The 63,851-nt window shown below is 40.8% G+C and overlaps 1 protein-coding gene across 1 annotated transcript; it reads left to right on the top strand.

Moving 5' to 3' along the window:
• The first annotated feature begins 4,340 nt into the window (after positions 1-4,340).
• LOC128045187 (cytochrome P450 2J2) lies at positions 4,341-41,863 on the top strand. Its single transcript, XM_052637663.1, has 9 exons — positions 4,341-4,550; positions 17,412-17,574; positions 20,400-20,549; positions 20,933-21,093; positions 23,045-23,221; positions 24,920-25,061; positions 29,495-29,682; positions 35,321-35,459; positions 41,685-41,863. The coding sequence occupies exons 1-9, from the start codon at positions 4,341-4,343 to the stop codon at positions 41,861-41,863; spliced, it is 1,509 nt and encodes a 502-aa protein (XP_052493623.1).
• Positions 41,864-63,851: the final 21,988 nt, after the last annotated feature.

The following is a 63,851-nucleotide window of genomic DNA, read 5'->3' on the forward strand; positions in this document are numbered from 1 at the left end:
TCAACAACCTCAGCTATGCAAATGATGGCAATCTAATGGCAGAAAGTGAAGAGAAACTAAAGCACCTCTTGATGATGGTGAAAGAGGAGAGTGAAAAAGCTGGCTTAAACTCCACATTCAAAAAACTAGTATCACAGCATTCAGTCCCATTACTTCATGGGAAATAGAAAGGGAAAAATTGCAAACAGTGACAGTTTTCTTTTCTTGGGCTCCAAAACCACGGCAGACAGTGACTGAAGCCATGAAATCAAAAGACACTTGCTCCTTGAAAGAAAAGCTATGACAAACCTAGACAGAGTATTCAAAATCAGAAACATCACATTGCCAACAAAGATCAGTCTAGTCAAAGCTATGTTTTTTCCAATAGTCATGTATGGATATGAGAGTTGGGCCATAAAGATGTCTGAGCATTGAAGAATTGATGCTTTCAAATTGTGGTGTTGGAGAAGACTCTTGAGAGTCCTTGGAAAGCAAGATCAAACTAGTCAATCCTAAAGGAAATCAACCCTGAATATGCATTGGAAGGACTAATGCTGATGCTGAAACTCCAATACTTTGGCCACCTGATGAGAAGAACTGCCTCACTGGAAAAGACCCTGATGCTGGGAAAGACTGAAGAAAAACAGAGATGGAGGCAGCATAGGATGAGATGGTTAGATAGAATCACCAATTCAATAGAGATGAATCTGAGCAAACTTAAGGAGATAGTGAAGGACAGGAGTCTGGAATGCTGCAGTCCATAGGGTCACAAATAATCTGACAGGACTTAGTGACTGAACAACTACAACATGAGGCTTTATCATCAAAATAAACACTCAGTTTAAATAACGGGCAGATCTAAATAGACATTATACCTAAAAGCTTTTTAAGTCATATTATATTTTAATATATTAAGAACAAAATACCTGTGCTGATTTTTATTTTGACCTAATGAACAAGAAGAGAACAATATTCAACCAGGAAAGGTCACACTGATCATAATAAAGTCTTAAGGTTGAAAACGCTTTTTTTCCCTTTGCACTTACCACTGGCTACACAGTATCCTGAGAGTACTCATTATATGAAAAAATATTAATCACAGCTTAGAGACCTTGTTTCAGAGAAACCAATGATAAATCAAATTAGAAGTTGAAGTTGCATCTTTGTTTTTAAAGATGTATTCTTAATGTTTTCATATAGAAGTTTCAGTTCAGTTCAGTTCCGTCACTCAGTCATGTCCGACTCTTTGCAACCCCATGAATCGCAGCACGCCAGGCCTCCCTGTCTATCACCAACTCCCAGAGTTCACTCAAAGTCACGTCCATCGAGTTGGTGATGCCATCCAGCCATCCCATCCTCTGTCGTCCCCTTCTCCTCCTGCCCCCAATCCCTCCCAGCATCAGAGTCTTTTCCAATGAGTCAACTCTTCCTGTGAGGTGGCCAAAGTACTGGAGTTTCAGCTTTTAGCATCATTCCTTCCAAAGAATACCCAGGGCTGATCTCTCTTAGAATGGACTGGTTGGATCTCCTTGCAGTCCAAGGGACTCTCAAGAGTCTTCTCCAACACCACAGTTCAAAAGCATCAATTCTTCGGCGCTCAGCTTAGGAACTAAAAAGCCTCTTGATGAAAGTGAGAGAGGAGAGTGAAAAGGTTGGCTTAAAGCTCAACATTCAGAAAACGAAGATCATGGCATCTGGTCCCATCACTTCATGGCAAATAGATGGGGAAACAGTGGAAACAGTGTCAGACTTTATTTTTTGGGGCTCCAAAATCACTGCAGATGGTGCCTGCAGCCATGAAATTAAAAGACACTTACTCCTTGGAAGGAAAGTTATGACCAACCTAGATAGCATATAGAAGTTTAAGTCAGTATAAATCACATATTATAAATATATGAAAACCATTACCTTAGAGGTAAAGTTCAGCACTTGATTTATACAAAGTCTATGAGAAGCTAGTAGAGATCATCTAATACTAAATGTTACATCATTCATTCCAGCACATGCACAGTCTCACTTGCAGCACTGTATAAATGCAAACGAAACAAAACAAAGAACCTACCCACCCTACCCCCCCCCCAAAAAAAACTCACAAACGACAAAAACAAAGAAAATCCAGAAAGAAGGAGATAACAAATGTCCACTGATATGGAAATGGGCAAATAAACTGTGGTGTATAAACAGAACCAGCACATGATCCAGCAATTCCACTTCTGGGTATTTATCTGAATAAAATGAAAATACAAAAGAGGATGGTGTGCCCATATTGTTTGCAGCGTTATTTACAACAGCCAAAACATGGAAATAATCTAACACCCATCAATGGATGAATGAATTTTTAAAACGTGAGATATATATATATAGATAGATAGATAGATATCTTTAAGGAAATCTTACCATTTGCAGTGTTATATGTCCATTATACCCCTACAAAAATTGTAGGGGAGTGACAGAACTTCTGTTGTTGCTCCATGGCCAGGTCATGTCTGACTCTTCATGACCCCGTGGACTGCAGCACACCAATAAAAGAACTATTAGAGTGAATAAACTAAAGCCACGAAATTCAACCCAGATAGATCTCAAACACAAAATACTGAGAAAAATATTGATTGTAGAAGAATTATTTTAAAAACAGATGACAGAGGGTAAAATGGTTGGATGGCATCACTGACTCAATAGACTTAAGTTTGAGCAAACTCCAGGAAAGAGTGAAGGACAAGGAAGCCTGGCCTGCTGCCACACATGGAGTTGCAAAGAGCTGGACATGACTGAGAGGCTGAACCACAAAGAAATACTTGTCAGTTACTCTTGGTAATACTGTGGAAACCTACTGCTTACTTTGAAAAGTGATAAAGGGGGAAAAATTTAAAAATAAAAACAGCATTCATGTAAATGTTAGAAGCATCGCATGGGACGTCCCTGGTGGTCCAGTGGTTAAGAATCTGCTTTCCAATGCCAGGAATGCTTAGGGAACGAAGATCCCAGATGCCTTGGGACAACGAAGGCTGTGCGCTGCAACTAGAGAGAGCCCCTATGCTGCGATGAAGCAGCCTGTGCCAGGCAACAGAGACCTAGCACAACTAAAAAGAAAAAAACTTTTAAACAAACAGTGCATGGATGCATAACAACTCTGGTCAAACAGGACGCTATGGACTGGAAGGATAAAAACTAGGCTGTGACTAATATCTCCCTATAGACTTTGGACGATAGAAAAGTGACTTGAGTGCTCTTTTCTTTTTAGAGAAACATTTTAAGCATATGTCGAAAATCTGAGTGTGTGCTATGCACCTCTGGAACTATGATTCATATTTTGTGTATCGCACAAATGGTAAGATACAGGTAGGCACGCAGGACAGCATGGAAGTTTGGAATCTGTTTCTACACCATCTTGAGGCTTCAGAGGAAGAATCTCACTGAGCAAACCAAAAAAGACAAGGACTAAGACACCTCCCTCCAATATTCATTAAACACCTATTAAGGACTAGGCTCACTGTTAAGAGCTGTGATGTAGTGCTTCTTAACCTTCAAAAAAAGTTACAAAAGACAGGGCCTCCTTTACATGTGCGGCATGTAAACTGGATTCATTTATTCACCACAGAATTCATAATTCAACTTCTGTTAGCAACTACAAGCTGCATAAATTTGTCAGAATTAAGCAACTCATCTAAAGGGGACTCAGTACCTGGCAAGTAGCATGCGCCCAAGAAATATCACGTGCTGTTGTTTTCCTGATTATCAGGCGCGGTTCCAATGCTTAGGTGAGACGGAGACTGAAACAGAGCTCAAATGTCCGCGGCGCTCTCTGAGATGCACTGAAATCATAAACCCAAGAGTCCCGACGCTCTCACAAAGAGACGGGCTCTCTAAATAGTAATAAAAACGCTTCTAGCCGGGCCTTTTCCAACACCTTTGCCGTTCTCCTAGGAACCTGGCCACAGGCACCTGGTGGGCGGTAGGAGGGCTAGGTGGACACACAGGGGAGTAGGGGCCCCGGTGGGGCGAGTCGGGGCCTGAGAAAGAGCCAGGAGCCCCAAGCAGATCAAGCTCTGCGGCAACCTAGAGGGGCAGAGGAGAAGGCACTGGCACCCCGCTCCAGTGTTCTTGCCTGGAGAATCCCAGGGACGGGGGAGCCTGGTGGGCTGCCGTCTATGGGGTCGCAAAGAGTCGGACACGACTGAAGCGACTTAGCAGCAGAGGGGCGGCGAGGCGGCAGCGAGGGGAGTGGAGTTGCAGACAGACAGACCCGGAGGGGCGGGGCGGGGCGGGGCAGACGGGGAAGGAGGGCGGTGCTGGCAGCTGGGCGGCAGAGCCCCGCAGGGACCTCGGCCGGCTTGGACCGCGGAAGCTGCGCCAGCGCAGCCATGTTGGAGGCGTTGGGCTCCCTGGCGGCTGCCCTCTGGACCGCGCTCCGTCCTGGCACTGTCCTGCTGGGGGCCGTCGTCTTTCTCCTCTTGAGTGATCTCCTCAAAAGGCAGCGTCCAAAGAACTACCCGCCGGGGCCCCCGCGCCTGCCCTTCGTAGGCAACTTCTTCCAACTGGACTTTGAGCAGGGGCACCTGTCGCTCCAGCGGGTAGGAGCGGGCGAAGGTGCCCGCGCGCGTCCTGACCCTGACCTGCGGGACAGGGGCCATTCCGGGTACCGAGGGCGGGAGGATGGGGGTTGAAGCGGGCTGAAGCTGGCACCCGACTACACCCTGCTTTGAACCTCTGTCTTTTCCTCAGTGACTGGCATGATTACACCACCCGTGATTTTCCGGGGTGAAATATCGTTAACTGTTTACTATTGAATGTGTTAGATAAGATGCGGGGTGAAGGCTGAAGCGGGCACCCGACTACACCCTGCTTTGAACCTCTCTCTTTTCCTCAGTGACTGGCATGATTACACCACCCGTGATTTCCCTGGGTGAAACATCGTTAACTGTTTACTATTGAGTGTGTTAGATAAGATGCGTTCTCTAAGTCATTTAACTGAAGGCCTTGTTACATACTATTGGGACTTTCTATTTATAATATGATCAGTTTATCTTTTTAATATTATCCTTGGGGAAAAAAATCCCGTATTTTGCCACTCGGTAAAATGGTGATAAATACTATCTAAATCCTTACCGTTTTTCGACTGAATTGCTCCTAAACTCCACAAGGATTGAGCCCCCTCACATTTAGCCTCCTCAGCCAGCAGTCCACACTCACTCATCATTTTTAAATGTCACTCCTTTGCTTAGATTTTGTTAGTGATCCCTGCTGCTTCCCAGAGTTCTTGTTCCTTAGGGAGCTACTTGAGGAGAGCGTGGCAATCCACTCTAGAACTCTTGCCTGGAGAATCCTATGGACAGAGGAGCCTGGCAGCCTACAGTCCATGGGGTCGCACAGAGTCGGACAGGACTGAAGCGACTTGGCACGCAAGATGCCGGGAGCTACTTGGAACCCTTCTTGTAACCTCTTTCCATTTATTTATAATCATCTCCCATCAGGGCTCCCTAATTGTGGCGATTCTGAATTCCTTAATATTTCCTCCAGCATAAAAGCACTTTCTCAAGCACCTTCAGCTGCTTCCCTGCCTTTGATCCTAGGTATCTTGCTGACAGAGAGCACGGTGATTGATGGTTGCGAACATTAAATAAAACAGTGAATGGTCAATACTAACACCGCTTACTATAGGTTCCCAACAAATAACAGTTCCCCTTGAATGCCTGGAGCACTTTAAACACAAGTTTGTAATATAAACTCAAGTTCAGATAGAGAAGGTTTTTATCAACTTTCTGGAAGAAATACACAGTTGGTACCGTTTAAATGACTATTTGTCTCCATAATTTTAAAGCTTGTCTCCTTAACCTGTCAGTTCAGTTCAGTTAGTTGCTCAGTCATTTCCAACTCTTTGCGACCCCCATGGACTGCAGCACGCTAGGCTTTCCTGTCCATCACCAACTCCCGGAGCTTGCTCAAACTCATGTCCATCGAGTGGGTGATGCCATCCACCCATCTCATCCTGTCATCCCCTCTCCTACTGCCTTCAATCTTTCCCAGCATCAGGGTGTTTTCTAAGGAGTCCAAGCCTGTACCTTTGTTTAATAAATATGTTATTTAACTTCCAAGTATTGGGAGATTTTCCTGTTTTCTTTCTGTTAATGATTTCCAGTTGGAGTCCATTATGGTCAGAGAATATAACTGATTTCAACTTTGAAAAAAGTATGTTAAAGTTGACCCAAGATAGAGTCCATACATACTTGGAAAAAAATGCATTCTGTTCTTGTTGAGTGGAATGTTCTGTACTACATCTCAGTTAGACCTTATTAGATGAATCAGTTGTTTAGTGCTCCTGAACCCTTGTTGACTTCTTACCTACTAATTCTATCAGTTACTAGGAGAGGCTTGTTGAAGCCTGCAGCTTATAATTACAGGTTTCTCTGTGTATCTATTCAGTTCTGGTAGTTTTCTTGTATGTGTTTCACAGCTGCACTAAATGCACTAAATTCACACATATGCACTAAAATTGTTATGTCATCTTTGTGAATTTGTTATCTTATTATTAGGTAATGTCCCTCTTTTTCTCTGGTAATTTTCTTTCCCTGAATTTTACTTTATTTGATATAGTATAGCCACACCAGCTCTCAGCTCTCTTTTGATTAATATTTGCATAGTATATGCTTCTCTACTTATTTACTTTTAACCTGCTTATATCATTATATTTGAAACATATACGTGGGTAAATTTTTGTTCATGCTTCTAATATCAAACATTTAATTGATGAGTTTAAATCATTTATATTTAATGTAATTATTGATTTGTTAAAACTTAAGTCTGCCAATTTATTATTTGTTTCCTATTTTTCACTTTGTTTTTTCACTCATCTTGTTTTTTACTCTTTGTTTTTTCTCCTTTCCTCTCTTTCTGTAGGTCACTTGAATATTTTTTTAGAACTCCATTTTCATTTATCCATAGTGTTTTGAGTATGTTTCTTTGTATTGTTTTTTTTAAATGCTTGCTGTAAAGATTACATGCTATGCATACATAACTTATTCAGTAAGTATCATGGTTTACCACTTCAGGTAGAATACACACATCTTAAAACTCTTTAGGTCCCTTTACCTTCCCCCACTTTGTAATATATAAATTATCTTAAATATTATCTCTATATACACTGAGAACCACCTCAGACAGTATTATAATTTTTCTTTTAACTGTCAAACACAGTGTGTTAAATTCAAGAAGATTAGTCTACTGTGTTCACCCATTTCTCTGAAGAATGTTCTTTAGCCATTCTTTTAGAACTGGTCTGCTGAAAAAAAATTAGCTTTCCTTCATCTCAGAATGTTTTTATTTCATCTTCGTTTCTGAAGTGTATTATCACTGGATATAGAATTCTAGGTTGACAGTTTCTTTTATTAAACCCTTGAAAATGTAGTGCTACTTCTTTCTGGCCTAGGAACTAGGGTTCCTCATGAGAAATCTGCTGTAATTTGAACTGTTGCTCCGCATAAGTAATGAATTGTTTTCCTCTACACGCTTTGAAAGCTAGGTTTTGTTAGTTTTTAGATTTCAGAAATTCACTTATATGCCTTAGTGTTGAATTCTTTGGATTTATTGGGTTCACTCACAACTTCTTGCCTCAGTCAGTTTTACTAGTACCAAATTTGAGAATTTTTCAGCCTTTATTCCTTCAAATATTTTTTCAAGTCCATGTTTTTTCCTTCTGGTACTCTTTGGCACTGATGACACAAGTGATAGATCTTCTCCTATTCTAATATCAGTCCCTGAAGCCCAGTTTTTTATCTCTTCTCAGTCTATTTTCTCTGTGTTGTTCGGATTGGACACTTCCTGCTGATATCTTCAGTTTCACTGATTATCTTGTCATTACCACTTTGCCATTGAATTGCTCTAATGAGTTTTTGTTTAGTTATTGTTTTTCAATTCTAAAATTTCTTTTTTGTTCATGTGTATATTTTCTGGCTCTTGGTTAAGATTTTCTATTTAAAATTTTTTCAAGAGTGTAATTGTTTATCAAAACATGTTTTCAATAGCTGGTTTAAAGTCTTTAATCTGTAATTACAGCATCTTTATAATCTCAGTATTGGTTTCAACTCATTCACTTTGAGATTTCTCTGGTTCTTGATAACATGAGTAATTTTGGACTATACTCTGGACATTTTGTGTATTTTGCTACATGACTCTTTTATTTTTGTAGATAGTCAACCTGCCTATGTTTAGAATGTTTACTTTTGTGAATTGTGGTTCAAGTATCAATTTAGGTTATAAAGCCTTTGCAGTGCTGTATTGGTCTACTCCACTTATATATTGTTTACCTCAATAGGACTCTAACCCACATTCTCCTCGGTGCAGGCTGGAGAGAATGAGGATGGGGACAAAAGACTGGGGCCCCTCTGAGTAGGGTAGCCACTTCCTTACTGCAGGGGGTGGGGAAAAGTCAGTAATCTAACCATATTATCTCCATGGAATATGGGTACCTCCTTATTTTTGTAGAGTTGTAGAAATCAGGATTTTGCCCACTGACTCCTTCAAGGAGTCTCTTTTCTGCAGTTCAGGGGTGAGATAGTTACAATTCAGCTTACAAACTCAGTAGGGAAGAAGTACCGCCTTGCTGTAGAGGCAGGATGAAGACAGGATGCAGAGACAGGATGAAGGCAAGTTTTCATGCATCGTTAGTACTGTAGCTTTCCATCAGGATGGGGGAGGGTTACATCTCTTATGGTATATTCTGTCCTGGTGGACCACTCTTTATCTGGTTCATTAGCTACAAAGAACAGGGCTTTATTGGTGTTAATTTTTTATGTGCCAGTTAGTATCATGATGCTGAGGAGGAGTAAAATGGGATGCTTTTACTCACTCTTGTCTGAAATCAGAAACTTGATCTGTGCCCTTGTTTTACTATTAAGATAGATATGACTAGAGAGGTTAAATGATTTGCCTCATATCATAAAACTGGCCAAGGATGATACTGAGCCTAGGGCCTTATCTCTGGCAAAAGATTTTTCATCAGAAGTGTTGTTTTATTTTATATAAGTTTGCAATTAAATATTTCTGGTTGTAAAAAATAGAGTTTAAATAATGTGATTTGGCTGTAATTAAATTTGCATTCAAGCAATTTGGAAACATTAAGCACTTATCATTATCTATCATTACCTATATATCTTTACTTACCTATCTACCAGTACCTATCATTAACTATCTGCTGTAATATTAACAGGGCTTTGCAGGTGGCTCAGTGATAAAGAATCTGCCTGCCAATGCAGGAGCCACAGGAGATGTGGGTTCAATTCCTGGGTTGGGAAGATCCCCTGGAAGAGGAAATGGCAGCCCACTCCAGTATTCTTGCCTGGAAAATCTCATGGACAGAAGAGCCCGGTGGGCTACAGTCGAGGGATTGCAGAGAGTTGGACATGACTGAGCAACAGAGCAGGCACTTAACATTAACTAGCTGCTAGGTCTTGTCTGTGGATTCATTTCATTTAATCTTTACAAAAGGAACACAAGTTAGGAATCTTTTGATGTTTCCATTTTACCACTGAGGAAACAGGCTGAAAATAGTAAAGCAGTTAAGCTAAGTTATTCAGCCTAGGTAATGGCCAAACAAGGCCTTGGACACATGATTATTTGACTCATATACTTATTCTCTACTGATGCTATCTGACTTTTCATGCTATAGGTAGAGGGTAATTGGCTTATTCATAGGTTCATTTATGCAACAGACATTTATAAAGTGCTTATCGTACGACCGCACAATTGCACTCATCTCACATGCTAGTAAAGTAATGCTCAAAATTCTCCAAGCCAGGCTTCAGCAATACATGAACCATGAACTTCCTGATGTTCAAGTTGGTTTTAGAAAAGGCAGAAGAACCAGAGATCAAATTGCCAACATCCATTGGATCATCGAAACAGCAAAAGTGTTCCAGAAAAACATCTATTTCTGCTTTATTGACTATGCCAAAGCCTTTGACTGTGTGGATCACAATAAACTGTGGAAAATTCTGAAAGAGATGGGAATACCAGACCACCTGACCTGCCTCTTGAGAAATCTGTATGCAGGTCAGGAAGCAACAGCTAGAACTGGACATGGAACAACAGACTGGTTTCAAATAGGAAAAGGAGTACGTCAAGGCTGTATATTGTCACCCTGCTTACTTAACTTCTATGCAGAGTACATCATGAGAAACACTGGACTGGAAGAAACACAAGCTGGAATCAAGATTGCTGGGAGAAATATCAATCACCTCAGATATGCAGATGACACCACCCTTATGGCAGAAAGTGAAGAGGAACTAAAAAGCCTCTTGATGAAAGTGAAAGAGGAGAGTGAAAAAAGTTGGCTTAAAGCTCAACATTCAGAAAACAAAGATCATGGCATCCGGTCCCATCACTCCATGGGAAATAGATGGGGAAACAGTGGAAATAGTGTCAGACTTTATTTCTGGGGGCTCCAAAATCACTGCAGATGGTGATTGCAGCCATGAAATTAAAAGACACTTACTCCTTGGAAGAAAAGTTATGAGCAACCTAGATAGCATATTCAAAAGCAGAGACATTACTTTGCTGACTAAGGTCCGTCTAGTCAAGGCTATGGTTTTTCCTCATATGGTCATGTATGGATGTGAGAGTTGTACTGTGAAGAAGGCTGAGCACTGAAGAATTGATGCTTTTGAACTGTGGTGTTGGAGAAGACTCTTGAGAGTCCCTTGGACTGCAAGGAGATCCAACCAGTCCATTCTGAAGGAGATCAGCCCTGGGATTTCTTTGGAAGGAATGATGCTAAAGCTGAAACTCCAATACTTTGGCCACCTCATGCAAAGAGTTGACTCATTGGAAAAGACTTTGATGCTGGGAGGGATTGGGGGCAGGAGGAGAAGGGGACGACAGAGGATGAGATGGCTGGATGGCATCACGGACTCGATGGACGTGAGACTGAGTGAACTCCGGGAGTTGGTGATGGACAGGGAGGCCTGGCGTGCTGCAATTCATGGGGTCGCAAACAGTCGGACACGACTGAGTGACTGAACTGAACTATCATATGACAGACACAGTACAAAACAGTGTATGATGAAATGTATGGTATAAACTTTGTGGTAAACCAGGTGAGATGTCATTATGTGGGATCACTATGAATGGGAAGCAATGGGGACAGCTCCTATAGAATGTTGAATTTGGCTGAACTGGAAAGGAATCTTAGGCAAGAGGTTATATGGAGTAAAGTAGACAGGAGATTTTTAAATGGGGGAAGTGACATCAGGTAAAATGAAGTGAGAGGGCAGTGAAGAAACTGGCCAATTTATATGGCATGATGGGAACCATGAACCACTCTTATTTTTTCTCCTTTTTCTGAACTTTCTGTACCACAGCTACATGGCTTATTGTAGGAGCATGTTTTTAAGTAAGAGAAAATCTTATTGGACTGAAGTGGGAGAACCGTAGATAAGGTAAATAAATGTATTAGTGAGTATATACATGGAGCTGCTTGTAATAAAAAAGGCCCCAAAATACAATCGTCTAAAAAAAAAAAAAAAAATTGAAATTTATCTCTCTCACACAAGTAAGTTCAGATGTAGGCCAGAAGACCAGGATTGGAAGACTGCTTTGTACCACAAGGTCATCTAGAAACCGCAGTTCCTTCTGTCTTATTGTTCTCATCCTACGACATCATCGTGCGTAAGGTCCATTCCGTGAAAAGGGGAAGAGGGAGGTGGTGAGAAGCAACTTTCCTGTAAGAACATCACCCAGAAGATGCACATATAACCCCTGCTCCCATTGTCAGGTGTCTCACTGGCCTCACCTGGAGAAGCTTGGAAATGTGGGTTTTAATTGGGATGTCATGTGGCCAACTAATCTTTAGGGAGTCTGTCACTCAGAAGAAGAGAGATAATATCTTCATAAGCTTTCATTTAAAGATGAGACAAACTGAGTTATAACGAGCTCAATTTTATACCCATCAGCTGTGCTATCTCTTTGCCTCTTTTTCTGAAAACAAAGAATGCATTATAGGATTATTATAAGAACCTAATAAGTTCCTGAATATCAGTTTATTACCAAGGTGCTTAGTGCATAGTTGATGTGTCTTCCTATATCTACCACCCACCCCCACCTTCTTCAAAAACTTATAGTAACAGATTCAAGGAAAAACCAGTCATTGGTTGCATACCAGGCATCACTTGTCTGGCCTGATTGCTGTATGGGCTTCATCCATCTACTCTCTGGCTGCTTCCTCTCCATTCCTTTGTCCAGATCTAACCAGAGTCATTTTGCTAAAATACACTCTCAAATATATCAATAACAATAAATAATTTTATTATTTATTTTAGTATTGTGGTTACTTATCACCACCATCCCAAAGATGGAAACTAGTAATAGCCCCCATTTTATAGATTTGAAAACTGGGAAAGAGAGAAGGTAAATAACTAAAGCAAAAACCACATAGAAAGTAACAAGCAGAAGCTGGATACAGATTTGTATAACTTCAAAATCCATGTTCTTAAGCATTCACTGCCCTTACCTCCGGAGAAGGCAATGGCACCCCACTCCAGTACTCTTGCCTGGAAAATCCCATGGACAGAGGAGCCTGGTAGGCTGTGGTCCATGGGGTCGCGAAGAGTCGGACACGACTGAGTGACTTCCCTTTCACTTTTCACTTTCATGCATTGGAGAAGGAAATGGCAACCCACGCCTGTGTTCTTGCCTGAAGAATCCCAGGGACAGGGGAGCCTGGTGGGCTGCCTTCTATGGGGTCACAAAGAGTCGGACACGACTGAAGTGACTTAGCAGCAGCAGCAGCAGCCCTTACCTTTCATTCAGTTTTCTAGCTAGAAACAAAACAAGATCCAAATTATTTCACTTGACATTAAGATATTCTTGGTCTAGTTCGCAGTATCTTGTCAGGCTTGTTTCCCCTCTTCCTACATAAACAAAAAGGTGTTTGTTTGTTTGTTTCCAGGAATGTATGCTAGTCTCTGGCCCCCTTATGTGTTCCCTACTTTCCCCCATTTGATAATTTATTGTATAGAATGGTAATACTAATAAGAACTGTTTACTTATCTGTATGCTCCATTAGATTGGGGGCATCTTAAACTTCAGGGCCTATACCCCCAGCAACGGGCCTTGACCTACCATAGGGTTTGTGCTCTTTAATGAACCTATACTGTAGTCAGAAAAGAGAGCTCACTTGTTCCTGAAAGCCCATGATTCCCTGTCTTTGCATTTGTGTATGCCGTTCCCACAGTCTAAAATCTTTGCCTTCACAATACATGTCCTTTTGCCGGTACCCTGACCTTCATTTACAGTCTGGCCCAAATATCATGTCCTCTTGGACACTTTCTCCCATATCTTGAGTGGAAGTTGTTCTCCTCTTTCAATAGCTTCATACCCCTTGCCCCAGAATGGTAACATATATCATCTTCTATGCATTAGTTTTTTTCTGCAGTCAGCCTTCCCCAGGAAGCTTTGACACTTCAGGAAAACACCATTGCATAGTGGTCTGTGTATTGCCCCCACATATAGCAATGTCAGAAGGTACCTGACAACTCCAAACCAGTTCATAAAAACGTGTTGGATTGAACTTGAATTTGATTTCCACAGGCTGTTCTCAGAAACCTAATATAATCCCAAGAACTACCAGTTAGACCAGTATTCTTAGCAGGAGTTTGTGGACCTCAGGGGACTGGTGAACTGCATTTATGCATAAATGTATTCACATGTAAAGGATTTTCCTTTACCAGATCCATGACATACTCTATATTCAAATGATTTTATTGCTTAAAAAATTGTATAAAATGCCATGAAGTTTTATTTCCTATGTCCTTATGTTTCTTTTTTGTGCTTTATTGGATAGAAGCACTTTTTAATTATAAAAGCAATACAAATACATTGAGTGACACATTTTGAAATATAATTTAATAAGTAAGAGAGAATCTTAGTCCTCCTTGTGTCCAGCCCGCCTCCAAACACACACACACACATACACACACACTTGCCGGTGAGTATTAGAGCACAGATGCTGTCACTGCTAGTGGGAGTAAGAATTGGTGCACTCTTCCTTTTTTCCTCTTCTCTTTTTGTGTCTTTGTCTATTGGTTTTTGGGTTTAAGAAATTAGATAAAGTAGTATCTTCCTCAACTTTATATTTCATGGTTCAGTGTCTTGTCTCAACAACTCAACACTTCTAAGTTTTTTGTCCTAAACATTTATTTTGCTCTATTTTATTATTTAAGTGCTTAATCTTACATGTGGGAATTTTATCCTTCATATGAAATTTCCTGTAACCTATCACTTTGATTTGCCTCTTATAGCTACTATGCTATTCCTTTTCTGTTTATTTTTCTGTTTTCATTTCTTAAGCCTGTTTTAGCCTCCTGAACCACCTTTTTCACACTGCTGTGTTAATTTCTACTATACAGCAAAATGATTCAGTTTATATATATATACACTTATTTATATATAAATATTCTTTTTGATATTATTTTTCACTATGGTTTATCACAGGATATTGAATATAGTTCCCTGTGTTATACTGCAGGACCTTGTTGTTTTTCCACCCTATGTATAATAGTTTGCATCTGCTAATCCTAAATCCCCACTCCATCCGTCTCCCATGCCCCACCTCGGCCACCACACATCTGTTCTCTATGTCCAAGTCTGTTTCTGTTTTGTAGAAGGAAATGGCAATCCACTCCAGCACTCTTGCCTGGAAAATCCCATGGACGGAGGAGCCTGATAGGCTACAGTCCATGGGGTCACAGTCAGACACGACTGAGTGACTTCACTTCACTTCACTTCACTTCACTTCATTTACGTTATATTTTAGATTCCACATATCAGTGATACCGTATGGTATTTGTCTTTTTCTAACTTACTTCACTTAGTATGACATTCTCTAGGTCCATCCATGTTGCCACAAATGGCATTATTTCATTCTTTTTATAACTGAGTAATAGTTCATCGTATATAGATACCACCTTTTCTTTAGCCATTCATCTGCCGATGGACATCTAGGTAGTTTCCATGTCTCAGCAATTGTGAATAGAGCTGCTGTGAACATAAGGGTGCATGTATTGTTTTGAGTTATGGTTTTGTCCAAAAGTATGGAGGAGGAGGATTGCTGGTCATATGGCAACACTTTGTTAAGTTTTTTAAGGAAACGCTGTACTGTTTTCCATAGTGACTGGGCCTTCTTACGTCCCCACCAACAGTGTAGGAGACCAACAGCCTTATTTTTAACCTCTTTTTTCCCTTATACTGTCCCTTTCTTAACAACTTGTTTATTGTTGTACATTGAAGTGTATTCTCTATCTTACAAAATCTCAGATGACACTGGGACTTACGTTTACCTCCAAGTAAAGCCGTTGGCACAGTGACTGGCATGGTTACTTACGAATTGGTAGACATCACCATCATTGGTACAGGACTGCAGGAGGTCATTTGATGTATCCACGTTTACACTGTTGATCACACCATAAAAATGTTTGATCTAGTTCTGTTGGACTGGAAATATACTTGGGCAGAAAGTTCTAAGTGATAGAACTCTGTAGAAGTTCATTTCAGTAAACACTAATGGAATACCTAATCCCTTCCAAGAACAAGCTGAGTGAGGTTCCAGATTGTATCCATTGTCAGTAGGAGTTCTTTAGTTTAAAGTGAGATTTTCAGCCATTCCCAAAATATTTTTACTGTATATTCTAAAATAGTCAAGAAATCCTTTCTAAAGTAAAACCTAAGAAGTTCATCCAGGCATTCAGCACAGTGAAATAAAATGTCTTGATTTAAGAGACCCATTCCTGCCATTTCGTAGAACAAAGACATGTACTTTAAAGGCAGACCAGACTCAGATGGAATCCTGGCTCTTCTCTTTATAACAAGACAGACTTACTGTGCTGGTGATGAGCAAACACAGCTGGAAGACTGGACCAAAAGAACGATGGAAGGATTGAATTCAGGCTTGGCCTTTAGCATGGGAGCAGGGTGGTGGAATGAGACTAAATCCATGGTATCTGCTTTGATGGGGCAGTGGGGTCCAGGGCATTTGGAGTGACATGGGGGAGCATCAGTCATGGCAGGTGGGGAGATGGGGCCATCGACACGTGCAGGAAATACGTGCTTCTGTTTGATACCACAGCCTGCAGCAGGACACAGCCCTGCATCCTGAGGGCAGAGGCAGGGCCTATCTAGATTGCTGTCTTGAGTAAACATATCAGGGAAGACATTGATTAATGACTGTTGACTGCAGCCCAAGTCATATTTGCACACACCTGCACATTTGTGTACACTCCTGCCCCACCCACCCACTCTTCCATTCTCTCCCTGTCCTCTCCCCCCAGATCCCTCACCCTCAGTCTCACATTCTTTCTCTCACATCCACTAAACTCTAAGTTCCTATCACCATCCCAGGTCAATGGCTTCATCCTTAAATCTTACATAATGCCTGGAAAGTTTCACCAACGTGCAATAGCTTTGCAACCTTGGCCAAGTTACTTCTTGCTGAAAGACCAGGAAAATCATTACTGCCGCAGGGCAGTTGTAGGTTAAATGAGATAAAACATGAAAGGTAGTTATCATGGCACCCAGTAGATGTGGTTGTCTGTGACCACCAGGGCCTTTCTCCCCACATCATCTCTGTCCTCTTGTCCTATCTTTCACCATGAACAAGCACACCCACATCCCTTTGCACACAGAGCCCATTCATTCCCCAGAGACTCTTGTGGCTATCTGCCAGGGACCAGGGAACAAAGTGCCTTTCACATTTCTGTTCTCATTTTTCTCCATAGAGTCCTTTGAGGGAAAGAATTATTTTCTCACTTTACAACTGGGGAACTGAGACTCAAAAAAAAAGAAGAAAAAACTAAGCAATTTTCCCTGGAGCTCACAGCTAATCAGCCACAGAGTTAAGACTTACACTCAGCTCCAGAATCAGTATGCTCTTCTCCCAGCCTTATGATGAATTTTCTGTCACCTAAAACATGTTGAGGAAAAGGATATTCTCTCCTGGTTAAGCAGATGTGATTTACTAAGAAGTCCATGTTCACTAACCACATCTCTGCCTTCTCTGGTAAGGCACATGGACTGAATTCTGCCCTTTACTAGACACAAAGATACTTGAGGTTAGATACCTTGTTTATCTTGTTAAATCTTTATGCCTTGTTCTCAGGACAAATGGTGGATACTCAATTCAAGGAAGTCAAACATATGAATGAATGTTTAAAAGGGATTCCCACGTCCTATAGTAGATTCGACCTGAGGCTAGTTGAGAAGAGGAGAATTGGAAACAGAAACATCCCCATCAAACCTGGGTACATAACATGGATGCACACACACACACGCACACACACACACACACACACCCTTCCTGTCCCCATCCGAGCTCCCACAGCCAAACATACTCTACATTCCATGATACACAGACATGTGCATATTCTATGACTATTTTTACTATTTTTTAGTTTGTGAAGAAATATGGGAACCTTTTTAGCCTGGAACTCGGTGACTTGCCTTCAGTTGTTATAACTGGATTGCCCTTAATCAAAGAAGTCCTTGTCCACCAGGACCAAAACTTTGTGAACCGCCCCGTAACCCCTATTCGAGAACGTGTTTTTAAGGAAAATGGTAAGTTTCTAGTATAAGATGTGTACGTTTGATACTCTTATAGTCTGTGAAAGGTACTTTTGTTTCTGTAATTCTCCAACACTCCCAGGGACTAGGCCCCTCATAAGTTCCTGCCCCTTAAGGAAGCTGAGTGCCCACATTTCCCTGTTGAAGGTACTCCTCAGGGCACCTGGCAGGGTCCACCCTAATGTCAGGGATTTGGGCAAAGCGACATCACCTGCATGAACTCACTCTGGATGCTTTAATAAATAAGTATACCTCATTCACTCAGTGATGTGATGTGTTTTTAAGTGGAGGAAAGGCAATGAATTCTCAGGCTCTCTTTCTCCACTCAGATCTCTTCCCCTAGGAAAATGGATGTGGATCAGCTTCCTCCCCCTCTTGATTATGTGATCCCTTCTTGTGTCTCACTTCTTGTGATCTGTTGTTAAGGCTGTGCCTTACAAGATATCTCGAGCCTTCCGTTTTTGTTAGGAGGGTTTGGGGTTTCCCTGTTGGCTCAGTGGTAAAGAATCTGCCGGCCAGTGTAGGAGACATGGATTCTTCTGGGAAGATCCCACATACCGCGGAGCAGCTAAGCCTGTGCAAATACTGAAGCTGTGCTCTGCGAAAAGAGAAACCACCACAGTGAGAAGCTGGTGCACTGCAACTGGAGAGCAGCCCCTGCTTGTCCCAACTAGACAAAAGCCTGCAGCACTGAGGACCCAGCAGAGCCATAAATAAGTAAAATCACTGAAAAGAAAAAAGAGGGGTTTAGCATAAATACTTAAAATGATTATTAAATTCACACGTTTAAAAATCTAAACAAAAAGCTCAAATATATTCTACGAAAGCACCATATTATGCAGGTGCTTCTCAATTTCTCTTTGAAATATTTTTCCCATTAACTCTACATCCATTCACTGTGCTTATTTGCCATATGAAGCCTGGTGGTAGGTACCAGTGACAGAACAGTGAGGAGAATGACAAAGTCCTTATTTTTCTGTAACTTACATTTCATTCAGGAAAACAGTATCAGGTACTGTAACAATTTAAGACCTTAGTGTTATGAAGATAAGAGCGCAATGTACTTCTTAGGAGTATCTAATATCCTGAGTCTCAGGAAAAGCAAACACAGTGACAATATCATAAAGTGAAAAAACTATCAGGTGGAGGGAATGAATGGAGTATGAAAAGTCTCTGAGGTGGGAAGAAGGACACTGAACTGGAGGAACTGAAAGGTGGCCGGTGTTGCTGCATAGGGATTAAATGGAGATGAAGCTGCTGAGTTCGAACAGGAATAGTTCATGCAAATTAAGGATGTTGCTTTTTATCCTAATAACAATGGAAGCTCCTGCATGGTTGCAGTATAGAAAGGGATCATCATCCTTACATGGTCCCTGTTAAAGACTTCTGTAAACTACAACGTGAAGAATGGGATAAAGAGAGAAAGCGACTATTGCAGCATTTTAGGTGAGAGGAGGTGCTAGCCTAGACCAGGGAGGTGGTGAGAAATGGCAGTCCAACAGGTTAGACCAGGAGAGTGACTGTGAAGATACATGTGTGTAAGTTTCTCAGGAGGAAAACCCAATAGGACATATTGACCCAGACAGAGGGAGAGTGAGGTGTTGAGGTAGACACCCAAATGAGTAGGTAAAGGAAGGAGGGGACATGTGGAAGAGGACCAAGTGTTGGCTGGCCTGGGGGTTGTATAGAGCAAATAATGAATTCAGTTATAGATATGCTGAGTGTGAAATGCCTTTAAATCTGCAGAGTCAAGCAGATACTTGTGTATGTGTCTAGTGCTGAGGGACAGAAATAGATACTAACTATCAGTAGATTTAAAATTTTAGGAACGAATGAGGTTTCCCTCAACATGGAATATAGATAAAGAGAAAAGACTTCAGACCTAGCCTTGAAGAGCTCCATCATTTCAAAATTCAATAGAAGATGAATTAACAAAAGATACAGGAATTTCTCTGTAGTCAGAGTACAAAGGAGGGAAATTTAGAGAATGTGGTGTCCTGGACACCATTGGAAGAGAGTATTTCAAGAAAGAAGTGCCTCATGCTGCTGACACATGATGGTGAGGTTGAAAAGGATCCTGGACTGGGCAGCAGGGAAGGTCATGTCCTCGTCATGGTGGAGGCCACAGTCCGATATGAGAGTGAGTTGAAGGGTACTCTGGAAGTAAAGAAATGAAAGGATGGTGACCTCTCCTGAGTTATGAAAAATGATCATTGATTGAACACACAAAGATGGATTTTTTTTCCTTTGCCTGTGTTGTCCGCTCTGCATAGATTTTTCACTCTTCCATGCTTTCTTGAGTGATTCATTTATTTTTAAGGCCAGGCTTAGATAAGATCTCACCTAAAGGACTTACCTTGTGAATATGGATTTTGTCTAATCCATAAGTGCATTCTTAGTTTGTTGCATGATACAAATATTTACATATATTTATATGACAAGTCATCAAAAATGGACTTTGGAGTCAGACTTGAATTTCAATCCTGTTCAGTTGCTTGCTAACTCTGTGACATTGCAGAGTTTATTTTATCTCTTACACCTCAGTTTCCTTTTCAACAAAACTGCTGGGAGGGTTGGCAGTTATGATAGGATGTACCTCAAAAGAGGTTCTGTGAGTATTATATAATGCATTAAAAATGCTAAAAGGTCTGTCATTATGAGTAATCAGTAAATGCTAGCCATTGTATCCATTGCTTTGGGATTATTTCTCTGAATAGTTTCAAACTCCTTAAAGCCCTTCCCCTTCCTTCCGTCAGATACATTGTTCCTCATGGGTCTTGTTGACTTTCTTTTCATAATGTTGGCTTTCTTTTTCCCAGGCTTGATCATGTCCAATGGCCACATATGGAAAGAGCAAAGAAGGTTCTCCCTGACAGCTCTGAGGAACTTTGGTTTAGGAAGGAAAAGCTTAGAGGAACACATACAGGAAGAAGTTGCCTTCCTCATCCAAGCAATAGGAGAGAAGAACGGTGAGCAGGTCCTAGGACAGGTCCAGGGACCGTGGTTCATGCTTTCACTAACCAGATGCTCATCAATACCTGCATGTCTGTCCTGAGCCCAGGACTGTGTTGGGTGCTTAGGGGATAACAGTGAACAGCTAACCATGAACTGCCATTATGGAGCTTGAGTGTTAAGAAGATGGGTATAAAACTCATTATTGGTTTTAAATCCTGGTCATCAATTTGACTTCCAGGCATTGACTGAGTACTTGCTGTGTGTCAGACCTATGTAGGGTGCTGGGACCACAGTTTCAGATATAGTTCTGTAGTCAGTGTGTTATATGCCATGTAGAATATACTTCGAAAATAGGAACAAACCAATCTGAAGTCTCTATCTCTTCTTCTGCTTCCAGGGCAGCCTTTCAACCCTCACTTCAAAATCAACAATGCCGTTTCCAATATTATTTGCTCCATCGCCTTTGGGGAGCGGTTTGACTACCAGGATGATCAGTTCCAGGAGCTGCTGAGGCTGCTGGATGAGGTCACCTACCTAGAGACAACGTTGTGGTGCCAGGTGAGGTGGTTCTCACTTCCTACCTTGGAGAAGGACATTGAGCTGATGTCAGACAGAGATGGGTTCTTCCTTTTACTTTTTTCTTAAGCTAACATAACTGTTTAAAATTGACTTTGACAAACATGTCTGAAGTCAGTCTGTGAATTTGATGTTTTATGTAACATAGTTGAACATTGACTATAGACAAAGAGGGCTTCCCAGGTGGTTCAGTGGTTAAACAAAAAAAATCTACCTGCCAATGCAGGTGATGCTGAAGATGAATTGGGAAGATCCCCTAGAGAAGGAAATGGCAACCCACTCCAGTATTATTGCCTGAAGAATCCCATGGACAGAGGATCCTGGCGGGCTACAGTCTGTGGGTTCACAAAAAGTTAGATGCTACTGCTCACATATGCACCAATTACTGGAAAACTGAGTTCAGTTATGGGACTTCAGTGGATACCAGGCTGACTATTCCCAAGGAACAAAAATCCTGGGAGGCTAGGAGGAGGCAATAGGGCAGGGGTACAAAGCATTTCTTAGAGATCCAAAGTAGACCAGGCACTTTGATGGACAACTATACATACTTTATCTCAGTTAATTTATTTTTTTACAACAGTTCTTTAAAGATGAAATGGATCATCCTGATGTATGCAAGCAGATATGGGAATGTGTAAACAAATCCACATAGTATTCCACTGGCTCTGTGTTAAGTGTGGTATGGATCTCATGTCCTTTGATCATGAAAATAACCTTTGCCCACATTAGAAGCTAGTTTAGGTAGATACAGATCACATCATTATTATTACTATTAGCAAAGTACTATAGCTAGAAAGAAACAGACCTAACTGTCAAACCCAAAGCTATCACATTTGAAATCTAGACAACTTTCCATTACCTTATGCTATCTCTTTTCTACCATATATTATTAGAAAAAAATATATACAAAACTACTGTATTTAGTAAAAAATATTTTACCCACATTGAGCTTACCTCATACTGAGGACAGACAAATAAATACACATATGATTTACCATAGATATTTAGATACATAGGAATGTAGATACATAGTTAGATACATATACATAGATAAACATACATATTTTACAAATACACACAAATATATGTACACACACATACTAATGACAATTGTCATGGAAAAATATAAAACAAAATAAAGGAATGGGAAGAGAGTTCCAGAAGTGCTGCTAATTGTAGGATCATCAGCTAAGACAGATCCAAATAGGTGACATTTGAGTAGCACCTTAAGCAACTGGAATTACACAGATTTCAGAGGAAAACCATTCTAGATGAAAGAAATAGCAAATACAAAGTCCTAAACAAGAACAGTGTTTTTTATGTTTGCACAGAGACCAAAGGGGCTGGACTGGAGAGAGTAAGAGAGAGTAAGATGCCAGGGAGTGATAGGAGAGGAGGCAACAGGAGGGTGAGGGGCCAGATCGTGGAGCGCTCAGGCCAGGAGAAGGGTGTAGAATCTGCCTAAGCATCTTGGAAAGTCATTGGCAGGTTGAGAGTCAAAAAGTGAAATGATCTCATTAAACTGTTAAATGATCTCTGTGGCAGCTCAGTGGAAGATAGGCTGAGAAGGGGGTTAAGGAGAGCATCAGGAAACCTGCTGGAGGCTACAGAATCCAGATTAAAAATGTTAGTACTTTGTACTAGGATGACAAAGCAGATGGAGCAGTGAAAATTGGTCTGAAGGGGTTTGGGATGGAGGGCTGAAATGCTTTGCCAGAGGGAAAATAAGAGGGTTGAGAGAGAAAAGAGTCAAGGTTGACTCAAAGGATTAAACTGAAGTAAATGAAAGAGAAAGAAAAAGAATATGGTTTCCTTGGCGTGTTGTTCAGTCGCTCTCATGTTCAATGCTTTGCAAACCCATGGACTTATCTTAAGAAGTAGAAAAATGTCACCCCCACCCTTTTCTCCATGATGGTTTTATTTGTTCCATCAGCTCTACAATGTCTTTCCAAGGATAATGAATTTCCTTCCGGGTCCACACCAAAGGCTCTTCAGTAACTGGGAGAAACTGAAGATGTTTGTTGCCTGTATGATTGAAAACCACAAGAGAGACTGGAATCCTGCTGAAGCAAGAGACTTCATTGATGCTTACCTCCAGGAGACAGAAAAGGTGAGGGGACCTGAGTGTTTTCCTGAATAGTGTTCTTAAAGATCAAATGAAGGGATTCTAATATCTTATTGTTGGTGTAAGAAGTCACCACAAACTTGGTAGCTTAAAACAACCAACATTTATCAAGTCAAGGTGGGGGCAGTACTGGCTCTTGCCAGGCTCTAGGGAAGAAACTGCTGATGGACTTTTCCAGAGTCTAGAGGCTGCCTTTACTCCTTGACTGACTAATGACCCCTTCCCCCATCTTCAAAGCCATCAATATAGCATGTTTTTCTGCCGCCATCTTCACATCTGCTCTTTATGACTTTCTTGCCTCCCTCTCCTAAAGACCCTTGTGATTATATTGGGCCCACTGGGATAATCCAGGATAATTTTCCTATCAAGAGCCTTATTTCAATCTATCTACAGAATTTTGTCTGCCATATAAAATTCACAGATTCTAGAGTTAAGGACATAGACTTCTTTGTGGGTCATTATTCAGCCTACCACAGGGGAAGAAAATAGAGGCAGCACTTCACAGAATGTAGGAATAACATTAACTCAAAATTGATGGAACAATTAGAAATAAAGACAGAGGTTTAACAGTATTTGGCTTAAGGACTTTAGAAAGACCAAATACTGCCTTTTCATAATCCATTCTCTACCTGTATCGGAAGGACATTTACATAAAAGGAAAAAAAAAGTATTATTTAATTATTAGTTGGACCAAAGCCCAGTCTCCTACCCCTTCCCCCAGCTCCGCATTGCAGAACACAGGTAAATCTGAGGCAGATGCCAGAGTTTAGCCTCAGATGAGAGAGACATTTGCCTTCCTCCCTCATCCCTATGTCATCCACGTTTCAATGTTACTGTAGGAAAGAAGCAGGAAAAAAGCCAAATGGGATGTAAAGCCTTTGCAGCAGTCATCCCTCTGGTAAACATATCACTGCATTGGTGTCATCATCTTTGACCCATCAGATTATTCATTCCCAGAGTTGGCAGAATGGATTTCTTTCCAATTCCTCTCTTGCTTCACCTTATTGTGATAACATTAATAGAAGCATTGATTTCTCTTACGAGGAGGAGACTTCACTTACTATAAGATGTGCAGGTGTGGGACCACACAGGGAGGAACATTGACACATTGAAGGAAGGTGGTAAAGATGCTGGAGTGCCATGAGGAATGACTGTTGGAATCAGAAAAGTTTAACCTAAAAGGAAAAGATTAATGGGGAGATATGAGAATTAGAGAAATTCAGTTATTGTTTCTGTTATTGGTACAAACATTCGTTGAAAATTGCTATGTGCCCTTTCCTACTCACATAATTCATAATTCCATCTTCAGAGGTGAATATTGTTATATCTGTTTTGTGGAACAGGAATCTGAAGCACAGAAAGGTTTACTAACTTGCTCAAGTCATACAAATAGTGAATGGTGTTGCTAATATTGGAACCCAAGGCTGTTTGCCAGTGTAATAATAGATTCTGCCTAATTATGGGTGTAAAAAATTAGTTGTCCTTTTTGTCCACCAAAGCTAACAAAAGCTTCCAGCACTAGGGGCAGTGATATTCCAGTAATAAATCTCTGCCTCATGAGACAGCCAAAAGGAAAGATATTTCTCCTAGGGTAGTCTCTCCACGTTCTCTTTAGGATGAAGCCCCATGTGTTGTGGCAACTAAGAACCACCTGAATAAATCAATAATCACTGTGCTTTCTAGCATAAGGGCAATGCTGCTTCAAGTTTCCATGAAGAAAACCTTATCTACAGCACCCTGGACCTCTTCTTTGCTGGAACAGAGACAACGTCAACCACCTTGCGCTGGGGTCTGCTCTACATGGCCCTGTACCCTGAAATCCAAGGTGAGCACATCAGTGGGTGGGCCTCGGCTGGGTCAGAATGGGGCCTCCTGAAGAATATACAATGGGGCAAAGAAGGTCTCTTCAATAAGTGCTTTTGGGAAAACTGGACAGCTGCGTGTAAAAGAATGACATTACAACACTTCCTAACACCATACACAAAGGTAAACCCAAAATATGTTAAAGACCTAAATGTAAGACCAGAAACTATAAAACTCTTAGAAGAAAACATAGGCACCATACACAAAGATAAACCCAAAATGTATTAAAGACCTAAATGTAAGACCAGAAACTATAAAACTCTTAGAAGAAAACATAGGCAGAGCACTCTATGACATAAATCACAAGATCCTCTATGACACACCTCCTAGAATAATGGAAATCAAAACAAAAATTAAAAAGTGGGACCTAATTAAACTTAAAAGCTTTTGCACAGGAAAGGAAACTATAAACAAGGTGAAAAAGACAACCCTCAGGGTGGGAAAAAATAATAGCAAATGAAACAACTGACAAAAGATTAATTTTAAAACTATATAAGCAGCTCATACAAATCAATAACAGAAAAGCAAAAACCCAATCAAAAAGTTGGCAAAAGACCTAAACAGACATTTTTCCAAAGAAGACATACAGATGGCTAACAAATACATGAAAAGATGGTCACCATCACTCATTATTAGAGAAATGCAAATCAGAACTACAATGAGATATCACCTCACAGAATGGTCAGAATGATATCACCTATCATCTGGTCAGAATGGCCCTCATTGAAAAATCTACAAACTATAAAAGCTGGAGAGGGTGTAGAGAAAAGGGAACCCTCTGTGCTGTTGGTGGGAATGTAAACTGATACAACCACTATGGAGAACAGTATGGACATTCCTTAAAAAACTAGGAATAAAACCACCATATGACCCAAAAAGCAGTCCCATCACTAGGCATATACCCTGGGGAAACCAAAATTGAACAAGACACACGTACACCAGGGTTCATTGCTGTTATATTTACAATAGCTAGGACATGGAAGCAACCTAGATGTCCATCAACAGATGAATGGATAAAGAACCTGTGGTACATATATACAATAAAATATTACTCAACCATAAAAAGGAATGCATCTGAGTCAGTCCTAATGAGGTGGATGAACCTAGAGCCTATTATACAGAGTGAAGTAAGTCAGAAAGAGAAAAATATCGTATACTAATGCATATATATGGACTCTGGAAAGATGGTTCTGATGAACCTATTTGGAGAGCAGCAGTGGAGACACAGACATTGAGAACAGATTATGGGTGTGGCTGGGAGCAGAGGAAGGAGAGGGTGGGAGATATGGAGAGGGTAACATGGAAATATAGAATACCATATGAAAATAGATACCCAGTGGGAATTTGCGGCATGACACAGGAAACTCAAACCGGGGCTCGGTAACAACCTAGATGGGTGGGATGGGAGGGAGGTGGGAGGGATGTTCAGGTGCAGGGGGACATGGGTAAACCTATGGCTAATTCATGTTGATGTTTGGTAGATACCAACACAATACTATAAAGCAATTATCCTTCAATTGAAAATAAATAATTTTTTAAAGAAAAAAAGAACGGGGCCTCCTGGAACACTGTCCAAAAGAAGGGCCAGAGGATAGCATGGCAGGATGGAGAGATAGGTAGGACAGGTGGACTTGAGAATGGGTGCCTTCTTCAGTTTTCTGCCAGAATTGGGATGGGTCCACATAACACAGATATAACAGAGAGCCCCTGCCCTCAGCAAACTCACTGTCCAGTGGGGAAGACTGAAGTCCACTGACATTGTGGCGGGTTCCAGGAAGGGACTCCATTCCACTCACATATGAAATCTGGCAGCAGCCTTCCCTCCTTCTCAAGTAGTGTCTCCCAGCACCTGTGGACACTGCTCACAGACCTTGGTCTGGTACATCATGCGCTCTGCTGTGCCTCTTTTCTACCTGTCCAGCCTGCATAGGGGCTTCAGTAAGTCACAGGTCATTTTATTTCACTGTCCTTATTTGTGCCTTTGGACCATCACACCTGCTGTTCCCTAGAAGAGTAATCAAGAATATATTTCCCTAATTTCTCTATACAGTAAACCCTTAGCTATGCTTGAAGAGTCTACTCAACATAGCCTCCAAGTGTTTCTCCACACTTCTGGGAAAATACTAGCATTTCCTTTCTTTAAAGATGACCTAATGAACCTCCATTAGTTTGTTTATAACATGTTATTTATACATCTTCCCCAAAGACTGTAGCCCTTTCAAAGACAGTGACGGTTAGAATCATTTTTCATTTTCTAGCCACCCCCTCCCCTGAAAGAGTTTAAGCACATGTAGGATAGAAACTATTGTGATACATTTTTGCAAACTAGGTAAAAGTTTATTAATAGGAGATAGAGTTAATTTAGTAAATCAAGACCAACTTTTTGCCCTAAATTTGAAAAAAAAATAGATTAGTAAAATCAGAGTGCTTTCTGTGTACTGAGGATAATGCTTTTTCATGAAACTTTCTTTCCTTAAATATATGAATAAATGTTTTATTTGTGTGTGTATATTTTTTTATGTGTCCTGAGTCATGCACTTGTAAAATGCACTTATTTGTGAATTATGGGCTTTCCTGATGGCTCAGTGGTAAAGAATCCTCCTGCAAATGCAGGAGACACAAATTCTATCTGTGGGTTTGGAAGATCCCCTGGAGAAGGAAATGGCAACACACTCCAGTATTCTTGCCTGAGCAATTCCGTGTACCAAAGAGCCTGGTGGGCTACAGTCCATGGAGTCACAAAAGTCAGACAGGATTTAGCAACTAAACAACTGTGAATTAAGTTTAAAAGCCACCTAATTAGGATATAGTTATAGCTTCCCTATAAAAGGCTCCAAAATAATAATGTCTTAAGATGGCATAAAAGTGGATACAACCCAGCGTCTATCAATGGATGAGTGGATAAGCAACATGTGGAATGCAATGAAATATTCATCCTTAAACATGAAGCATTTGACACATGCTACAACATGGTGAACCTTAAGGACATTATGCTAAACTCAGTAATCCAATCAAAACGAACAAACTATATGATTCTGTTCATCTGAGGTATCTGGAACAGTTGAACTCAGAAAGCGAAAGTAAAATGGTGATTGTTAGACCCCATGGTTAGAGCCTGGAGTTAGAGCAAATAGGAGTTCTAGTTCAGTGAGGATAGTTTTGGCTTTGCAAGACAAATTTTCTGGAGATTGGTTGTATAACGATGCGAATATACTTAACATTATTAAACCACACACTTTAAAGTGGCTAAGATAATTAAGTTATATATCACGTGTATTTTTACCACAATTTAAAACGTTTCTAAATGTTCAGTAAAAAAAGAAAGTTTATTTTTCTCTCAATTCAGAAACTGTAAGCTAGACTGCAGGATCCTTTGGGTCTAAACTGCTTCCCGTGTGTTGCTCTGTTGTACCTAGAACGGCACCCTTGTTGGGACTCACAGAAGGCTCACCTCTGTGGCTGCCTTTCCACCGGCAGGAAGGGGAGGAGCAGGAAGCACGTGCCTTTCCTTTTAGGGCATGTTCCAAGTATTGAACATTCCCTCTACTTACACTCTCTTGGCCAGAGCTTAGTCACAAGGGGATCTGGGAAATGTAATCTTTAGCTGAGGAACCAGGAATCCAGATCAAATATTTATTATTCTAGAAAAAGAGGAAAACAAATATTGGGGCATAGTTAACAGGGTTTTACTGTTGTTGGATACTTCCCTAAATCAGTTCATGCAAATCTAAAAATTCCTAAAGGTGAAACTTGATTCATCCTCACTAATAAGAAGACGAACCAGAGGCTCAAAGAACTCCAGGAACTCGCAGCAGGACTAGTACTGAGCAAGAATTTGCCACCAGATCTGTCTCACACCAGGGCCCACTTCCCACTCACATACCTCCCTGAGGAGGTTGTCCAGAGACTCTACTAAAGCTCTGGTCGTTTTGTTATTGTTGTTCAATCTCTGAGCCATGTCCAAGTCTTTGCAACCCATAGATTGTAGCACACCAGACTTCCCTGTCCCTCACTATTACTGGAGTTTGCTCAAACTCACTTCCATTGAGTCAACGATGCCATCTAACCATCTCATCCTCTGTCACTCACTTCTCTTCCTGCCCTCAATCTTTCCCAGCATCAGGGTCTTTTCTGCGAGTCAGCTCTTTGCATCAAGTGACCAAAAGACTTGAGCTTAAGCATCAGTCCTTCCAATGAATATTCAGGGTTGATTTCATCTAGCCCAGCATTTCGCATAATGTACTCTGAATATAAGTTAAATAAGGAGGGTGATGCTATACAGCCTTGATGTATTCCTTTAGCATTTTTGATCCTGGTTATTCCATTCCTTAGCTTAACTGGCCTCTAGGAAAGTTATAGAAAAATAGAATGATGAAACCTCCTGTGCTTTTCCAGAGAAAGTCCAGGCTGAAATCGATAAGGTGCTTGGCAAGTCACGACCACCAAGCACAGCCACTCGTGAGTCCATGCCCTACACCAACGCTGTCATCCACGAGGTGCAGCGGATGGGGAACATCCTCCCTCTGAACGTGCCCCGGGAGGTAACAGTGGACACCATCCTGGCTGGATACCACCTGCCCAAGGTAATTAGGGGCTCACACCAACAGCCTCAGATCTCCAAGCTCATGTCTGTAAACGGTGGGAATATCTCAATTGGAAAAACATTCTTAGCCTAGAGAGTTATTTACATGGGGAGAGAAATATATTATGCCTGATGAAATACTAGTTTTGTTCCTTAAGTGTGAGCTTAGAAAATTAGTTGAACAGGATGTTAACAGGTGTTTTAGAGGAGAGGGGGGATTCCTAGGTCAGCTGTGATTAGGCAAAACCAGTCTTTTCTTTGCTATGAGGTTTCTCAGTGTTTTACTATGTGGCGTGAGTGGTAAATCTACGTGGGGATACAGAAGGCAGCAGTTCCCAGTCTCAGACTTTGTCAGGAGGTCCTTTCCTTTGCCTTGGGAGTGCTTCTCACAAGACAGAGACCTACTGGACTTGTTTCAGACAGTTGTGCTTTGCAGTGCTGGAATGTTGAAAAATGAGGGACTTTTGAGACCGCCTGAACCAACATCACATTCATTCTGGTGTTTCTAACATACTGTCACCACAGGTGTTTTTCTGTCTTTGACTTACAGACCCTTGGTGGGACTGCCTCCCAAGGGAAAGCAATCCAAGTATATGCAGTATTAAATATCAGAGTAGGAGAGAAAGGAGGAACCAACTCTTTTTAAGCAGTGATTATGTCCTGCGGACTATATATATGTTATTTCAAAATGTCTGAATCGGTCCTGAGAATAATTCCATTCTCTCATTTTATAAATCTGAAAGCCGGAGCTTGGAGAGTAATTAATCTTGCATAAGATCTCTCAGCTACAGTGACAAGAGTTGGATTCCAGAAACGGAACTGTTCTGACTCCCAGGCTTATCTTTTGTTGTACTACACCATGTTCTTTCCACAGGAGTTGCTCTCCTTGGATTTTAAAAGAGTCTCCCTGAAATATTTCTCAGTGGGTCCCCATTAAATTCCCTGTCCTCCCAAAGGAAATTCTGCTCTCACTCGGCCCACCACACTGAGGGTCTCAGATGACAGCTCTCCTGTGCCCCCTAGTGTCCTCTCTGTACACTGCACATTTGCGGTTCTTCCCTTTCTCACAACTTTGGTGAGCCTCTGTGGATCGATTCTAGTTTGTCTAAATTGCTCTGTGTGTGTTGTACCTGGGGACAATCTCAAGGCAAAGCCTGAGGAAATTCTGCATTGTCCAGCCTTAGTCACCAGCCCAGCAGAACCAGGAATAGCAGCTATTCCTGCAATGATTGCCTTACTATATTAGTTTGGTGCAATTATAATTGCTGTTTTGGACTGTGAATTTTAAATCATTGTAACTAGGCTTTAAGAAAAGGCAGAGGAACCAGAGATCAAATTGCCAACATCCACTGAATCATCAAAAAAGCAAGAGAGTTCCAAGATCATGGCATCCCATCCCATCACTTCATGGCAAATAGATGGAGAAACAGTGGAAACAGTGGCAGACTTTATTTTGGGGGGCTCCAAAATCACTGCCTTTGACTGTGTAGATCACAATAAACTGTGGAAAATTCCGAAAGAGAAAGGAATCCCAGACCACCTGATCTGCCTCTTGAGAAATCTGTGTGCAGGTCAGGAAGTAACAGTTAGAACTGGACATGGAACAACAGACTAGTTCCAAATACGAAAAGGAGTACGTCAGGGCTGTGTATTGTCACCCTGCTTATTTAGCTTCTATGCAGAGTACATCATAAGAAACGCTAGGCTGGATGAAGCATAAGCTAGAATCAAGATTGCCAGAGAAATATCAATAACCTCAGACATGCAGATGATACCACCCTTATGGCAGAAAGTGAAGAAGAACTAAAGAGCCTCTTAATGAAAGTGAAAGAGGAGAATGAAAAAGTAGGCTTAAAACTCAACATTCAAAAGACAAAAGATCATGGCATCCCATCCCATCACTTCATGGCAAATAGATGGAGAAACAGTGGAAACAGTGGCAGACTTTATTTTGGGGGGCTCCAAAATCACTGCAGATGGTGATTGCAGCCATGAAGTTAAAAGATGCTTATTCCTTGGAAGAAAAGTTATGACCAACCTAGACAGCATATTAAAAAGCAGAGACTTTACCTTCCCAACAAAGGTCTGTGTAGTCAAGGCTATGGTTTTTCCAGTAGTCATGTATGGATGTGAGAGTTGGACTATAAGGAAAGCTGAGCACCAAAAAATTGATGCTTTTCAACTGTGGTATTGGAGACGACTCTTGAGAGTCCCTTGGACTGCAAGGTGACCCAACTAGTCTATCCTAAAGGAAATCAGTCCTGAAGATTCATTGGAAGGACTGATGTTGAAGCTGAAACTCTAATACTTTGCCCACCTGATGTGAAAAACTGACTCATTTGAAAAGACCCTGATGCTGGGAAAGATTGAAGGCAGGAGGCGAAGGGGAAGACAGAGGATGAGATGCTTGGATGGCATCACCAACTCAATGGACATGAGTTTGGGTATACTCCGGGAGTTGGTGATGGACAGGGAGGCCTGGCGTGCTGCAGTCCATGGGGTCACAAAGAGTTGGACATGACTGAGTGAATGAACTGAACTGAAGTGAACTAGGCTCAAACACATCTTTATTAATCAAAGAAGGAACCCTTACAATCAACGCATTTTTGCCAATGAGAAATAAGTTTGCTTATTCCTGTAGTGTAAAAATCTGTCCTTCAGGACTCTTGGCAAGCATTTTCTGCCTCTTACTGGTTATGGAAGCATTTTCCCTGCAAAAAGTTGTCAAGATGCTTGAGGAAGTGGTCATTGGTTGGCTACCAAGGTCGGGTGAATATGGTGGAGGAGATGAAACTTTGTAGCCCAATTCATTCAACTTTTGAAGTATGCAACATGCAGTCAGTTGTTGTCATGGAGAAGAATTGGGCCCATTCTGTTAACTAATCCCAGCTGCAGATATTGCAGTTTTCGGTGCATCTCATTGATTTGCTGAGCATGCTTCTCAGATGTAATGGTTTTGCTGGAATTCAGAAGGCTGTAGTGGATCAGACCAGCAGCAGACCACCAAACAGTGACTGACCTTTTTTCAGTGCAAATTTGGCTTTGGGAAATGCTTTGGAGCTTCTTCTAGATCCAGCCACTGAGCTGGTCATCACCTGCTGTCATATAAAACCCATTTTTTGTCGCATATCACCATTCAGTCGAGAAATGGTTCTTTGTTGTGTAGATTAAGCAAAGATGACACTTCAAAATGATGATTTTTTTTGTTTGTGGTTTACTTGTGAGGCACCTATTTATCGAGCTTTTCACCTTTCCAATTTGCTTCAAGTGACCATAGAATGGTTGACACTGAGTTCTTCAGCAACTTCTCTTATAGTTGTAAGAGGATCAGCTTCAGTGATTGCTCTCCAACAGTCATCTACTTCCAATGGCCAGCCACTATACTACTCATCTTCAAGACTCTCTCTCGTCTCCTTTGCAAAACTTCTTGAACCACCACTGCACTGTATATTCATTAGCAGTTCCTGGACCAAATGCATTGTTGATGCTGCAAGTTGTCTCTGCTGCTTTATGACCCATTCTGACCCATAAGAAAATTGCTCACATTTGCTTTTTGTCTAACATTATTTCCATAGTCTAAAATAAATATAAAATACACAGCAAGTAATAAGTCATTAGCAAAAAAAAAACCATAAAGCAAGAAATGTGCATGAAAATGATGTATAACATAACCACATTTAAGAATGTATTCCAATATCAAAGGGCAAAATTTAGTAGTGCAAAACCACAATTACTTTTGCACCAACCTAATATTTTCTTGCTAATTGATCATTTGTGGTTGAAGGCTGGTGGTGGTGGTTTAGTTGCTAAGTCCTATTTGACTCTTGCTGAGGTCTATATTATTTCTCAAGTGATCTTTGCATTTTTATAGCAATTCATTTAACTCCAGGAAACTATCCCAGATCAGTAGACTTGTTCTGACATTGATTATCAATGTTGACTTAAAAAATCATCCTGGGAATTAAGAGATCCCGTTGGCTATGTTGTAGAGGCTAGGGGTCATAACTTTGATGTCAAATGTCCTAATTCAAATCATTTTTCTACCTCCTTCCACCCTGTGACTCTGGGCATCTTATTCCACCTCCCAGAGCTTTAAAATCTTTTATCTGTGGGAATGCATTTAAATCCATTTCACAGATGGATATGTAATGAGGTCATGCATGTAGAATATTTAACCTTGTGCTTACTATAGAAAGTTCTCAAAATAGCACTTATTATTCTTTATTAATTCATCAGATATTCATTAAGCACCTAAAATGTTTAAACCTCAGAGAACAACTCAGAGGAAAATAATCATGCAAGTTTAAAAGTACAACTGTGATAACTATCTATAGGAAAAAAATCACTGGTTTCTAGGAAGATGCAGGCTGGCTGCAATGAGGAGTGGGAGCAGGAGCGGGCAGAGAGGACTTCCCAAAGGAAGTGATCTTTGAGCAAAGGATTAAAGGGTGGTTAAGAGTTAACTCAGTGACAAAATGAGAAGGAAGGACATTTCAGACAAAGGTGAACAGCATGTAAAAAGGCACAGAAATGAGTGGGGAAATGTGGCATGTTTGAGAAACTGCAAGAAGCTTGATGTAGTGGGAGTGCAGGCAGGAGGGTGACTCAGACAGGGAGCGGATGTGTCCTTCATCTAAGAGTGATGGGAGCTATTGAAGGGTATCCGTCATGTTCCAGGTGTGGTGGGTAGACAGGAGTGGAATGATTAAATCTTATTCAAAGCTAACTCTGCTTTCATCATGTGGAGCACATTGAAGGGGAAAAGAGAATATGGGCAAAGGCAAGGCTATTACTGGTGGATAGCCAAGCGAGGCAGAGAAGGCAATTCCATTCCAGTACTCTTGCCTGGAAAATCCCATGGGTGGAGGAGCCTGGTGGGCTGCAGTCCATGGGGTCGCTAAGAGTCAGACACGACTGAGCAACTTCACTTTCACCTTTCACTTTCATGCATTGGAGAAGGAAATGGCAACCCACTCCAGTGTTCTTGCCTGGAGAATCCCAGGGATGGGGGAGCCTGGTGGGCTGCCATCTCTGGGGTTGCACAGAGTCGTACACGACTGAAGCGAGGTGGTGGCCTGAATCAGGTGGCAGTGGTGGACACAAAATGGAATAACAGAATCAAGAGAAATTTCAAGTAAAGTTGACCAAAAGAAGGGTTGTTTGAAGGAAGAATGGGGGAAAGGGAGGCACTATGGAAGACACCTAGGTTTCTTGCTCTGTGTCTGGAAGAACAGCGGTTCCTTTTGCTGGGTGACCTCATTCTATTATTAAACCCTCTGTATAACAGACTAGACATTGGAAGGAAGCAAATGGGAGATGTCTCACTATTCTCTTATTGATGTATATGTGTTCCCTCCCAAGTTCTACACTGACAAGTCCCTGCAGAGATCCATTCTGCACTAACAGCAGTCACACTTCCCAGGTCAAATTCCCAGCAAACAATCCCAGTCCATCACTGTAAGCTGTCCCATGGCAAAGAGCTGGGTCCTAGGGGCTGGCCTCAGAAGGTGGTGGGTCAGGGAGGCTGAGGGAGTTCAGGGTGCTGCCAGCTTGGTGTGGAGTCCCAGGGGACTGCCACCCCTCTGCACACATATGTTGTGCGGGTCAATCCCTGCCTGAGTCTCTTCTGCCTTCTCCAGGGCACCATGGTCCTGACCAACCTGACTGCACTGCACAGGGACCCTGAAGAGTGGGCCACCCCCGACACGTTCAATCCAGAGCATTTTCTAGAGAATGGACAGTTTAAGAAAAGGGAAGCCTTTCTGCCTTTTTCAATAGGTGAGTAGCGAGAAATATGAGTGTGGGAACCGAGAGTCCCTCTCTCAGCCCTTCCCTCCTCTTCGCCCTGGTGTTTTGCTTTAGTTGGCATGTCTCCAGGTTCAACAGGAAAATAAAAACTCAGCCTAAAAGTTGAGAATTTTTATTCAGGGCTTTACAGAAGAGTATATCCCAGGAAGATGGCTTCTCAGATAGCTCTTGGGGACTGTTTCCAAAAGGTAGGAAAAGAACCAGGGTAGGTAGGAGTTCTTGCTGGAAAAGAGAAAAAAATAAACATGTAATCAAACAACATAAGATTTTGCAGATACACACAAAAAGACCAGACATTTCAAGTTAATGATTTTAGTGCCTTTCTTTTTATGGGAAGATGCAAGAGTCTGGGCTCAGTGAAATTATTCCTTTCAGTTCAGTTCAGTTCAGTCACTTAGTATGTCTTGACTCTTGGCGACCCCATGAATCGCAGCACACCAGGCCTCCCTGTCCATCACCAACTCCCGGAGTTCACTCAAACTCATGTCCATCGAGTCGATGATGCCATCCAGCCATCTCATCCTCGGTCGTCCCCTTCTCCTCCTGCCCCCAACCCCTCCCAGCATCAGAGTCTTTTCCAATGAGTCAACTCTTCGCATGAGGTGGCCAAAGTATTGGAGTTTCAGCTTTAGCATCAGTCCTTTATATGCATCCTAACACTCTAGCCAGTATCCTCTTTTTCTCCATCCTGAATTCCACTCAGAGCACAGCACTAGGGGCAGCTGCAGTGACTGATGGCTTTGTGGAGGGCAGCAGAATGGCCGGCAACAGTGTTCAGTCCACACCGTAGAGTCCCCTCCAGAGTGACTCTCTCTTGCTGTTGGCTGCACCTCAGGATTCCCCGGGTGCAGCATCCCCAGGACTCATGCCTTTACTTCCTAAGCCCTGGCCTGACTCTGATGGAGATTTCAGCGTCACGTTGTGCTGGCCCCAGAATGCTGAAACAAGAGCTCAGACCCTTCCTGTCACCCAGAGAGGAGGTTGAATACTTGCCTTCCTTACAGAGTTTTCAGTGTTCAAAGATCTTTTTAGGGCAACCCATTCACACAGAACTAGAGTCAGTTGCTAGGAGAGGATGGGGAAGGGGCAAGGAAAACGGCTGCTTCCTTCTCATTATGGGCATCACAAGTGACTCTAAGTGCCGTAGGCTTAACTAAATGGGATTCTACTCTATCACTGGTCCCTAAGAAGTCCTTTTACTGTCTTAAATTCTAATAACTCTTTAAATAACTAGTCAATACATTTACATGGTATACAATTTGAAAGGTATGAAAGAAGGTGCAGTGAAAACTCCCGGGTTTCCAAGCCAGCCCGTTCCAAAAGAGTATTTTAATTCATAACATTGTAAAATGAGCAAGAAAAATTTTAGTATATTTCACATATTAAGTTAGGTATGTTGCAGAGATCATTTCAACTAAATTTCCAATTTCTTAATTCTGTATTTCCTGGGCATCTATTATGTATCAGACATTCAGCCCTGAGGATATGATAATGAATGAAGTTAAAAAAAAAAAAACTCTTAAAAAGTGTGTGTTCCAATTCTGTAAAGCAAGTATCCTTCAATTAAAAAAATAAATTTAATTGTCATAAAAAGTGAAAAAGCATGTGTTCTAGTGTAACCTTACAAAGTTCAAATTCTGTTCACCACCTTTAGGGATATGGAAGGAAACTGGAGCTTAGCAGGGTCAACTACTGTGCCTGCAGTCATAAAAAAGCTCACAAGACAGAGCTAGAACTCAGTGGTGACCAAGTTTATCAAATACTAAAGCCTGTGTTCTTCCTAGCAGCGTCTCCCTCCAAAACAGTAACTAAATATTACAATGAGTTGGCACTCTGGAATTTATAGTAGTTTTCTTATCACTGATTTAAATTAAATATAGATTGATTTTTTACAACAGTATTATTTTGTTGATCATGCCACAAAGGCACAGGGAGGGAGGGACTGGAATTTGACCCCATGTAGAAGTGATGCAAAGCCCAGGCTTTCCTGCTGTAGGACACTGTCCTGCATGTATCTGAACTGATTCTGATTGGATCTTTTGTGTCTTTCTTCCTCTGGTTCTGTGCCATCTTTACATTGGACAAGTCACCTCCTAACATGAAAACAGACATGAGATGTAGAAATACCTTTCAATCTTCCTGTCTATAAGAGCTTCATGTTTCCTATTACAAGACAAAGTTTCACATGTGTATTTTAAGTATTTTAATCATGCTTGACACAGTTTTTTTGTTTGTTTGTTTTTGCTATTGAGAGTTATAATATGATATGAATTTGGTGAATCTTAAAATGCAAAGGCTTTAAGTGGGCAAGTGAATTACATTTTAACTATGCAAGAAGGAGCGCTAGATGAAAAACTTGAGTCTAGGCCCCATTCTGGCAATTCTTTGGGCTCAAGATCTTGAATAAGAAACAATTCTCTCTTATTCTTAGTTTCCTTACATTAAGAAATGAGATACTGATCCATTGCCTAACTATTAATAACTGGGCTGCTGTGAGGATTAAATGATGAGATAATTTCCTTGTAAATGAAGCCTATAATTAAAAGAGTAATTATATAACAGCGATGTTATCTAACTGTAGGGAACAAGGTATAAAGAAGGTTGAGAAGTGCTTGCAAACGAGACTCTCAACCAGGGCTGAACATTCTTGCAAATGAGATGTTCTGCCCAGTGTAGGGAACTAGGTGTAAGGAAGGTTGAGAAGTGCTTGCAAACGAGACTGTCAACCAGGGCTGAACATTCTTGCAAATGAGATGTTCAGCTAAGAATCCTGTTTGTTCCCGTGGGAAAAGAACATTTCTTACACACAAGGATGTTTCTCTGATTCCTCAAAAGGAACAGACCCTGGGACAAAACGGATTCTAAGTTGATAAGGAAGTTCCCCAAAACAAAGTCTTAGCTGCAGTGAATAAGTCAAGGTAAAGGTTATCTCACCCTGCACCTGCACACTGTACAGTCTCTGAATCATAGTGCTTGGCAGCTTGCCCTGTAGGTTGTTGTGCAAGGGATATAAAATAAAGCAGCTGTAAGAAGCAAGGGTTAAAATATAAAGATTCAAACCACTCTGCAGTGTTGGTGTTTCATTCCGTCGCCGGCATCTAACCATCTTATCCTCTACCATCCCCCTTCTCCTTTTACCTTCAATCTTCCCCAGCATCAAGGTTTTTCCAGTGAGTCAGCTCTTTGCATCAGATGTTCAAAGTATTGGAGTTTCAGCTTGAGTAACAGTCTTTCCAATAAATATTCAGGGTTGATTTCCTTTAGGATTGACTGGTTTGATCTCCTTGCAGTCCAAGGGACTCACAAGGGTCTTTTCCAGCACCACAATTCAAAAGCATCAGTTCTTCAGCACTCAACCTTCTTTATGTTCCTACTCTTATACCCGTACATGACTATTGGAAAAACCATAGCTTTAGTGTGTATTACTGCTCCCAAGTCTGCAGTTGAGCTGGGAGCTCGACTGACCTTAGCTTTGTCCTCTTGCCTGTTTGGGAGCTGAGCTGACTGAAGATTGAGGGAAGATGACCTCAGCTGAGACAGTGGGGGTCCTTTCCAAATTTCATCCTCTAGCAATCTAGCCAGCAGGTGTACATGTAGAAGATAAGACCCCAGGAGGGAGAAAAGCACACAGTGCCTCCTAAGGGCCAGGCTGGGAACTGGCAACCATCACTTCCACTGCGTTCTGGTGGCCGCCAGAGGTCACCTGTGTGCCCCAGTTCAGGAGAAAGGGAAAGTAGCAGCTTTCATGGGAAGGGCTATGAAATCATGTTGCCAGTGATGTGGGTACAGGGAGATGGGGGGACATTGGAGCCATTTTTGCAAATAGTTGGTCTCACTATCTGTCTTTTTGCTGAGGAGAATGCATTGAGAGAAGGCAAGCAATTTGGGAATTTCCTCAGCTGTGACAGAGTGAAGCCAGCTTAAAAGGTTTCAGGAGATAGAGTCAACACCACTGTCTTGCTTTCTCACCACACTGCCATCTCTGGAGCATGGTGGCTTTGCCTCATTCTTGATCTGGCACTTTGTAAAAACAGCCTCCCTGAAGGGATAGAATGTGGAGAGCTCCGTCCCTTCTCTGGAAAGGATGATCAGGTGTGGAATTAGGACACATGCATATAATCAGGGCAGATGGCAAAGCTGTTACTGCAAATTTGTATTTTCTTTTCCTCATTTAAGTTTTTCCCTTTCGATCCAACAAAGCAGCAGACAGCTTCATGAAAGGCAAGAGGCTGAATCCTCGTTTTTCAAAGAAATTTTTTTTTTAATTCACTGGATCATGGGAGATAAAATTATGAAGAACTTCCCCCCAAAACCCTAGGTCATTTCTCTAGTTTTACTAATGAGGCAATTGACCTGGTTAGTTAATGATGGCCGGTTAGTGGAAGCACCGAGGAGAAGGTCCACAATTCCCACAGTCCAGGATGAAGCTGTGAGATCAAGTTGCCCTCCTTTTCATGATTTTAAAAGCAAATTCATGTAATTCATACCTCCTGTCTTCCTGGTATCCTCACCCAGCCACGTAATATAGTTGGGAGAGAGATTTTCTCACGTGTTTGACAAGTGAGCCATGTTCAGGTCTGTAGGAATAAAGGGTTTACTCCTAGCCCAGAGCTGGGTACTGATGAAACAAGTACCGTAACCCTGGTTCTTCATTCCGTGGGTCCAGTTTTGTCATATATGGATTCTTCTAGGAGAATCCTGGGTATTTACAATACAGCTGATCTGGTACTGTTTTAACAAAATTCCTTCTTGTACTATTTGTGATGGGTAAAGAGATAAAAGGGGCTTCCCAAGTGGTGCAGTGGTAAAGAATCCACCTGCCAAAACAGGAGATGCCAGAGATGTGGGTTCCATGCCTGGGTCAGGAAGATCCCCAGAGTGGGAAATGGCAACCCATTCCAGTATTCTTGCCTGGAAAACTGGACACAACTGAGCGCACACATACACACACACAGAGAGATAAGGATGAGGGGAACAGAGAAAATTAGATACATGCTGGTGGGAAATAGGCACAAAACAATTTAAGAACGATATGATTCTAAAGCATATTTTAATTGATTCAACATTTTGCAGATATTCTCTAATTTCATTTCCTCAACAGCTCATTATAGGCAAGGACAAAACAGAGGCATGCTGCATTAACTATTTCTAAGAAAGTTTCATTACAGGGGAAAATACCAAGTAACAGAAGCAACAACGCCCAGAATTAATTAGAGTAATCCCAGTGATGGTGTGCAGGAGAATCCTTACAAAGACAGTGCTGACATATGTCTAATATTAACAAGGGTTTTGTCTGAATTTGGGGGTTACAAACATCTTTTTTTGTCTTCACACGTTTCACAATTTTTTTTTCTTTTTTCTTAGGGAGAAAGTAAGTTATTAAAACACCCATTCATGTTGATGTATGGCCAAACCAAAACAATATTGCAAAGTAATTAACCTCCAATTAAAATAAATAAATTTATATTTAAAAAGAAAAATATCTAAAAAAAAAGAGAGATGATGGTAGAGCCCAGTGTGGGGTGTTGTAGCCCAAGGAGGGGAGGAGGGAAGCCTGGAGCAGGTGAACACAGGTGGGATGAGATGGGGTCGCCCCTGCATGGCAGGGAGACTCCTGGTCATAATAGAGGGAACTGTGATGTAGAGAGAAGATGCCTTGTACTTGAGAAACTTTGATCTGACATTTACTTGCTTACACTTTTCAAAAGTTTCTTTTAACAATTGAGAAAAACTAGCTAAGATTTTGTTTTTTTGTCTGCTTTAGTCATTATTGTTTGCTAATGGATTTTTAAACAACATTAGGCTAGTGCTGGGCCAGCTCAGGCCTCACTTCTCTCATTCACACGTGCAGGCTGGGAGTGTGTGATTGTGTAATAAGCTCGCTGAGCTTTGGTTAACCCAGGTGTGTATGTGTGAGCTTTAGTCGCTCAGTCATGTCCGACTGTTTGCAACCCCATGGACTGTAGCCTGCCAGGTTCTTCCATCCATGGGATTTTCTAGGCAAGAATACTGGAGTTGATTGTCATTTCCTTCTCCATTGGTTAACCCAGGTGGTTGTGATCAAACTGAATACATAAAGCCCCAGAGGCTGGCAGGCCCTCTGCCTTTGCTCAGGCTTTACAAGAAGTCATAAAATATTTCAATCCTTGCTGGTACAGACACCACCTGAACAGGTAACTTTTTATTGTCTTTCAGGAAAGAGGATGTGCCTTGGAGAACAATTGGCCAGAACTGAGTTGTTTATTTTTTTTACCTCACTTCTGCAAAAATTTACCTTCAGGCCTCCAGACAATGAAGAGTTAAGCCTGACGTTCAGAATGGGCTTGACCCTCTCCCCAGTCAGCCATCGCCTCTGTGCTGTTCCTCGGGCCTGAAGTTGTTGGGGAGAGGGAGGGGAAGGAAAGCAGGAAGAATGGGCCTGTCACCCCTCAAGGCACGAGGCCTGCTCAGAAGTGAGAGGACAGCATCCAGTGACTCTGGGACAGGTCATAGGAACTGGACTCAGAGGAAACTGGATCCAAACCCCAGCTTTACCGTCTCCAGTGGGGCATTGAGGAAATCAGTTATGTTATGAGTGATTTCATTTTCATCCAGAGGATTTAAAGTGGACAATGATTTCTTCTCTAAAAGGAAGAATTGCTGTAAAAATCAGAGGAAATAATGGGCTTTAAGTGGCTTGGAAACCATAAAGTGCATCATAAAAGGCATAGCTCTGATATGCCTCCTTCTGCTTCCTTCCTTAGATAGGGATTTGCTCTGGCTTGTTGAGATGGCCTGGGTCAAAGTGGTGCCAAATGGTCGGTAAGAGTTAGAAGTTGGGCCCTGGGGCAGCCACTGACCGTGTCCAGATAGACCCTTACACTTGGTAGCACTGGGCAGGTTTACCCTGCGTCTGCCCCAGACTGGCCCCTGGGAAGTCAGCAGGGCAGGTGGAATTCCTAATTTATAGACTAGTTTCTGTGAAGAAGAATGTTCTCTGATTTACCTAACAAAGCACTATCTTGGTCTTGGACTCCGTTTAACTAAATGTTTTAAGCAGGTTGGGGGGAAACAAATGTGGAAATATTTTCTATCTTTTAAGCTACTCCTTATACTTCAATCCCCTCTCTGGTATTTTTTATTCCCAAGCCATTTCATTTTGGATTTGACAGTGTGGTGGGTGTGATCTTTTCTCACAAACTGATGTTGGCTTTTGGTTGGCAAGTATTCCCAGACTAAACACAACAGCTGAGGCATGGTAGAATATTTTATAGCAGGAAACTGAAATGCCAGACTCCTGATCAGCCCTCTTTGTGTGCGGTCATTGAGGGGAGAAATGGCACCAACTGGAAGGCCAGGTCCCACTGACAGTCCCTGGGTTTGGATGCCAACCCCCATGCAGACAGATACCAACAAACCTAGTGAATGGGACTAAACCATTCAAGGTCTTTTTTCTAACATTGCTACACTTAAGGAATTTAAATAGCTCAGAACAAAAAGGGCCATGAGGTCATTGGGCTTTTCATTCCTGTTGCTTGGAATTCAGAGGAAAGCTAATTCAATAAATACCATTAGAAAGGGAAAGACACTGAAGAGAAAGAGCAGGAGAGAGGGAGGGACAGAAGGCAAGTGAGAGAGCAAGTGTCTGGCTGGAGCTAGCCTGAGCCTGTCAGAGCCAAGAGTATGTCTGGGAGAGTTGGTTGTGTTCCTAGAGTTTAGATGGAGAATTTGGTCTAGAATAGACAGTGAGAACCCTAGCCACCCACCAGAGCGCTCTTTCTTTGTAACATCCTGGAAAGTTGCATCTCCGGAAAGCAACCTAAAGGACATTTCTAGAATAAAGCCATTCAAAGCAGACCGTGCGCTTCTTGAACATCTGAGTGCTTCTCTCCCACTTCTGTTTCTCCCAATCAGATCATCCACATAGACTGAGAATTGATCAAAATGCTTTTCATTATGTGCTCAGTGGATTTTTTTGACTCATCTCGGAGGTCCATTCCTGCTCTGCTGTGCATTTTCCATGATTCTAGAAGGACGGGAGTTTACCTACTTGTGGAATCAATGGAAAACCCTGGATACTCATCCTGTCTAATAGATGCAGTGGGACCTGGACTCAAGCAGAGTGTGACAACAATTAACCAGAAAACTTGGGGACACAGGATTGGGAGTATTTGAACTTTCTGACCATGCAAAATGTCTCCTTCTTTCCTCAAACCTCACTGGAGAGACTCTAAATTATGAACTGTCTTCCTGTCCAAGCCATTTACACAAGTATTTTGTCATCTGTCTTTTTGTAACTCTCTTATTCCTGGTTTATTTGGGGAGCTCCAGCTCCCCTTTCCCTCTACTGTATTCTAAATTTCCCTGCCTTCTTATAAGGTCATCAGGTGGGTTCACTGTAGGTTACTCTCCTCCCTACTGACCACAGGATCTTTATGAATCCTTTAGCAGGGCTGCCACATGGTAAACCCCCAGGATGCCCTCATGGTGGGCTAAGTGAACAGCGCCCTCTGGAGGTGGACCGGGCATAGCCAGGCATTCCCAGTCAGTGAGCAGGTCAGGGGGTCCTGCTCACTAACTGGGCACGTGGTAGTCTTTCTGCTCTGACACCAGCTCATCTCTTCAGACACATCTCTTAGTACTTCTGCCAAAATGCTTACCTCCTATCAATTCCCTCCAGGCTAGGTTCTTTATCATATTCTTGTCTATCTGTATTTTTCTGTAAGAAATGTCTAATTATGTCTGGCAGACTCTGCTTTAATGCCAGATCTTCGATTTTCTGGACTCTCTCAGCCAGTTAGTTGATCCCTTCTTCATTCTCTGAGAACTTTATTCAGAGGTTTAAATTCCCTATTTCCATGTAATCTCCTAAGTGTACTGAGCTCTTCAGAGGTGACTGTTCCTGGCTCCCTTAGGCGCAGTATCTAAGTGGTTGCATAGTGAAAGTGAACTCACTCAGCCGTGTCCAACTCTTTGTGACCCCATGGAGCATAGCCTACCATGTTCCTCCATCAATGGGATTTTCCAGGCAAGGGTACTAGAGTGGGTTGCCATTTCCTTCTCCAGAGGGTCTTCCAGACCCAGGGAATCGAACCCAAGTCTCTGGCGTTGTAGGCAGAGGCTTTACCTTCTGAGCCACCAGGGAAGCTGGTTGCATAGTAGGCATTCACCAAATGTTTGTTGAACCTACTGGGTTTGGGATGGGGTTGGGGAGTAGCCCAGTGATTGGGTCAGGGCAGACTGATCAATGCTGCAGCGTGTCAGAGATGTCTGCTATGTGCAGCAGGCCCAATGCTGCAGCATCAGAGATGTCTGCTATGTGCAGCAGGCCTTTTAAAAGCCTTCATGTCACACTCTGGAAAATGTTGATCTCAAAGACTGCTTGCTCAGGTCCCTTCTACTTCCAAAACTCTGACTTATGGGGAGAACTTCTGAAATGGCAAAGTAAAGACATTCTGAAATCTACTTCTCCATAAAAGCACAGAGAAAACCAACAAAAGTTCTCAAAATCCACATTTCCAGAATTCTGCACATTAACCATATTTTGTACAGCAACTACAGTATTGCATGCAAAGTCTTGGAACAACTTGAGCTTCTGTTTAAGGAAAAACTCAAAGAAAAACAAAAGGAGGGCTGAATCTCAGTAGGAGCATTGAGCTCTGTGCCCCTGCTCCAGCTTTTCTCTCCCCAGCTCTGCAGTCACCCGAAAAGCAACTGCCTGGCAACTCTGGCAGCCAAGAAAACCAGGTGCCAAACAGCCGCTGGAGTGTGTTCCCCGAAGGCCCTGAGCCCAGACAGCTGTCAGTACTGGACTATCTGGCAGATCCCTTGAAAGACCCACTCTCAAGGCCTGTATTTTTTTCTTTGAAGATCTTTTTTACTGTGGACCATTTTTTAAAATCTTTTTTTAATTTATTACAATATTGCTTCTGGTTTTTTATGTTTTGGTTGTTTTGGCCACAAGGCATGTACGATCTCCCCAACCAGGGATCGAGGACTCGCACCTCCCGCATTGGAAGGTGAAATTTTAGCCACTGGATCACCATGGAAGTCCGTCATTTCAGTTCAGTCACTCAGTCATGTCCGACTCTTTGCGACCCCATGAATTGCAGCACGCCAGGCCTCCTTGTCCATCACCAACTCCTGGAGTTCACTCAAACTCACGTCCAGCGAGTCAGTGATGCCATCCAGCCATCTCATACTCTATCGTCCCCTTCTCCTCCTGCCCCCAATCCCTCCCAGAATCTGAGTCTTTTCCCATGAGTCAACTCTTCACATTGTCTTTACTTAACCTGCCTCCAAGCCCAGCCTGTGTGAACCACACTACAAGGCATGTATTCAAACACATCAGGGACAATTGGACATTGGTGTAACATGAGGGGGAAAGACATGCTGCCCAGAGGATTAAGAGGGAAAACTGGGGAAGGAGGTGTCCACTGGGGCTTCAACAAACTCTACCATATTCCTGGGAATTTAGAAAGCTATGTACCTTCAAGGGCTCTGTGCATGCTCAGGAGGAACCTGCTGCTGCTGCTACTGCTAAGTCGCTTCAGTCGTGTCTGACTCTGTGCGACCCCATGGACGGCAGCCCAACAGGCTCCCCCATCCCTGGGATTCTCCAGGCAAGAACACTGGAGTGGGTTGCCATTTCCTTCTCCAATGCAGGAAAGTGAAAAGTGAAAGTGAAGTCGCTCAGTCGTGTCCGACTCTTGGCGACCTCATGGACTGCAGCCTACCAGGCTCCTCCGTCCATGGGATTTTCCAGGCAAGAGTACTGGAGTGGGGTGCCATTGCCTTCTCCGCAGGAGGAACCTAGGAAGCACTAATTTCATCTCCAGCTGACCTCCAGGCTCTGCCCAAACAGGAAGTTAATGCTAATGTAGGATGTGAACTGCCTGCTGAAGTGTTGAAGGCTCAGCCCAAATCACATGCAGAGTCCTGAGAGGCCATTAGGTTCAAGGCATTTGAGGAGACCTCTCTGCACACATTTGCTGGAACACAAGGCTAACAGCACAGCATTCAGGTGCCCCACGTGGTGAAGAACAGACATTTTACGGAATTATTCCAAGAAAGTCACTAAACAGGAAGCAACAAAAAACAGTGACAGTCACAATAACAGACTCGCGGTGGTCCAGAGTTTCCTCACTGTATCATTTAAAAGGTCAAATTCTAAACAAAAATTATAACTATGTAAAGAAATAAGAAACTGTGGCCCAAATACTCAGAAAACAGCAATTAGAAACTATCCCTGAAAAACCCAGACATTGGAATTACTAAACAAACACTTCAAATGAGCAATTTTAACAGCTTTAATTATTAATATATTTTAATTAAGATTTAGATTGGTTCCCTAGTAGCTCAGTTGGTAAATCATCTGCCTGCAATGCATGAGACCTGGGTTCAATTCCTGGGTCGGGAAGATCCCCTGGAGAAGGAAATGGCAACCTACTCCAGTATTCTTGCCTGGAGAATCCCATGGACACAGGAGCCTAGCAGGCTACAGTGCATGGGATCGCAAGAGTCAGACACAACGTAGCGACTAAACCACCACCACCACCAAAAGACTTTTAAGATATATTTGTATATGTTTAAGGGGCATACTTTGGAGAAGGAAATGGCAGCCCACTCCAGTACTATTGCCTGGAAAATCCCATGGACAGAGAAGCCTGGTAGGCTACAGTCTGTGGGGTCGCAAAGAGTCTGACACGACTGAGCAACTACACTTTCAAGGGGTATACTTGATATTTGTATATATTAAGTACACAATGTGAAAATTCACCACAATCAAGCTAAATAACTTATGTATCATCTCTGGTTACCCATGTGTGTATGTGTGTGTGTGTGATATTTCATCTAAGATCTATACTCTTAGAAAATTTCAAGTATGTTATCATCATACGCTACATTAGAGCTCCAGAACTTAACCCACAAACTGAACCCTAGTATCCATTGATGAATATCTCCCCACATCCCACACCCTTCAGCCACTGGTAGCCATGGTTCAACCTTCTGCTTTTATGAGTTTGACTTTTTTAGATTCAGCATTTAAGTGAGATAGTATAGTGCTGCTTTTTCTCGCATGACTTTATCTTTCTTGGCCTAATGGACTCCGGGTTCACTTTGTTTGCAAATGGCAGAATTTCCTTTCTTTTACGGCTTAAAAAATTCTGGGGTGTGTGTGTGTGTGTGTGTGTGTGTGTGTGTGTGTATACACACACTTTGTGTGTGTCACAACTCAGTCACTCAGTTGTGTCCAATTCTTTGCAACCCCATGGACTGTAGGCTGCCAGACTCCTCTGTCCATGGGATTTCCCAGGCAAGAGTACTGGAGTGGGTTGCCATTTTCTCCTCCAGGGGATCATCCTGACCCAGGCATGGAGCCTGCAACTCCTGTGACTTTTGCAGATTTGTAGGCAGATTCTTTACTACTGAGCCACCTGGGAAGCCCATATGTGCACTTTGTATTTTCTTTATTCATTTGCCAGTGACAGACACTTAGCTTGTTTCTGTATCTTGGCTTTTATGAATAATGCTGCAGTGGATTTGGGAGTGCAGCTCTCTCTTCAGTATACTAATTTCCTTTCTTTGGATATTTTCCCAGAAGTGGGATGACTGGATCATACAGTACATATTTTTAAAAATTTTGAGGATCCTCTCTACAGTTTTCCAATAATGGCTGTACCAATTTACTTCCCCATCAATAGTGTATAAGGATTCCCTTCTGTCCACATACTCTCCAAGACTTGTTTTTTGTTTTGTTTTTTTTTTTGATGCTAGCCATTTTAAAAATTGTGAGGTGACATCTCTGTGACCTTCATTTGCATTTCACTACTGGTAAGTAACGTTGAGCACTAATTTTTTGGCCATGTGCATGTCTTCTTTTGAGAAATATCTATTCAAGTTTTTGTTTGAGTTATTTGGATTTTTTGCTGTCGAGTTTTATGAGTTCTTTATATATACTGTATGTTAATGCCTAATATATAATGCCTGTGTATATATATATATATATTTGCAAATATAGTGTGTGTATATATATATATATGTGTATATATATATATATCCCCTGGAGTAGGAAATGGCAACCCACTCCAGTATTCTTGCTTAGAGAATCCCATGTACATAGGAGACCAGTGGGCTATAGTCTATAGGGTCACAAAGAGTCTGACATGACTGAGTGACTTGACTTCATATATATATGGATATATCTATGTGTATATATATCTCCATACTTACTTTGCAGATATTTTCTCCCCTTCCACAGGTTGCCTTTTCACTCTTTTGATTGTTTCCTTTGCTGTTCAAAAGCTCTTGAGTTTGATATGTTCTCACTTGTCTCTTTAGGCTTTAGTTGTCTGTGCTTTTGGTATTATGACCAAAAAATTGTTATTAAAGCCAATGTCAAGAACTTCTCCCCCTATATTTTTGGAATTTTGACTCTTACCTTTAAGTCTTCAATCCATTTGAAGTTGATTTTTGTGTATTGTGTGAGGTAAGGTTTCTGTTTCATTCTTCTACATATGGACATCCAGTTCTCCCAATACTGCCTTTTCCCATTGTGTGTTCTTAGATCTGTGGTTGAAGAGCAGTTGACCATAATGTGTGGGTTTATTTCTGGGCTCAATATTCTGTTCCATTGGTCTATATGTCTGTTTGCAATACTATGGCTTTGCAACATATTTTAAAATCAAAACTGTGATGCTTACAGCTTTGTTCCTCTTGTTCGAGATTACTCTAGCTGTTCAGGGTTTTTTTCTGCTTCCATATGCATTTTATGTTTTTCCTATTTCTGAGAAGAATGCCATTAGGATTTCGATAAGGTTTACATTCAATATGTAGATGACTTTAGGTAGTATTTTTACAATATGAATTCTTTCAATCCATGAAAATGGGAAGTCTTTGCATGTATCCAGGTCTTCTTTAATTTGCTATATTTTATAATTTTCAATGTACAAGTCTTTCACCTGATTAACTGTATTCATAAGTATTTTCAGTCTTTATGTTGCTGTTGTAAATGAGATTGTTTTCTTACTTTCCTTTGTGGATAGTCCATTGTTAGTGTATACAAACACTGATTTTTTTCTAAACTTTTTATTTTATATTGGAGTTATATGGTTCACCAATAATGCTGTGATAGCCTCAGGCATACAGCAAAGGAACCCAGTCACACACATACATGGATCTATTCCCCCTCAAATTTCCCTCCTATTTAGGTTGTCACATAACACCAAGCAGATTACCTTATGCTTTTCAGTGGGTCCTTGTTGATAATTAATTTTAAATATAGCAATATGTACATCTCAATCCCAAACTCCCTAATTACCCCTTTCCCTGACCCTTCTACCCTAGTAACCATAGTTCTTTGTCTGAGTCTGTGAGGCTGTTTCTGTTTTGTAAATAAGTTCAGTTGTATCATTTCTTATTAAATTCCACATATAAGCAAAATCTTACGATATTTCTCTTTCTCTGTCTGACTTACTTCACTCAGTATGACAATCTCTAGGTCCATCTGCATTGCTGCAAATGGCATTATTTCATTCTTTTTAATGACTAAGTAATATTCCATCGTATATGATTACCACATTCTCTTTGTCCATTCCTCTATCAATGGATATCTAGGTTGCTTTCATGTCTTGGCTATTGTAAACAGTGCTGCAATGAACATTGGGGTGCATGTATCCTTTTGGACTATGTTTTTCTCCAGGTGTATGCCCAGGAGTGGGATTACAGGAACATGTGGTAGCTCTGTTTTTAGTTTTATAAGGAACTCCCGTACTGTTCTCCACAGTAGTAGTACCAATTTACATTCTCACCAACAGTGTAGGAGGATTCTCTTCTCTCCACACCTTCTACAGCATTTATTGTTGATTTTTTGATGATAGAGATTTTGAGTGGTGTGAGGTGATAGCTCATTGTAGTTTTGACTTGCCTTACTCTAATAATTAGCAGAGTTGAACATCGTTTTATGTACCTCTTGGCCATCTGTATGTCTTCTGTGAAGAAATGTTTATTTAGATATTTCACCCATTTTTTGATGGGGTTCACCACATGAACTATTTGTAAATTTTGAAGACTAATCCTTTATTGATCACATCATTTGCAAATATTTTCTCCCAATCGATGGATTACCTTTTCATTTTGCTTATGGTTTCCTTTGCTGTGCTGAAGTTTTTGAGTTTAAATAGGTCCCACTTGTTTATTTTTGTTTCAGTGCCATTGCTCTGGGAGATAAATCAGAGAAGATATTGCTGTGATTTATGTTGGAGATTGTTCTGCCTATGTTTTCCTCTAAGAGTTTTATATTGTCCAGTGTCGCATTTAGGCCTTTAATCCATTTTGAGCTTATTTTTATGTATGATGCTAAATAGTGTTCTAATTTAGTTTTTTATATATAGCTGTCCAGATTTCCTAGCACCATTATTAAACAGATTGTCTTTCCCCATTGTATAGTCTTGCCTCCTTTGTCATGGATGAATTCACCATAGATGCTTGGGTTTATTTCTGGGCTTTCTATCCAGTTGCATCGGTCTACATTTCTATTTTTGTGCCAGTACATACTGTTTTGATGACTATAGCTTTGTAGTACAGTATGAAGTCAAAGAGCCTAATTTCTCTGGCTCTGTTCTTTTTAATGATTGCTTTGCCTATTCAGGGTTTTTTGTGTCTCTATACAAATTTTAAGATTATTTTGTTCTAGTTTTATGAAAAATACCACTGATAATTTGATAGGGGTTGTATCCAATCTGTAGACTACCTTGGTCAGTGTAGTCAATCTAAGAATGTGGTATATATTTCCATCTGTTTGTGTTGTCTTTGATTTCTTTCATCAGCATCTTAGAGGTCTCCTTAGGCAGGTTTATTCCTAAGTATTTCATTCTTTCTGATGCAATGTAAATGGGATTGTTTCTTGAATTTCTCTTTCTCATCTTTCATTCATTATCAGTGTATAGAGATGCAACAGATTTCTGAATATTAATTTTGTAGCCTGCAACTTTACTAAATTCACTGATGAGCTCTATGGTTTTCTAGTAGTGTCTTTAGGATTTTCTGTGTATAGTATCATGTTATCTGCAAACAGTGACAGTTTGACTTCTTTTCCAATTTGATTTACTTTTATTTCTTTTTCTTCTCTGATTGCTGTGGCTAGGATTTCCAAAACAATGTTGCATAAAAATGGTGAGAGTGAATATTCTTGTCTTGTTCCTGGTCTTAGATGAAATACTTTCAGCTTTAGGTTTGTTGTACATGGCCTTTATTATGTTGAAATATGTTCCCTTTTTGCCCACTTTCTGGAAAGTTTTTACCATAAATGAATGTTGCATTTTGTTGAAAGACTTTTCTGCATATTTTGAGATAATCATATGGTTTTTAACTCTTCAGTTTGTTAATATGTGTATCACACTAATTGATTTGCAGATATTGAAAAACTTGTATAACTGGGCTAAATCCCACTTGATCATGGTATATGATAATGTGTTGTTAGCTTTGGATTGGTAGTATTTTGTTGAGGTCTTTTGTATCTTTGTTCATCAGTGATCCTCGCCTGCAATTTTTTGTAGTATCTTGGCCTGGTGTTGGAATCAAGGTAATGGTGGCCTCATAGAATGAATTTGGTAGTTTTTGTTCCTCTGCATTTTGGGGGGAACAGTTTCAAAAGGATAAGTATTAAGTCTTCTCTGATTTTTGTATGTCAATTTTTATCCCGCAACTTTACTGACATTGTTTATTAGGTCAATTTTTAAACAAAAACTTTTGTTTGAGTCTTTAGTGTTTTCTACATATATGTCCATATAATCTGTAAAACAGTATAATTTTACTTCTTTCTTCCAATCTGAATGCCTCATTTCTTTTATTTCTCTAATTGCTCTGGCTTGGACTTCCACAACTGTGTTGAATAGAAGTGGTAAGAATGGGTATCTTTGTCTTGTACCAGTTCTTAGAAGAAAAACTTTCTGTTTCCCCCCACTGATTGTTACCTATAGGCTTTTAATATAAAGTCTTTAAGGTCCGTTCCATCTACACCTATTTTTTGAGAGTTTTTATCATGATTATGTGTTTAATTCTGTCAAATGCTTTTTCTATATCTACTGAGAAGATTGTGTAGCCTTTATGCTTCATTCCATTGATGAGATGAATCACATTGATTGATATGTTTATGTTGAACCATCCTGTGACCTGGGGATAAGTCCCACTTGGTCATAGTCTATTATCCTTTAAATGTGCTGTGGAAATTTGATTTACTAATATTTCACTGAAGATATTTGATTCTCTGCTTATTAGAGATATTGGTCTATTGTTTTATTTTCTTATGATGTCTTTGTTTTACTTTGGAATCAAGATGATTTTGGCCTCATCAAATGAATTCAGACATTTGGCCATTTCTGCTTTCCAGAAGAATTGGTATTAATTCTTTATGTATGTTTGATAGAATGTACCAATGAAGCCATCTTGCCCTGGTATTTTCTTTGTGGGGAAGTTTATGATTACTACTTCAATTACTTATTTTATTAGGTCTCTTTATGCTTCTATATTTTTTGAAACTTTTCTAGAAATGTGTCTACTTTTTGCTATCAATTTGTAGGCATTTAATCATTAATAATAATCCTTTGGATCCTTTTTATTTCTGAAGCTTTTATTATAATGTCTTCTTTTTCATTTCTGATTTCATTTATGTCATCTTCCTTTTTTCTCAGTAGTCCATCAAAGGTTTTTCCAATTTTATTCATCTTTATTTAAAAAATAATTCTTAGTTTTGTTGATTTTTTTTCCTGTCATTTTTCTATATTTGATATATTTTCCCTCTAATATTTTAGCCAACTTAGAAAGCAGTTTTTTTTTTCTTTTTCTCAGTTGTTGTTTTTTATTTTTGTTTTGTTTTAGTTCCTTGAGGTGTAAAATTAGATTTTTTGAGATCTTTCTTATTTTCTTCTTATGTAGACATTTATAACTACTAATAGAAATCGATTGGTGGTTAATTTTTAACTTTATTATAAGATTGATAACTGGTCATATAGTCACAAAGTTAGACTTTAATTAGCTTACTACTCATTCAGTTCAGTTCCGTTCAGTTCAGTCGCTCAGTCGTGTCCAACTCTTTGCGACCCCATGAATCGCAGCACGCCAGGCCTCCCTGTCCATCACCATCTCCCAGAGTCCACTCAGACTCACGTCCATCGAGTCAGTGATGCCATCCAGCCATCTCATCCTCTGTCATCCCCTTCTTCTCCTGCCCCCAATCCCTCCCAGCATCAGAGTCTTTTCCAATGAGTCAACTCTTCGCATGAGGTGGCCAAAGTACTGGAGTTTCAGCTTTAGCATCATTCCCTCCAAAGAAATCCCAGGGCTGATCTCCTTCAGAATGGACTGGTTGGATCTCCTTGCAGTCCAAGGGACTCTCAAGAGTCTTCTCCAACACCACAGTTCAAAAGCATCAATTCTTTGGCGCTCAGCCTTCTTCACAGTTCAACTCTCACATGCATACATGACCACTGGAAAAACCATAGCCTTGACTAGACGGACCTTTGTTGGCAAAGTAATGTCTCTGCTTTTAAATATGCTATCTAGGTTGGTCATCACTTTTCTTCCAAGGAGTAAGCCTCTTTTAATTTCATGGCTGCAGTCACCATCTAGTCAGCTGATAAACACTTTGAAGATTGGTTCTAGACATCACTCCACCAGGGAAAAATTGACCCCAGTCCTCAAACACCCAGTCTTTGAATTGACCTTTGATATTTGGACAGTATTTTATTAACAGTATATATTCCAGACAGAAGGAGCAGAGAAAAAATCACAACTAAGAAGATAGAGCAAGGTACAAAAATACAGAGTCATGGAGAAGGTAGGCCTTAGACTGGGTCTTGAAAAACTGTCTACGATAATTATAGGGCCAACTGGGCACTCCTGGAAGATGATGAAACAAATATCTCCGAAGGTGAAAATAAATATAATTTATTCAGAGGAAGGTGCAGGGTCAGACTTGCCGAGAGGCAGGCTGGACTCTTAAAAATAGAGATTCAATCAGATAAATTAGTTTGGGAAGGAAGGAGGCTGGCATAAATTTTGGAGGCTTTAGAAACTAAGCAGAGTTGTTCACAAGTGACAAGGAAAAAATAAATAATTTAAGGTTGAGGGGGAAAGTACTAATTCTGCTCATGAGCAGAGCAATGTCTGATTTTTTTTTTTTTCCCCTAAACTCACTGTCACTTTGAACTGGAACCAAGTGGTTTCACATCTGCAGTTTCCTTATCTGAAAAATAGGGACAATAGTACCTACATTTCAATATTGTTAGAAGGATGAAGTGAAATAATAAATGTAGAATGTTCCAATAATAATGACAATTAGAAAACAAAAGGATTTAAATTCTTATCTCAGGTTAAAAAAATATTTTATTCTGTGTAGAAAAGAAGTTTCTCCCACTGAACAGCTGAGAATTCAAGAGCATGGTGCAGCTTTGAGGCCCACTCCCAAGATTGGAGTCACCAAGTTTCTTTTGCAAAAGTGTTTATCGTTCTCAAACTTCAGCTCATACCTTCCAAGTGAGAAGTGAAGGAGCCTATGTGACCAACCAGAATCTAAATAAATTATGTTAGAGCTGACAAGAGGACAGACATTGGAGATAAGGACAACAAAATGATTAAATGTATGAAAAAAAAAAAAAAAACAAGATCTAAAACCCTGAAAACATCTAAATCTTTCTAGGAACTGTGGTTCCTGAGTGAGGGCAAAAAGGATTCAGCTTGCTTCAAAATTGTGATGTTTTTTATAAATCAAGGTAGAGCTTTAATCCTGGGCGAAGGGCAGTGGCCTGGAAAAAGGAACAATGCAGGTTACTGACAATATTCTATTTTCTGTTCATTGCATGAGTTATAAAGGATATGTTGAATGTAGGAAAATTTACTGAGCTGTGTTCTCACAATATATCCACTTCTGTGCATGTATGAAATACTTCAATAAGTATTTTTAAAACCTTCTTGTACTGTAGTTCAATTCAGTTCAGTCACTCAGTTGTGCCTGACCCTTTGTGACCCCATGGACTGCAGCACGCCAGGTTTCCCTGTCCATCACCAACTCCCGAAGCTTGCTCAAATTCATGTCCATTGAGTCGGTGATGCCATCCAACCATCTCATCCTCTGTCTTCCCTTCTCCTCCTGCCTTCAATCTTTCCCAGCATCAGGGTCTTTTCCAATGAGTCAGTTCTACACATAAGTTAGCAAAAGTATTGGAACTTCAGCATCAGTCCTTCCAGTGAATATTCAGGACTGATATCCTGACTGATTTTTTGATTGGTTTGATCTCCTTGCTGTCCAAGGGACTCTCAAGAGTCTTCTCCAACACCACAGTTCAGAAGCATCAATTCTTCAGCACTCTGCTTTCTTTATGGTCCAACTCTCACATCCATACATGACTACTGAAAAAACCATAGCTTTGACTAGATGGACCTTTGTTGGCAAAATAATGTCTCTGCTTTTTAATATGCTGTCTAGGTTGGTCATAGCTTTTCTTCCAAGGTCAATTCAGTCACTTAGTTTTGTCCGACTCTTCATGACTCCATGGACTGCAGCATGCCAGGCTTCCCCATCCATCACCAACTCCCGGGGCTTACTCAAACTCATGTCCATCAAGTCAGTGATGCCTTCCAACCATCTCATCCTCTGTCATTCCCTTCTCCTCCTGCCTTCAATCTTTCCCAGCATCAGGGTCATTTCCAATGAGTCAGTTCTTCGTATCAGGTGGCCAGAATATTGGAGCTTCAGCTTCAACATCAGGTCTTCCAATGAATATTCAGGACTGATTTCCTTTAGGATTGACTGGTTGCATCTCCTTGGAGTCCAAGGGATTCTCAAGAGTCTTCTCAAGAGTCTTCAAGAGTCTTCTCCAACACCACAGTTCAAAGGAACCAATTCTTTGGCATTCAGCTTTCTTTGGAATCCAACTCTCACCTCCATACATGACTACTGGAAAAACCGTAGCTTTGACTTAAGGCAAAGTAATATCTCTGCTGTCTAGGTTGTTAATAGCTTTTCTTCCAAGGAGCAAGCGTCTTTTAATTTCATGGCTGCAGTCACCATCTGCAATGATTTTGGAGCCCAAGAATATAAAGTCTGTCACAGTTTTTGTTGTATCCCCATCTCTTTGCCATGAAGTAGTGGGACCAGGTGCCATGATCTTAGTTTTTTGAATGTTGTGTTTTAAGCCAGCTTTTTTACTCTCCTCTTTCACTTTCATTAAGAGGCTCCTCAGTTCCTCTTTGCTTTCTTCCATAAGGCTGGTGTCATCTGTGTATATGAGATTATTGATATTTCTCCCAGAAATCTTGATTCCAGCTTGTGCTTCATTCAGCCCAGCATTTCACGTGATGTACTCTGCATAGAAGTTAAATAAGCAGGGTGACAATATACAGCCTTGACGTACTCCTTTCCCGATTTGGAACCAATCCATTCTTCCATGTCTGGTTCTAACTGTTGCTTCTTGACCTGCTTACAGATTTCTCAGAAGGCAGGTAATGTGTCTGGTATTCTCATCTCTGAGAATTTTCCACAGTTTGCTGTGACCCACAGTCAAAGTCTTTGGCGTAGTCAATAAAGCAGAAGTAGATGTTTTTCTGGAACTCTTGCTTTTTCTGTGACCCATTGCATGTTGGTAGTTTGATCTCTGGTTCCTCTGCCTTTTCTAAGTCTGGCTTGAACATCTGGAAATTCTCGGTTTATGTACTGTTGAAGCCTTGTTTGGAGAATTTTGAAAATTACTTTGCTACCATGTGAGATGAGTGCAATTGTGTGGCAGTTTGAACATTTTTGGCATTGCCTTTCTTTGGGGTTGGAATGAAAACTGACCTTTTCCAGTCCTGTGGCCACTGCTGAATTTTTCAAGTTTGCTGGAATATTGAGTGCAACACTAACAGCATCATCTTTTGGGATCTGTTATAGCTCAGCTGGAATTTCATCACCTCCACTAGCTTTGTTCGTAGTGATGCTTCCTAAGACCCACTTGACTTCACACTACAGGATGTCTGGCTCTAGGTGAGTGATCACACCATCGTGGTTATCTGGGTCATTAAGATCTTTTTTGTATAGTTCTTCTGTGTATTCTTGCCACCTTTTCTTAATATCTTCTGCTTCTGTTAGGTTCATACTGTTTCTGTCCTTTATAGTACCCATCTTTGTATGAAAGTTTTACACTGTAATCACAGGTAAAAGGGTCTCCTGGTCAATCATGTGCATATATTTTCCTGTGCCTTTGCTGTAGAAACAAAGATCAGGTTTTTCTGGAATAAAAAAAGAATTCATCTTGAATCCATTAGAGAATAGTAGGAAAATTAAGGACATCATGTAATATTGGGCTTCCCTGGTAGCTCAGATGATGTTGGTAAAGAATCTGTCTGCAATGTTGGAGATCTGGGTTGAGTCCTTGGATTGTGAATATCCTCTGGAGGAGGCCATGGAAACCCACTCCAGTATTCTTACCTGGAGAATCCCCATGGACAGAGGAGGCTGGCAGGCTACAGTCCATGGGGTCACAGAAAGCTGGACACTACTGAGTGACTAAGCACATGTAATGTTGGATAACTGGATCTTTAATGAAATTATAGCTACTTATTATTTGCAAAGAAAGGAAAATAACAATTTATTGGCTCTAATTAAAACTGCAGAGTCAAAAGACCCTGGAGCTCACCTCTTCCCACAAATACATAAAAGACACATTTACATGTGAAACAATTCTGAGCTGAAATTGAAATCTGGAAATGAAAGAAAGATCTCCACGTAACTGGGTAGGATGAAAGGGAAAAAAAATGGACAACACCTGTGCCTCAGGGAGGGAGCTGTGAAACAGGAACGGTTACCACACCCTGGGAAACCCCCTCATTTGCTGGGAAATTAGCCAGGACAGAAAGGGAGCTTCAGAAGCTCAGGAGGGAGAGTTCTATAACAGGTTTGTGGCAGGCAGAATGGAAAGAGACTGCACAGATGATTTGTCCAACTGCCCTCAACTTCTCAGTCTAAGACACAGACCCACTGGTGCAGGCACATGCTGGGTACTGAAACTCAGGCTTTAAAGGACAAGACCAGGGAAAGGACTTGGATTGGCAGCTGCGTGGAAACAGCCTAAAGAGGCTTGAGTGTGGTACAGCATAGAAGTAAAGCACCATTGTTAAAGGGCATTTAAAGAAGGGGCAGGGCCTGCCATAGCAGCCTGTGCTGTCTCAGCCCCGCAGCACTGCCTCTGAAAGTTCTGGAGGTATAGTTGCTGACACATAGGTAGGGTTGAAATCGGAGCAAAGCCCCATGGCTGTGAAATCCATAGACTTACACCACTGCAGCCAGCTTTGTAAACTCAGCACCTGCAGAACAACCAAGTGGACATTGGGTGCCCCCACAGCTGGGATGAGTCTGGCTTTGTGGACTTTGTAGGCATATGCCCATGCAGGCTATGCTGGGCCAAGGTCTAGGCTGCCTCCATAGCCCCATGGTAGGTCCCGGAGTGCAACTACAGTGGTTCTGGTACCTAATTTTGGTGGATCTGCACTGGTGGCTTTGTGAAAACACCACCTGAGATCACCAGGGCTGATTTCCAGCATACCGATGGTTGAAGCAGGGCTAAGGGCAGTGCCAACAGCAGTGTATTTGGTGAACCCCATAGTGGGTACCAGGCAATACAACAGAGCACATGCCCCTGTAGACCGCTCCAGTGGAGGAATGCTCGGTGGTTCCTCTCCCAGTGGGAGTGCTCCAATCCCATCCACTCACACTGCAGCTCAGAAATGGATCTGGGGGTTTCCATTCCAACAACTAGGGAGCAGACCTTGCCCCTACAGGTGTATGACAACCACACAAAAAAGGAAAGCCCCATTCAACATCCATGCAGGCTCTGGTAACTGAACACCAGTCACATCTCCTGTCAAGGGGATAATGGCCAGCATACACTGAGAAAAGAGGCAGCATGCCTCCATACTAAAAATAATCCTCACACCAAACATATTAAACCCATGCAGGCTATACAGAGATGATCTCACATTAAGATAGCTCACCAAGAACACGGTAGTTGCTTCTCCTAAACTCATAGAGTAAGAAAACTAAAAGTAAAATGAGAAGTGCAGGACCCACTCCCAATCTTTTAATTTTCAAGGGAAGTCCCCTAAAAGAACAAACAATGAAACAGATCACTTTTGGTCTATTAGGTAACAAATTCAAAAAGTAGATGATGAAAATATTAAAGGATTTAAGAAAGGTTATTGATAAAAATACAGATTAAAAAAAATAGAAACTAAAGGGAGGAGCAAGAAAAATGAGAACACATTTGCCAAGGTGAAAGCTGAGCTAAAGGCAATGAATAACAGATTGAATAATGCAGAAAAGTGAATGATCTCAAAGACAGAATAATAGAAATCCCCTAATCAGAACAGCAGACAGAAAGTCAAATTAAAAACAAACAACAACAAAGAAAGAAGCAATCTGAGAGACATATGGGATAGTATAAAGTGTGCCAATCAATGCATAATAGGGATTCCAGAAGAAGAAGAAAGAGAAAAGGGGATTTAAAATGTATATGAAGTAATTAAGACTGAAAACTTCCCAAACCTAAAAACGAAAGAGGTATCCAAGTACAGGAACCACAGATGGTTGCAAACAAGGTGAATCCAAACAAACCTTCACCAAGATGTATTATAATTAAAATGGCAAAAGCTAAAGATAAAGAGAGGATCTAAAGACAGCAAGAGAAAAACCAAGAGTTAATTGCAAGGGAACCAAAGAAATGTTGCAGTCCAGAAGAAAGTGATGAAATAGTCAAAGTCGTAAAAGGGGAAAAACCTAGCATGCTCTACCCAAGAACCCATGGTGGATTCATGTCAATATATGGCAAAACCAATACAGTATTGTAAAGAAAAAATAAAAAATAAAAATAAATAAAAATCTCAAAAAAAGAAAAAAAAGAATAGAAGGAAAGATAAACTCTCAGGAAAGCAAAAGGTAAAAGAATGTAGAAATACTAAATCAATCCTAAAGGAAATATGGAGAAGTCTTTAAATATAAAAGAAGTAAGAATCTAAAGAAAAAAGAAAATCACAATTGGAAAGTAAATCACTTAAATAACCCAGTATACAGTTAAAAAATTTTTTTGTGAGGGCAATAATAAGCACAATGAGCGGATAAACATGAAGATGTAAAAGAAGACAGCAAAATCGTAAAATGAGGGAAGGAGGGTAAGAAAATGTAGAGTTAATTTTAAGAATATGTTTGAACCTCCATGAATTTCAGTCTAAAGCAAGTATATATAGGAGGGGGTTAACATATTTGAAAAACAAGCTAACCACAAATCAAAATATGCAATAGACTTACCAAAACCAAAACAGGGAAACACAAGCATAACAGGAATGAAAATTGTCAAACCACAAAAAGAAAAACAAGCAAAAAGAAGAAAGTGAAAGGATCAAGTAAGAAATGCAAATATCAACTGGAAAACAAGGCTTGAGAAGTGAAAAGTGGTGAAAATGTTAGTTGCTCAGTCGTATCTAACTCTTTGCGACCCCAGAGACTGTAGCCTGCCAGGCTCCTCTGTCCATGTAATTCTCCAGGTAAGAATACTGGAGTCGATATATCAGACAAACTAGAGTTTAAAACAAAGACTATAAAGAGAGATAAAGGACATTATATACTGATGAAAGGATCAATATCCTTGTCAGTATTATGCACCCAGTACAGAGCACCTAGCTTCCCAGGTGGCAGAGTAATAAAGAACCCTCCTGCCAATGCAGGAGATGTAGGTTCGATCCCTGGGTCAGAAAGAGTCCCTGGAGGAGGGCATGGCAATCCACTCCAGTATTCTTGCCTGGTGAATCCCAAGAACAGAGGAGCCTGGTGGGCTGCAGTCCATAGGGTCACAAAGAGTCAGACATGACTGAAGCGACTTAACACACATTGGAGCACCTAAATATATAAAATAAATACTAATAGACATAAAAGAAGAAATTGACAGGAATACAATAATAGTGTGAGACTTAAACACCCTGCTCACAGATCTTCTAGTTAGAAAATCAACAAGGCAACAGAGGTCCTAAATGAGACAATAAAAGTTAGACTTAATTGATACATTCAATATTATACCCTCCCCCAAAAAACAGAATACACATTCTTTTCAAGTATACGTGGTTCAGTCTCTGGGGCTGACCACATACTAGGGAACAAAATAAGCCTCAGCAAATTTAAGAGTATAGAAATAATGTCAAGTGGATTTTCTGACCATAGTGGCATACAACTAGAAGTCATTCACAGAAAATGAAATGGGAAAAAAGCAACTACATGGAAACTAAAAAACATACTACTAAATACAAATATATCAATGATGATTTAATTCTCAATTTAAAAATATCTTGAGACAAATGACAATGACATCACAACCATACAAACTCTATGAGATGCAGCAAAATCAATTCTTAGAGGGAAGATCATAGCAATACAAGCCTTCTTTAAGAAACAAGTAAAATCTTGATTAAACAACTTAACCCACCACCTAAAAGAATTAGAAAATAGAGCACAAATAAAACCCAAAGTCACCAGAAGAAAGGAAATAATAAAGATCAGAGATAAAATAAAAACAGAGATTAAAACATAATAGGGGAAAAAAAATCAATAAAACCAAGAGTTGCTTCTTTGAAAGGGTAAACAAAACTGACAAACATCTGGCCAGGCTCACCAAGAAAAGAGAAAGGACCCAAATAAACAATGTAAGAAGTGAGAAAAAAGAAATAACAACTGTTAACACAGAAGTGCAAAAAACCATCAGAGAATACTATGAATGATTTTATGCTAACAAGCTCAAAAACCTAGAAAAAATGGACACGTTTCTAAAAACATACAGCTCACCAAAATTGAATCAAGAATGAAAGTGAAAGTGTTAGCTCCTCAGTCATGTCTGACTCTTTGCAACCCCATGGACTCTAGCCTGCCAGGCTCCTCTGTCCACAGAATTCTCCAGGCAAGCATACTGGAGTAGGTTGCCATTTCCTACTCCAGGGGATCTTTCCAACCCAGGGATTGAACCTGGGTCTCCCACATTGTGGACAGATTCTTTACCATCTAAGCCATCGGAGAAGAATAAACAGATAATTCAAACAGACCAATTGCTAGAAATGAAATAGAACCTGTTTAAACAAATGAAAACCTCCCTACAAGCAAAAGTCCAGAACCTGATGGCTTCACAGGCAATTCTACCAAACATACAAAGAAGAACATACACTCATACTGCCAAAACTCTTCCAAAAGGCTAAAAAGGAGGGAACACTGCCAAAGACATTCTATGAAGATTCCATCAACCTGATACCAAAACCAAAGACACTACCCAAAAAGAACATTACAGATCAATATCTTCGATGAATATAGATGCAAAAATTCTCAACAAAATATTAGCAAATGTAAAACAGCAACACATCAAAAAAGATTATACACCATAACCAATTTGGATTCATAAGGATGGTTCAACAAAGGCAAGTCAATCAATGCAAAACACATCAGCAAAAGATAAACCCACATGATCGTGTCAGTAGATGCAAAAAAAGTATTTGATAAAGTTCAACATTCATTCATGATAAAAACTCTTACCAAGGTGGGGTTAGAGGAAGCATATCTCAATGTAATAAAAGCTATTTATGACAAAGTCACAGTTAATATAATACTCAAAGGTGAAAAGCAGAAAGTCTTCCTACTAAAATCTGGAAAAAGACAAACCTGTCCATTCTCACTGTTTCTTCTGCTATACAGCAGAAATTAACACAGCATTATAAATCAACTGTACTTCAATAAAATGTTTTTAAAAAGAACAGTTTATTAAACGGTATATATTATGGGTCCATCTTTATTCACCTAACACTGTGTTTTCACTGGGGACCTGTGGAATCATAGACTCTCAGTTTGAAGAATCTTAATGTCCTTCTAATTATGCATTCCTCATGACATGTAAATTTCCTCTACAGCAATCCTATTCTAATTCTCTTTGAATGCCTCCAATGATGACTCATTACTACCCTGTTCCAAGGCTGCTACAGTCTATTTTCTTGTAAGCCGTATTTGAAATAATAAGCACTGATCTTTGAATAAAAAGCTAGAGTTCTTATTTTGATGATGTCACTTATTCTGCCTTTGTGAGTTTTGGCAAAACACTTTCCTCTGAACTTGCTGGACCATCTGTAAAATGAGAATAATAATTTCAGTTCATAGGGAAGTTTTAAAAAATTAAATCAGATTCAGGCAGAAGTTCTGAAATGTCTGATATCTACCAGATTTTCAGTAAGTAAGGAATCTTACCTATTCTGATCAGTCTCCTCTGGACACATGTCAATGGAAAGTGTTAACCACAGGAGCCTGAATGCTTCTCGAAACAAAAGTCAGCATGT

The sequence above is a fragment of the Budorcas taxicolor genome, chromosome 3 (genome assembly GCF_023091745.1).
Source record: "Budorcas taxicolor isolate Tak-1 chromosome 3, Takin1.1, whole genome shotgun sequence".
Lineage (NCBI taxonomy): Eukaryota > Metazoa > Chordata > Mammalia > Artiodactyla > Bovidae > Budorcas > Budorcas taxicolor.

Coding starts and splice junctions, on each gene's coding strand:
- LOC128045187 (XM_052637663.1), top strand. CDS start 4,341: ATGTTGGAGGCGTTGGGCTCCCTGGCGGCTGCCCTCTGGACCGCGCTC. Junction 4,551..17,411: donor GGCACCTGTCGCTCCAGCGG/GTAGGAGCGGGC, acceptor ACTATTTTTTAG/TTTGTGAAGAAATATGGGAA. Junction 21,094..23,044: donor AGACAACGTTGTGGTGCCAG/GTGAGGTGGTTC, acceptor TTGTTCCATCAG/CTCTACAATGTCTTTCCAAG.